General features: G+C 41.4%; 2 protein-coding genes across 2 annotated transcripts; one reads left to right on the forward strand and one right to left on the reverse strand.

The window, feature by feature from the left end:
• Positions 1-274: 274 nt before the first annotated feature.
• On the forward strand, positions 275-24,795 carry TXLNG (taxilin gamma). The gene is made up of 10 exons (XM_050908203.1): positions 275-424; positions 8,805-9,117; positions 11,347-11,438; positions 14,761-14,931; positions 15,660-15,854; positions 17,283-17,402; positions 18,458-18,532; positions 20,690-20,782; positions 21,317-21,412; positions 22,453-24,795. The coding sequence occupies exons 1-10, from the start codon at positions 290-292 to the stop codon at positions 22,771-22,773; spliced, it is 1,611 nt and encodes a 536-aa protein (XP_050764160.1). The 5' UTR covers positions 275-289; the 3' UTR covers positions 22,774-24,795.
• Positions 24,796-35,761: 10,966 nt separating this feature from the next.
• On the reverse strand, positions 35,762-44,542 carry RBBP7 (RB binding protein 7, chromatin remodeling factor). The gene is made up of 12 exons (XM_050898122.1): positions 44,379-44,542; positions 43,904-44,048; positions 41,783-41,925; positions 41,130-41,303; positions 40,704-40,819; positions 39,895-40,055; positions 39,341-39,467; positions 39,176-39,253; positions 38,501-38,577; positions 37,984-38,041; positions 37,085-37,195; positions 35,762-36,273 (listed from the first exon to the last, which is right to left on the reverse strand). The coding sequence occupies exons 1-12, from the start codon at positions 44,392-44,394 to the stop codon at positions 36,205-36,207; spliced, it is 1,275 nt and encodes a 424-aa protein (XP_050754079.1). The 5' UTR covers positions 44,395-44,542; the 3' UTR covers positions 35,762-36,204.
• Positions 44,543-65,373: the final 20,831 nt, after the last annotated feature.

Below are 65,373 nucleotides of genomic sequence, written 5' to 3' on the forward strand. Positions count from 1 at the left end.
TGAGCGCAGGGGACCCGCGCAGTGCATGCTGGGGCCGGGCGGTGCGTCACTGCGCAGAGCACGCCGGGAAACGCAGTCCGCCTCTCGCCGGGGAGCCCACGAGTGACTCCGCCACCCCGCCCGCCCCGGCAGCGCCTGGGGGAGCGGCGGGCGGGGGGGGCCGCAAATCTCCCACGTGGGGCGGAGGGCTGCACGGCGATTGGCTGCCGGCGGGACAAGGGGCGGGCCCGCGGGGAGAGCTTCCGGTGTCCCTCGGTTCGGCAGCTTGTTTGGATGCTGCCGTCACATCATGGCGACGCGCGGAGCGGAGGCAGCGCGCGGAGGAGGCAGCAGCGGCAGCGCGGCGGCGGCGGCGGGACGGAGCCGGCGCCAGAGCCAGAGCGGCGAGGAGGAGGAGGCGGCGGCCCCGAGCGGCAGCCTGGAGGTGAGGCGGCGTGCAGCCGGGCCCAGGGGGAGGGCGCTCCCCCTCCCCGCCCCGCCGGCTTGTGGCGCCTCGTTCCCCGCCTCCCCCGTCCCCATGTGGCCTCCGCGCTCCGCGGCCGGCCAGCCCAGGCGCTCGGGGCTGGGGCAGGTAGTGCCCGCGCCGCCTCCCCTGCTTTCGGGAGCCTGCGCGGGGCAGGCCAGGCTCCGCTCCGCTTCCCCCAGGACCGGACCCGTCGCTGCAGCCGCGGGTGTGTGTCGGGGGGGGGGGGGGTGTCTCGGCGTCGCCCCCGGGGAGCCGCGCTCCCCTCGCGGGGGCCGGAGATGGCTCTCCCCCTTCCTCCCCCTGAGGGTCGAGGGGTGGTCCTTGCCTCGCGCGCGCGGCGGGCCGTTGGGGGGGTGGCGGCACGTGGCGGGGCCGGGGCGGGGGCGCCGCTGAGCGGGCCGGGGTCTGGGCGGCCTTGGGGCCTTTGCCGGCCTCCCCGGGGGGCTCCGCCGGGCGGCCCCGCGTGTCCCCTGCCCGGCGGAGGGGCCGCGGCCCGGCAGTGTCGGGCGGCCCCAGCGCCGCTGCCGGCACTTGGCGCTCGCGGGTGCGAGCGGTGTGGCTGAGGTGCGAGGCGCGCCTGGCAGGAGCGGAGGCTTTGCCTGCCTGCCTGCCTCTCTGCGTGCCTGCCTGCGGCGCGGTGGGGGTGCGGGGGCGGCGGGAGTGTTTCCTTGTCCTCCGAAATAGGTAAAAATGGCCTTTTCTCTCTTTTCCCTTCTTCTGCCGAAACGACACTGAAAGCACCGGTGTCCTCTGTGACTTTACAGTAATTTCTGGTTGCGTGTCCGTGTAGGAAAAGCCTAAAATATGTGTATTTGGGCACCGAACAGCAAAGACTTAAAATGTGCTGTAATTCGGCTGCTGTATGTAGTATCACCAAGACAGTGTTTTATGTGACAGAACTGCCTTGGTAATCTCATGTGCCGCTTTAGTATCTCATCCTGTGTCCTTACATAAAATCAAGTGACTTTTTTTGTGGTAACTTTTTTCTGTGGTACAAAGGATAATAACATCCCAGAAATAGTAACTGTGGTGGTGGTTGTTTATTTTGGCTGTTGGAGAGAGATTTAGGAGGCTATGAAGCTAGTTTTCCTCAATGAAAAACTATGTCTTTTGCTGTGTGTTTTCTGAAGTTCTTTACTAGGAAGTGGGTTGTAAGTAACTTTAGTGTCTGCTGTGAAAGCAGATGATGATGATGTTTAAAAAAAATAAAAACCATCTCCAAACAAACCAGCATCTCCGTATTATTTCGTATACCCACAGTCAAATGGAATTTAATTTTTAAAAAAGATTAAACGTGGCAGGGAGTATTAAGCAAATTTTACTTTGAACTTTTTTTGTGAATTAAAAATCCTTCAGCAATCTCTTGCAGATTTCCCTCCCCCTGCCTTGGTACACAGGAGCTTCTTTATTTTTAGGTTCCTTGTGACCTGTTTGCATTGGGAATTCAGAACTTGTCTACCCTGCTTTTTCCAGAAATGTGCTGTGGATGACTAGAAAACTATTAGGTTTATACTAAAGAGGAAGTGAAACCTCATTGGCGGAAGTGATTCATGGTACATTAAATGTTTTCTTAATTAGCACCTGTCTCAGATGCTTGCATTAAAAAAGGGCTAGTGAAATGTGCAGCACTTTGCCCTGCATGTAAGTGCACTGAAAGTTTCCATTTAAGCTTTGGGTTCCTCCAGTGAAATTTTTGCTAGAATTACAGGAAGTGTTTTTTAATGTTTTAAGCTAAAACAGGGAAAAGATCTTTCTAATCTTTTTTTCAGAGCACAGAGAACAAAAATGATATAAACTCAACCTCTTTTTTAATTCTTTTTTTTTTTTTTGATTGAGGTAAATAAAAAAGCTATTTTTAAAAGCAGGAATGTCTTCTGTGTGATGAGGCCACTGAAAGACAGAGCAAGAAGCATGGAAAGGGTAACAGAAAAAAGTAAGGACCAGAAGTAGGGGGTCATGTGAGAATGTAAGTGTCTGAACCAATATCAAAGACCATATCTTGAATGTAAGGCCAGCAATATTAATAGTGGAATTCTATTAGCATTGACTCTGTATTGACTTTTGTAAACATAAAATACAGATTTCCAAAGTAGGTATTTCTTAATCGTCCTCCTGCTGTGTTGGGACTTGTAACCTTGCAATGCTTTGACACTAATGATGGGCAATAGTGCAGGTGCCTCAGTCCAGTATTTTGAAAGTAGATAAATGAGTGCATAGAACATAATTTTTAATGTAAAGACAGAACAGGGTGAAATGTTTGTTTGAAATGACTTTCTGATCTCACAACTAAGAGCTTAGTTCAGTGGTGAAGCCACCTCAGAGGCCATCAGGTTTTCAGAAAGGTATAATTAGACTGCATGATCATTTAGGTCAGTGAGCACAGTATAGAGAAGTGTTGCATGGAGAAATAATCTTAATCTAGTCTTGTGGTCACAAGCGCCTGAATCATTGTGTCTAGACCAGTGAATGAAGGTGCATCTGCTATAAAATTCAAACGCAAATTTTGTGACATCCCAAAATGCTAGTTTTTATGGAGAAGTAATGAATAAAATTACTACCGACAATGACTGATTTTTCAGCGCAATACAGTTGTTAGATGAAGTCTTCTTGAGTGTCTGCACTGAGGAGAAGTATATTGCACACATGTTTTCAAAATAAGTTTTCCTGTGTTAGTAGGTAAAAGTAAATTGCTGGGATGCAGGAAGCCTAAAACTTGTTATAAACCATAAACGTTTATGATAAATGACATACTTTTTGCTGCAAGATTTTCTTTTTATGTAATTCGTCAGGATAAGGGGTATAAGGCTTTTACGTCCGATTGCATGTGTGATAAGTTTGAAAACATAGTCAGTTGAACGATGTTATTCAAGTGGTCTTTTCTGGAGCCTGATGCTGAGCAAATGATTACATATTTGCTTGTATATTTAGGTTGTCTTACAGTTGTGAAGATCTGTTCTATGTACATATGTTTGTTCTAAAGCTTCCAGGATATTTTTTGAAAGTATTAGCAATTCCAAAGGCTAAGGTTCTAAGCATCTTTTCACAGTACAGGCCAACTGCTACTATGGGGAATGTAGGAGGCATTTTGATAGATTGTTAGTGTTTATCTTTTTTTAGGGTAATTTGCTAACATATAGGAGAAAAAGGATGTTGGTGTAGCTACTAATTATGGTTGCTTTTAAGAAGAGGTACAGAGAGGTGTTTTCAGGTGTTTTAGGTAAAGATTGAGCATGTGTATGCACAGGAGTATAAAATATAGGTACTTCAGTGCACATAGTACCAATAATAAGCACAGTATATTTTAGGTAGCCCTGTATGTTACAGATTTTTGTAGGTACTAGAACAAAAAAAAAAAAGTCTGTTCATGATACATTTTGGCATGATAGGGTAAGTTCTGCTTGTGTGTCTGTTTTGTCCTTAGGTGCAGCGCATGTTACTGAAGCAGTACTGTTTGAAGTAAAGTTCGCTTAGGCTCTTGTGATCATAGCCAGTTTCGTAAATAGGATACCTATCTTGTACTCTCATATTTTAGGTAGGTAGGAAGGAAGGTAGAATTTTCCTGATGTGCACTTTTTTGATCAAGGTACAAGTTGAGAGAACAGAGCAGAAGACTGAACGAAAACTTTGGGGTGAGCAGGAGCGATGTTACCAGTAATTTTCCTACAGGCATCCTCAAGTTGTTTGGCCTGTAACTATCTTAAATAGCTTGAAGATAATAGGCTTACTCAGATATGTCAGCGTCTTGTAATAGCTGGTTTCACAGCTAGGTAGGTGGCAAGTATCTTATTTTTTAATAGTAGAGTTTTGAATTTTGATAAATAATTTTGTGGTCTTATGAAGTGGCGCAATATCTGTGCAACATACTCTTTTTGTCTCTCACTGAAAATCTTTCTAGGTATGTAACAATCTAATTCTGGTCCGTCAGATTATAAGACACCTATCATTAAAGCTGGTTAGAAGATGGAGGTTGGAAGCCAGCTGGAAGCTGAGAGAGCATGGTAGCAGCTAGAAAAGGTGGTGGTGATTTCAGTAGAAGGTCTTTGGAGTGGTTTTGTTTTGTTTTTATTCAGTCAGTACTGAATCAGCACTATTATACAATGTGCTGTTGGAAGTGCTCTGTTCTGGCTGGAATGTTAAACTGAGAAGTTCACTTGTCTGATGAGCACGCATTTGAAAAGATAGAGGTAATAGCTGGGGTGGTTCTGACCATTGTCTCAGTAAGGGGGGGCAATTTCAGTGATACTAATATGGTTTAGTACTTAACATTCTCAATGTGATGTTATTGCTGTACTCCAACTTGAAGCTTGATACAGATCAAATCTGAACCTATCTGTAGTTAAAGTGTTTTAAGAATAAAATTGAGTATAAGAAGGCTGTTTAGACTTCTGGTTACGTTTTTAGTATCTAAAGTGACAGCTAATGTAGAAAATTCTTTGTTAGTCATAATCAGGAAGTCATTTAGCTATTAGTGTTTGTGGCCCCTGTCAGGCAATAACAGACTTCTCTGTTTAAAATTAAAAACAAGCACTTTCTAATCTAGGTTAAATATATTAGAATTTTAGTATGTTGTGCTGCTACTGTCAGTTTTGCTAGAACAACTTGGTAGAATTTAACTAGGGTCTTTTTAGTTATTTTTTGTATGTTATCAGGTTGTTCTAGCTGCTGGTAGAACCACTTCTTTAAATACAGTATTCTAGCCTGTGGTCACCAATTTTTAATTGTATTTAAGCTAAGAAAATTGGGTGTTATTACAAAAACTGTCTACTGCCACACTGAGCTTTAGTTTTGCAGGGAGCGTACTTGCTTGTCAGTAAGCTTGGTTTTGTTCCATGTTCACTGGAAAACCAAAAGAAGGGTGGCAATTTCTGTAGTTTTTTCACTATCACTATTATTTTTGAATATATTTGAGATGTACAAGACACTTGTACACCTTTTTCTTCAATTCAGTATTCTGATAGGTTATTTCTGCCTTCTCTGTTACACTTCAGAGAATGAATCTGAAGTTCTGAAAATCCTTGTGGGTTTTTTGATGAAGGATAGAGAATACTCAGAGTTGAGAAATAATTATTGTCAGTAAAGAATTGGACTGACACCTAATTTGACTTCTACAAAAAGCTCTGCTGAATTAATGAGGTGGTGGTGTTCACTCCGTGAAACTTCCAGATGCTTTGGAATATGCGTGTTAATTGCCAGCTCTGAATTGACAGGTGTTTAGGTTACTATGATGGTTTGCTAGTAGAGGTGGGCATTTTGTGACTTATTGGTCACATGTATGCCCCTGCCAGTAGTTGGGTTTTTTCCCCAGAAGTGGCAGAATTTTCTCAGTTGAAAACCAGTGAAAATCTCTGGGTTGTCTAAATTTAAAGCAGTGCTGCTCATGAACATCATCTTGCTGACGGTGTTCCAGTACGTTACTAGTCAGTGTTAACGACGTACCTGTGGTGAGGATAAAGTATTTTTTGTTTAGCTCCTTGTGCTCTGGCTGTGATTAGATTGACTTTTTTTTTTTAGTGACTCTCGTGCTTTGGCTTCTTTCCAGCCATCGTGCTAGCACTTCTGGTTGGCAGGATTGCCTATTGCTGTGCAGTGAACTGGGTTGAGGTACTGATCTGGCTATAAACTGTGTTAGAACACGTTGCACAAATGTTGTTGCTAGCACAACAGAGGCGGGTATGAAAAAGGAATGAAATAATAGCAAGAGAGCTGTTCAGGCACTGCTGCTGTTCAATGTGTAACGCCAGCTGCAGCCAGTCAGACCTTCTCAGCTGCTTGTTGGAGTTCCTGGCAATTTTGTGCTCTGCTTTCAAAAAAGAGAATTTTGAGTCTGTTTATGGATTTCAGAAAGTCTGGAAATACTGTGCCAAACCAGAAACTTTGAGTTTAGAGCAGACTTTCCCTACCTTTTGCCAGGCTTCTTCGGCACAAGTATCTGAATCAGAAGTTCACATTCTATGTGATGGACAAACTGCAAGTTTCAGCTGTTGTGTTGGTACTGCAGTTCTACTCTGGTATCACGTTGTGTTCAGATACCGCTGATCTTTCCTGTCTTGTCAATGTAATGTGACACAGTATCTTCAGCTTCTGTATGAATCATGGTTTTTGGAGATCTCTGCCATGGTTTCAACCATTGGTACATACAAAAAGGTTAAGTGAGCTCTACTGTTTTCACATCTCTTGTCCTTTTTTTAAGAAGCATCTTGTTTGTTTAGCTGACCCTAAACTTGGAGGGGTAAGCCTTTCCCATGCCAGTGGAAGCCCCACAATTTAAAACAATCTAAGGAAAAAAATGTGTTTTACAGCTCTAAAAAGTCAACTGTTAAATGTTGGGGTTGGTTATTTGTTACTGCATTACCTTTGCAGGCATTTATCAAGTACATTGTCTGACATGATTGGAGAATGATAAAACTGCAGTACATTTATATTTGTCCATAAAGCACATGCATCATTTCCACACTTGTAAAGAGCAGTGCAAAATGAATCTTCCTTGATAAGTCAAAAGTTGCTCCTTAATGTCTGTACAGATTATTTGCAATTAAAAAGCTTATTGTCCTTCATGAAAGATACTCTATGAATTCAATCTTTTCAAGAATGAATCTGCCTTGAGATAAGGTCTAAAGCAAGGTACTTGCTTTAAGTATAGAAAACAACTAAGCTGTTACATATGTTTTACAATATTAATGCATATTTGTTTAATGAGTTTTAAATAACTCTTCCAAGCATGCTGAACAAATTGGGAGTTGAAATATATCTCACAATATATTATTAGTGTTGGCTGTGTTCCTTTGATGTTGGCTAATTCCTTCTGAAGAGGAGAACAGTCCATCTGTGCAGAATATAAAACCCAGTGCAAACTCCTGGCTTTAAGAATTAGCACATTTTAAATATTAAAATATACGATAATCTGAAATTAATTTGTGCTTGAAGAGCATAACTCTGCATATAAACAAGCCCTGTTTTTATAATTCCTTGTGACTTCAAGGAAATTTACTTTCAGTTCACTGAAAATAAATCAATGAGAATGATCACTTTACTTTGGTAGTAAAGTGAATTAAACTCTGCTTATCATACTTTTAACTATGTATGCATGTTATGTAGTAGGATTGCAAATGGACAGCAAAAAAAATACCTGATAACCTCCAAGCATTGTCCTGAGTCCCAGCCTCCGTAGTGTAACAAAACAAAAAAACACCCAGCCAAACACTCTTGAAGTTCTCAACAGCCTTAAATGTTTCTAAAAATTGAGAATGTTGTTCTGGTGATTGAGAGAGGAGTCTGGTAGCTGCTTAATAAGCTATAGAGTGGTGTCATCAGGTGTTCTGCTCCAAAATATGGACATATCACTGCAGTGTTAAAACAACTGGTGATGTTTAACTTTTTGGTTAAATGATTAAACATTTGGGGGTTTAAGAAATCTTTCCAGAAAGTTCTATTTAATTGAGCAGAAATAATGTATTGTTAAAAATCATAGGTAGTGGGACTCCAAATCCGAAGCCAGTTAATATTCACTTTTTTGATTATTTCATAGATGTGAATTTTACCATTTCAAGAATGGATGTGCTCCTGGTCCTGTTTATCATTCTTGTTATAACAACAGATTTTTTCCAGTCATGAGCTGACAATCGTATTTGGCATTCTGATTGAAGTAGTTTAAACTCCTATCCTACCTATGTTACCAAAACAATGTATTTCTGTGGATTTCTTTAGACTTCCTAGCAGGTTAATTTTTCCCACTTTTTCTTCCAGTATGTCTCTTGAATTATTTTAAAACTGGTATCTTTCAATTTTCTGAAACTAATATATAATAAAGTTCTTTTTAATAATGGTGTTGTCCTGTCTCAATTTCTGTACCTTATTTTTCAAATAACAGTACATAAAGCTAGTTAAACTCCTGCTGAATTTTAGATTTAGTATACTTAGTGTTGATTTGTGAGATACATTTTTAAGAACTATGAGGGAGAAATGTTTTCATTTAAGATTGTGTGCTTTAACAGCTGAGATAATAGCCAGTTAGTTTTGGAGCTTAAAGAACAGATTTCCATGTGAACTTTTAATTTCTAGAGTATTAACATTTTTGCAATGACAAGATATCAAAGTTGTTTCATCATAGAGTAATTAATATTTTGGGCTGTTATGTGCTGTTTTCTTCAACAGTCTTTAGGCTCATTCTGTGTACAGTTATTTATGTACCTGTCTTAACAACAGTGAGTATCAATGTGATCAACTTGAATAAGGGTGCAATTTTACTCTTATTTGTCCATGCAAAAGAAAGGTGGAAGTTTTCATTTTAAGTACAGTTGCTTGACTGTTTACTTCCCACTTCTTCCTTTCCCTTCTGAAGCTGGTTGGTGGTGCAATGGAAGAAGCTGGATCTCAGGAGATGGGAATGAATAACGAGGATCAGCTGGTGAACAGCAAGTGCAATGAATTGTCTGATACAGCGTTGCAGCATGCGCATTCCAACTGTTACGGCCTGGAAAACACAGGCACGTTGGAAGAAGCCGAGTATATCACAAAGAACAGAAAACACCTGGGGTCCACATGCTGCTCTCAAGCGTCTCGTGAGGAGACGCCTGGGAGAGAAGAAGCCCGTACTGATCCACCTGATGGCCAACAAGATCCAGAGAGTGAAAAACACAAAGAGAAAACTTTGGGTATGTTCTCTTCGGCATTTTTATTTTTAAATGGCTTTAATATTTTCGTAAAAAAGCTACGCATCTGCTCTGTCTTTATCTGAAGTTTACTCTGTAGCCAAAACTTGTCATCTTTAACAGGATAGTCTGAGAAAATCATGGAATTGTTTAGGTTGGAAAAGACCTTTAAGGTCGAGTCCAACTGTTAACCTAGCACTGCCAAGTCTGCCACTAAACCATGTCCATAAGCGCCACATCTGCACATCTTTTAAATACCTCCAGGGGTGGTGACTCAGCCACTTCCCTGGGCAGCCTGTTCCAATGCTTGATAACCCTTTTGGTGAAGAAATTTTTCCTAATATCCAATCTAAACCTCCCCTGGCACAACTTGAGGCTGTTTCGTTTCATCCTATCACTTGTTACTTGGGAGAAGAGACCGACACCCGCCTCGCTACAACCTCCTTTCAGGTAGCTGTAGAGAGCGATAAGGTCTCCCCTGAGCCTCCTTTTCTCCAGGCTAAACAACCCCAGTTCCCTCAGCCACTCCTCATAAGACTTGTGCTCTAGACCCTTCACCAGCTTCGTTGCCCTTCCTTGGACACGTTCCAGCACCTCAATTTTTTTTTTGTGGTGAGAGGCCCAAAACTGAACACAGTATTCGAGGTGTGGCCTCGCCAGTGTCGAGGGGGACAATCCCTTCCCTAGTCCTGCTGGCCACACTATTTCTGATACAAGCCAGGATGCTGTTGACCTTCTTGGCCACCTGGGCACACTGCCGGCTCATATTCAGCCAGCTGTCAACCAACACCCCCAGGTCCTTTTCTGCCGGGCAGCTTTCCAGCCACTCTTCCCCAAGCCCGTAGTGTTGCATGGGGTTGTTGTGACTCAAGTGCAGGACCCAGCACTTAGCCTTGTTGAACCTCATACAGTTGGCCTCGGTCCATTGATCCAGCCTGTCCAGATCCCTCTGTACAGCCTTCCTACCCTCAAGCAGATCGACACTTCCGCCCAACTTGGTGTCATCTGCAAACTTACTGAGGATGCACTTGATCCCCTCTTCCAGATCGTTGATAAAGATATTAACCAGAACTGGCCCCAGTACTGAGCCCTGGGGAACACCGCTTGTGACTGGCCGCCAACTGGATTTAACTCCATTCACCACCACTGTTTAGGCCCGGCCATCCAGACAGTTTTTAACCCAGCAAAGAGTACACCCATCCAGGCCATGAGCAGCCAGTTTCTCCAGGAGAATGCTGTGGGAAACAGTGTCAAAGGCTTTACTAAAGTCTAGGTAGACAATATCCACAGCCCTTCCCTCATCCACTAAGCGGGTCACCTTGTCACAGAAGGAGATCAGGTTAGTCAAGCAGGACCTGCCTTTCATAAACCCGTGCTGACGGGGCCTGATCACCTGGTTGTCCTGGACGTGCCATGTGATGACACTCAAGATGATCGGCTCCATAACCTTCCCCGGCACTGAGGTCGGACTGACAGGCCTGTAGTTCCCCGGATCCTCCTTCCAGCCCTTCTTGTAGATGGGCATCACATTTGCTAACCTCCAGTCAACTGGGACCTCCCTGGTTAGCCAGGACTGCTGATAAATGATGGAAAGTGGCTTGGTGAGCGCTTCCGCCAGCTCCCTTGTTACCCTTGGGTGGATCCCGTCCAGACCCATAGACTTGTGTGTGTCTAAATGTGCGCTTCTGTGTAGGAAAAGACAGTTCTTAATGCATATGTAAGAATCTTTCAGCTGGTAATGCTATTTTTACAGGAACTTTAATAATAATAATGTGGTAATTACTAATCAGCTTTTTTAACTTTCCAGTTGTTGGATTAGCTTTTAAATTTGGGATTGCAGTGTTCAATGCTACCAAAGCACTGCTGATACTTAAATTCCAAAGGCTTATTAAAAACACTTGTGTGAATATCCTTTATTTGCAAAACTTAACCTTTTAAATTTCACTTTCGGCTTTTTCTTTTTATCTGTGCTATTATAAATTATAAAACAAAAATATTTTTGTGGTTTTAAGATTAAAGTAACTTTTGCTATCCAAGTTGTGTAATGGCAAGACAAATTTATTCTTACTGTGATGAATTCCCATTTGTCATCCGTTAGGGTTATGCAGCTGTCAAACCAGAGAACAACTTAACTCACACTAATTTCTCATGGTTCTGTATTTTACTTCTAAAGACAAGCTGCTTTTCTGGTATGTTTTTTCTCAATATGGTTGTCTTTCATCCAATTCATAGGAAAAGAAGTGCTATTATTAATGCAAGCCTTGAACACACTTTCTACTCCAGAGGAAAAGCTGGCAGCTTTGTGCAAGAAGTATGCTGATCTGGTAAGTAATTTGTAAAGATAGCAGGAGTTATTCATGTGTTAATATTAACTGTGGAATGCAAGAACTTCTAATACAGGACAGTTAACAATTTTGAATATTTCACAGTGTTGGTAGGGAAAAAAAAAATGCTCAAGCTTATTATGAGTATTACTTCAGCCAAACTTGCATGTAGTCATTTCACTTCTACATGACTGCCTAAATCCAAAGAAAAAATAGGTTATGCTAACTTTTTGATAACTTGGTGTTGAATTAACAGAAAAGCGAAGAGTTTCTTTTGGGAGTAATTGTTTCTTAGTTTTTGTCTGTTGATAATGCTTTTGTGCTAGCATTTTATAATTTATACCCTTTAGGATAAAGGGAAAGAACATACTGTGATATTGAGATTTGGGGAAAAAAAAGTTCAGTTATACTGAACTCTTTAGTGATATTTGGGGGATAGGGGAAGTTGGAAGGATCTGGGTTTGATTTTGCTTTGTGCTTTCTGATCATGTGAAGGAATGGATAGAAAAGTATCCATTTCTTCAGTAACAAACCAAAAAGGCAAAATGTTGGCAGTAATTGATCATAAAGTGCATTCCCACCCCAAGTAGGAGAAATGATAATTTGTTCTCTAAATTAATTGACCGCAAAATTGGGGGGGGGGGAAAGGTTCATAAGCTCACTTTTCAGAATGTGCCTGGAGACAAAAATGCTTGACTTGTTGATCTTGAGACAGGGACACAGAAGAATGGAAAGACTGGAAATACTCTGTGTATATGTTTTCCCACCATATTTGTAGTTATAAAATGAATGCAAAACTAGAGATAACTGAATAGCTTGACAAAAGCATAAGATTTTCCTTCCGTAAATGTCAAGTGTATTATATATGAAAATGTTTCTGAAAATGACATAATGGCTGTGCAACATGGCATAACTTTTCTGAAATAAATTTATTTTTCATTTGAGATTAATACGTCTCCAGAGCTTTGAGGATGAACTAGCAGGTAGTGTTTTTACTCAGAGGCAACACTAGTTACTTAAGAATAGACTTGAATTAGTTCTGTTTAGGAAATCCTAAGTCCTCCTTGGAGGTCTGTTATGTTTTTGCTTTGTTTTTCTTGCTCTCTCTCACATGCAGGCTCTTGTTCACATGAGTGAATTTCCTTCAAAACCAGCAGCTTCTCCAAGAAGTCATTTTCATTTAAATGAGAAACAATAATACTTGCATAGTGCAACTCAAGGATTGGGAGGCCACCTAAAAATGAGCTTTGATATTGTGAGAGAAAAATGCTGTAAATGAGTTAGTTCTTATGAGCAATTGCTTGTGTGTGTGATGCCTTTTCTATTTGAGCAAACAGCTCCCATGTCAAATCACAGTGGTGATGATGATGGCCTTCATAAGGAGCTAGGTTGGCATGAATTCCTTGCTTCTGTGGAAAGAAAACAGTCTGCACCATCTTCACTTTGAGTTTTCTTGTTGAAGGAAAGATCTCAAAAAATTAGGGAACAGCTAGGCCAGCTGAACTGTAATTTCCTTCAAGAAGCTTGGCAATCAGGAGAGATGTGTTCATACTAAGTTTTTTCCCCTCCCAGGAGAGGATCCATAGTCTATAGGTAGAGTAAGCATTCACAGTCAACAGATGGTCAGCATCCTAGAAAACCAGTTGCTTTCCCCATGGTGCTCAGAACTGCTGGGAAGTTGGGTGGGAGCTTGTCCGGGTATAACAGTAGCTCCATTTTAGCTGAATGAGTCTTAGAGGTACTCTGTTCCCCTTAGAAAGTTTAGGTTGGATCTGATTGTGTTCCTTTTAAGATGCATTCTTTTCTTCATGATGGTGGTGAACCACTGGCATAGGTGTCAGCTTTAATGCCAGCAGAGGTTTGAACTGTTTATGACAGTGCACCTACAATGCTCTTTTTCTTTTTTTAAAGATTCATCATCTTTAAAGCTCACTGTCAGGTTTTTCAGTGGTGTCTCATGAAAAGGACTGTACAATAAAGGTAGGAATGCCTCTCTCCTGGCAAAAGATCTTCCACAGTTGTTGTTTTTTTTTTCCTAATTTGGAATCTGTCAGGAGATCAGTTTGTGGTGCAGCAAGGTTTGCATCCTTGGTGATGTGTCTCACACTGGCATACTTTTACAGGCCTGAAGTTTCATAGGTATGCAAACAGCACAGCCACTTGAAGTGTTTTTTCTGGCCACCCAAGAAAAGGGCTTTTTAAGTTTTGATATCAAAATATTCCCTTAACGTTCCTTTTCTCTAAACTAGATTAAATATACATTTAATTTTCTGTTGTCATGGAGGTCCTTAACTTTATTCTTTCTTCTGTGCTTCAGCGTTATTTTGAGCTCTTTCAGAAAACCAGCATTGTATTATTCTTCTGTCATGATGTTCCTCATTGCCAGCCTTCTTTTCCTGTGGTGTCCCGAGGCTGAGGCACTATCTAATAAGGAGCAGTGTTACACTTAACATTGTTACCTTCTTTATGATAGAACAGACTCTAAATAATACGGTTTCTTGGGGAGCCCAAAAATCATGTATAATGGAATTTACTCCTAACTAAATATTAATGCAAGAAACTTCTATTCACTGAATATTCATAGAATAGGTTTTGAAGTCAGCACTGTATACAAAGTTTAATGTTGTCATCTACCATCTAAACAGCCTAAAGGAAATAGAACAAAAATTTTGCTTCAAATGGTTGAGACTACCTATCTCTTAAGTCATCAGTCTGGGCTGTGCAGCTTTAACAGTATTTGACTTGATTTGTCAGGGCTGCTAGTTGTATCTGTTCCTTTCTGAAGTACCTTAGCATTTTACAAACCTGTATCAATTACTGCTTCCTTTGGTAGGAGCTCCTGCTGACAAGAAAGAGCTCTGTACAGTTCTCTGGGTTTTTCTTTTTGCTAGTAAAAACAAGACCTGTTGGATAAACAGCTGTGTGTACCTTACAGATAAGAGAGTAGAAAAAGTTGTGACTTGTGGAAAAGCCAGTCTCTGTTGGCTTTTAATTGTATCTGCCACATCCTCCTTTCTCAGGGCTAGTCCTACCCCTGTAGCTGAATGCAAGCTGATAGCCCATGGTCAACAGGTCCATGGTCCCTGTTCCTTGAAGGCAAATGTTTAAGTTGGAATTTGTATATTTTCATCTTCTGTCCTTACACATTTAGAATTGTCTGTAGAATGATGAGAGTTTCTCTTTAAGATCAACTTGGGGGTCTTAATGAAATTATTTTACTTCCTTGCTTTCATCTGAAATGTTTAAAAGTTGTTCAGTCTGCTCATTTAGAGGCATAAAGATAGTTTCACCTATGTTTATTTAATATACTCTCTAATGTTAGTTGGAGGAGAGCCGGAATGTTCAAAAGCAGATGAAGATACTGCAGAAGAAGCAAGCACAAGTTGTGAAGGAGAAAGTCCACTTGCAGAGTGAGCATAGCAAGGCCATTTTGGCACGTAGCAAACTGGAATCTCTCTGTCGGGAGCTTCAGCGTCATAACAAGACTTTGAAGGTTAGTTTATTTACATAAATTGCGGTGCCAGTGGTGGTGGAAGTCTTACTGATTACTGCTTAAAATCAGGACTGCTGCTTTTTACTTACCACTTTGCCGTTACCTTTACCTGCAGAAGATGGGTGGCAAGTGGCATAAGTTTAGGTAAAGAATATGTGGATAGTTCAACTTGATGATTTTTTTTTCTAGTCAAAGTGGTTCGTATTACTTGCAGTATGTGATCTTGCCATATTTGTTTCTGGGAGCAGTGCTGATGACTGCTGGAAAAAAATAGCACAAGTGAAATAACAGCAGCATGAAATGGCAGGGTATCAAAAAAGGCTTAATTCTGTCAGAATATAATGGATGGGAGTGAAATGGAAGAGCGCCAAGAGATTCTTATCTGTCATCACTGTAGGAAATTATGTTATAGTATCAGTGCTGTTTTTAACATCTGGGTAATTCTTACACTTGCAAAGGTATTAATGTAGCATCTTATAATACCAGCCTCTGAGTAATGTTGGTAGTGGTAAGGACAAGATTCTCAAAGTTTTGGAATTTCTAGATTCTTCGTTCCATGCATTTCATATGGATAGTCAACATAGCATATTATGATTGTGGCTTATATAAAGTCTAGCACTCTAGAACTTGAAACTGTACAGAAGTGAATTATTACCATTGTTTCTGACTCAAAAATATGAAAAAGGTGCATGGTTTGGCTTGAACACGTTAATACTCTCTCATAAAAGGAAGAAAACATGCAGCAAGCGCGTGAAGAAGAAGAAAGACGGAAAGAAGCAACTGCACACTTCCAGATTACACTGAATGAAATTCAGGCTCAGCTGGAACAGCATGATATACATAATGCCAAGCTCCGTCAGGAAAATATTGAACTGGGGGAAAAACTGAAGAAACTCATTGAGCAGTATGCGTTGCGAGAAGAGGTACTTACATCATGCTTCTAATGGAATTCTGTTAGTTCCTTGACTGTAAGGATCAGATAATTATTTAAAGGGGAGAAAAAACCCTAATACTTTGCAGCCATCGTGTATATATATATTTTTTAAATTATTCTTTTTACTTCACTACTGTGAAAAATTAAGTAGCTGTTTGGCCCACTATCTGCCTTTCCTGTCTGGTTTTGGATATCTAAATTCAAGATGCATTGAAAAAAATCTTTCACAGTGAAAGCGGTCGAATAGAAATAAGTTGTCCAGAGATTGTGGAATCTCTGTCTTCAGAGGTATTCAGTACTCAACTGGGCAAGGTGTGAGCAACCTGATCAGACTTTGAAGTTGACCCTGGTTTGAGTAGACTAAATGGCTTCCAAAAGTTATTTCCAACATAAATATGTATTAATATTTGAAGTTCTTCTAAATTATAATTTCACATTATAATGGGAGGAGATGTAAGAGTTATTCTCTACCTTATTTGTTTTGGTTCAATAAGTTTGGGGGGGTTTCGGAAGCTCCTTTGTGTATGTAGCTGTTCTTGTTGGCATGGAATCAAAGTAAGCTATCATGCTTTAAGAATATATTTGGACTGATGTCATGGAAATGACTGTATTATAGGGCTCACTGAGCTAGCTGTAACTGGCACCAGTATGTGAGCTAGCCAGTCTAAGCTACAGTAGTGGAAAACAGCCAGTTCTCCTTGTCAAAGAGAGAACTAAGTAAGCTTCAAGGAGTTCTACAGCTAAGATTAGTTTGCTAGTTCTTAGTTGGCACAGGTGGTTTGGAATATAATTTCTCAACTGGGTTTTTTTGGTTTGGGTTTTGGTTTTGTTTTTAATCTGTATCAGTTAGAAAGCTCTCTGTAGAGTAGTTCCCCACCTTTTGTGATCAGAGTATTTTTATCTACCATGAGATAATTTGGGGAAGAGAACAGGTAGGAAGCTGCCTTTTGCTGCTTTATGGGTGGAAGTAAGACTGCAAAATTCAATGATTTGTGGAATTTCATCAGCTAAATAAACTATTCTTGCAGACTTTGCTCATTTTGAGCTTTTTTTAATTATGAGGACTAGAGCTTTTAGAAGTAACAAAGTACAATAAAGAGTAGGGGTAGATACACCAGCTTTAGAAGAAAGGATGTAGACTACCTGTTACAGGATTTTTGAAATGTCTGGTGTGAAGTGACTGACAGTATTGTACCAATTTAGTAAAATATGCATCTGGCTTCCATGAAAGACAAAAAAAGTGCAGTTATAATGTATGGAGATAAAGGGAGAAACAAGGCATGTAAAACAGTCTTTCATCGCTTTTTCTTTTGCATGAAACTTCTAAACAATATGCATCTCCCATACACATACACTTACCTTAATTGACCAGTGGACTGTTTATATTTGACTAATAAGATTTTCTTTCTTCCTTTAGCATATCGATAAAGTGTTCAAACATAAAGAACTACAGCAGCAACTTGTGGATGCCAAACTTCAGCAAACTACCCAGCTTATTAAAGAAGCAGAGGAAAAACATCAGCGAGAAAGGGAGTTTGTAAGTGAATTCTATGTATGTTAAGAGAAATAACAAAACCCACCAAACCAGATTTTTCATGATTTAAAGCAAATAGAGCACATTGAGGGGACTGTCTTTTGAAAGTTGGGGTAGATTTCAACAGCAAAATTGAGATTTAAGTTTTGCATATATATGATGCCTGCAATATTAATGTCCATATTTACAGGCAAGTAATATTACTGTTTGCATTTTTTTTGGCAAATGTACTGGATATCATTTAGATTTTTCTTAAACTGGGAAATGTCTTGAGCTAAACCACCAAAGGTACTTTCTTGCAGTCAAGAGTTGTAACTTCTGTTTTTATGCTAGAAGAAATAAAAAATGCAGAATAAAGCGTATGCTCTTCTGAACTATCTGTCCCCAAAACTATGCCTGATATTTTATTTGTATGTTGATGATCAGCAATTTACCTGCAGTCTTCCAAGGAGTTTGCTTCCAATTAAAAAGTAATACTTAGGTGAAGGTTGTTTTTTTTTAATGCTCCTTATGTATCTGTAACTTCTAGGCAAAAGCCTTGCTTTTCCTGTATAATCTTAAAATGATTATCCAGTGTTGGATTGTTCTATGTTTTTAAAACATGATTTTGGAATCGTAAGCTGATGAAAATATCTTCAAAGATACAAAATGGTATCAAGTTGAAGCAAAATTCGTTTGAACTAGTCTATAAAGGTAGTATTAGTGACTGGAGAAATGGAGGTGGAAAACAAATTAGAGAGGTTACAAAACAATTGTAAATTACATACAGTTTGTCAATGAACTACTCAAATTTAGCAGTTCAAACTTGCTACAGAAATAGAAGCATTGACTCATGCTACCAATTAGAAAAATGTCTCAATAAAAATTTCTGCATGCCAGCATGTGCTTTAAATCGTATATATGAAAGTATAGTATAGTAATAAAAAAGCCCATGTGAGAAAACATGGTTGAATGGCCCTTAGGTGATGTTAACATTTGCTCATTTTTCATCATCGATCAAGTTAAGCCACTCTTAGGAGTACTTTCTTCATTATGTGGCTTTTTGCATTGTTTTTTAGCTGCTAAAAGAAGCTACTGAGTCCAGACACAAATGTGAACAGATGAAGCAACAGGAAGCTCAGCTGAAGCAGCAGGTATCTTTTTTTGATAGAGTGGTCTTCAATAACAGTTGTTCCGAAAAGAAAATACCAAGAGATTTGTGATTGTAGTGAACATAATGCAACATATGAAAAAACTATGTTATCATTCATCAGATGCAATGCACCACTTGTGAAAAGTACTTGGTATTTTTTTAATTAAGTCTTAAATTTAATTTCCAGTAGGTAGCTCTTCAATAGTGAAGTGTGAAGTATAAATTGTAAAGACCTGATGTTTTGTACTTGCTGTTTAATACATCTGGAGAGTACTGTGACTGGAAGGTGCTAAGCATTGAATTGCTGGAGTTAGTATCCTTTTAAATTAATAGTGTTAATATTACAAAGACTAGAATATATGAAAGCTTAAGAATCTATACATTGTGGTGGCTACTTTACCATTCCTTGGCTTCTCTGAAACTGTTATCTCTTCCAAAGGTATTTTTATCTTTTTTTATAGATGTTCAGGACCAGAGAGGCTTTTGTGACTATAAAGAGTTGGGTGGGGATTTTTACCCAGGCAGGTTTTAGAATTTGTTCCTTGCTGTTTCCATCTTGTCCTGTTGTGGTGGACTGGAAGCAAGCAATGTCACATTGATCCCTGTAGTTATTCAGATGTAGTAACCTGAGTGTCTCTGTCCACAAACTATCTGCAAATTGTCGTCTTGCTGTAAATGCTACACCAAAATCCTCTCTGAGAGTGGAGAGATGGTCTCCAGTTTTTGCCCTGTGGTTCTGGATTACCTGCAGTCATTGGCCACGCGTGAGCTCAGCACATAAGGCAAAGGGAAGTGGTAGGTTCAGCTTATGTCATAGCATCTGAGAAGCAGTAGCTATTCCTTTTATTGTATACCTCTTACTGCTTCAGTTTTGTGAGGTTTTGTATTAAGTCTCCTCGCAAGCTCTGTCATGCCCTTTTTTCACACTTACTGTACCTAATTCTCTTCCAGGCTTTCCAGCGGTTATATTTAAAGTGTGTATGTGTGTAGTTAAATGTAATCATACACACACATCTCCATTGGACTTGAACTCATTAATATCCAAAATCTCGCAAATAGTTTTTTGCCATGCTTAGTCTTTATGACTTTTTCAAGTTGGTTACCCTTTATTTAAAATCCCACTGCCTTTTTGTTACACTTTTTAATAGTAACAGTTTGTATAGTTTGGTTTCCTGGGGCCGACAAATTTTTTTTTGTAGAATAAGATGAGCTAGAAAGTTCAGTCACAATAATGGCAGAGAGTCATGATGTACTGTTGACAAGGTAGGCTAATTCCTGTTATGAAATTTCCTCTACTACTAGAGCAAAATACAATGTTTCTGTGCTCTGAATTGTATTGTCCTGCAACCCCCAATGTAAGAAATGAGAGAACTGATTACTCTTGAGTTAGAGTAAGAAGTTACTAGTAAATGGTCATATATTCTTAGAACATCCAATCACACGCTGATAGTATAAGTTGTTTTAATAAGAACCATAACCTTGTTTGTTGTTTTTTTTTTTTTAAACTATGTTAATTAACATATTTTGCAGTTCCTTCTTGATTGACCTTGTGGTGCAGGGCAAGAAAACTTTCTGTCATCGAATGTTAATGCTCTTCACTTGTTAAAATGTAATGCTTTTCACTATTAATTGAATTCCTTGTCAATATTCACTTTCCATGATTTTTGCTCACTGGGCGGATTTCATAGGTTGTGAATGTGTATTTTGATTTCTGGAATCAATCATGTTTATTTTGTCCCAGCCTTGGTTGTTAGCTTTGGCTGGTTAAGGTGGAAAGGTAGGTCTTTTCTAAATTTAATTTCACTGACCATGTGCTGAATTTCCTGTATATGTCCACAGATTTTTTTTTTTCAGTGGGGAAGCAAAAATGAGATAGTGATGAACTGTGATGTCTTCCAACATTTTATTAAACATAATATCCTTTTTACTTCAGAATATATTGCTGTTCTATAAACATAGAACTCTCCTTTATATGTAATTTGAATAGCGTGTTTTCAGACAAGTTCTGCATGCTCCTCAAATGGAAATCGTAGGATAGTATAAAAAAAGATAAAAAGTTCATCGTCTACTATTTTGAGCTTAATTTTGCCTTGTACCTTAATATTTTTGTATTTGTATACAGCTGTTCAGATTAATGTTCCTGCCTCTTTTCCAACAGCTTTCTCTTTACATGGATAAGTTTGAAGAATTCCAGACCACCATGGCAAAAAGTAATGAACTCTTTACAACCTTCAGGCAAGAAATGGAGAAGGTACTTATAGGATTACTTAGTTTCCTAAAAAGTAATCTAAAAATGCATGTTGTTAGTGGGATGAATTTTAGATTTTATAAGTGTTTGCCTTCTGAAAATATATGGAGTATTTTGACATGTAATTTGGATCATAAGACAGGGCATAAGAATTTGTCATATTATGGAAGAGAAATGTAACTTTTTCTGGTCTTTGACATACTTGCATAATATCTAAATCCCAATTTCAGTGTTTTATCAAAGGCATACAGTACTTCTCGGTCTTTTTGGCTGTGCTTATGTTTTAAAACTTCTTTTCCTGGAGCTTTTTATTAGTTGTACTTGATTGCTAGTCTCTTTCTTTTAAGAATCAATCTTGTTTTCTTTGAATGCAGAATCTGTATTTGTGGGGTTCATTTTGTGCAGAAAGACTTTTCTGCAAAATAACTTGTTCAAACTGGACTTGGAAAGTAACACTAAGGAGTCGAATTACTTATGTAAAACTACCTACGTTGCAACACATGCCACAAAATTAAGTCTTTTATGTATCTTTTGTAGATGACGAAGAAGATTAAGAAACTGGAAAAGGAAACCATAGTGTGGCGTACAAAATGGGAAAACAACAACAAGGCTCTTCTGCAAATGGCTGAAGAGGTAATTATCTTTTAAGCAGCAGTATGGCTAAACTAGAGTCTGTGTCCTAGAGAACTTCATACAGTTTTGCAGTTTTAGAGAACTGGAAATAATACACAGTAGCCTCTTCTTGGATTGTCTGCGTTGTATTTTCTGTTGTGTAAATGGTATTGTTCTAAGACATGGAAAATAAAAATATAAATCTAAGCTCATGACACAAAAAAATTCAGCCTCATCTTTCCTTGCTTGCTGCTTAATTGGTGGGATAATGTGTGTGAAATCATACAAGCTGAATGAATTGACTGTATTTTAATATGCTGAGCAAAGTTCAATCAGTGCTGCAATAGAAATCTATTTTAAATAAACAAGACTGACATGAAGGAAATAACCCATGTGTAAGGGATCAGTTACTTCCCTGCATTGCTGCTGCTCTTGAGGTCATGAGGTGCCATTACTTAACTGTAGTCCAGCAAGAGAGGAGCTAAAACAGTTTTCACACAGGCCATAGGCATACAGTTCTGCCTACACTGTCTAATGTCTTCTTCAAGTATATTAGGTATGACCTTGTCAAACCATGCTAGGTCATATAGGTTCTGCTACAGCACTGCTTATCTTTCTCTGTTCTTGTAAGGAGCTAGTTAGGAGAGCTGCGAGTATGGTACCTTCTGACCTGGATTCTGCTGCTGGATTGTAGATTTCCCACTTGTATGCCCTTCTGCTCCCTATAGTTGCCATTATTTGGGTTGTAATTGACTGCTTTACAGGATTTCGTATCAGGATCCTCACTGATACTCAGCCCTCACTTACAATTAGCATTATGTAGTTACATAGTTCTCATTGCTTGTTTCTAAAGGTGTCTGTTGCTGCTCCGGCTTAGACAAACCATCTGAAGTGTAGTGGTCAGGTATTCTGAGGAAACTTGCTCTAGTGCAGCTGGAATTTGACCTACTGGATTAATTAAGACTTAATATTCAGGATTAAATAGTGGTGATTATTTTCATTAATTTAAGGGAAAAAAAATCAGTTGGATCACAGAGCTTTTATTTTCTTTTGTCCTTCAGAAAACAGTAAGAGATAAAGAATACAAGGGCTTTCAAATAAAACTGGAGCGTTTGGAGAAGCTATGCAGGGCCCTTCAGACAGAAAGGAACGAGCTGAATGAGAAGGTGGAAATCCTTAAGGAGCAGGTTTCCCTCAGAGAAGCAGATGTGGATCTAGCTGTGCAGGTGTTGCAGTCCTGCACACTCAATTCCCACGAGGAGCTGGGAACTCCCACTGACACGGAACCAGGAATCCAACCCGATGTGGAATCACGTGGGGCAAATAGCTCCGAAAAGACTGTCTCAACAAGTCCTGTTCCTGGCACTGAATCTGTAGACTAAAATGAAGTGTAAACACTGTATTGAGAGATATATTTTGTGTATAACTTTCTCTGTTGGTGGTAACTATTTGGTTTTGTGGTGAAAATTTTCTTACTTTTTCTACCATATCTGTATTTTCTTAGAACTACTGGACTTATGTGGTACAGGAAGCTGCATAGCAGCTTTAAATAGCTTAAACTATAAATTTTCCACAACTGTGTTGCACATCTGCCTCATTTTTTAAAAGAAAATATTTTTCCATAAAAGGATGCATGTGCGTTTCCTCCCCACAACACAAATCACTGTCATGGAAGACCGTGTACAGATATAACATCATTCCAGGGAAAATAGTGACAGCAGGTCACTTTTTTTTGGTTCAAAGAACAGCATTCTGGTTTTGTTCATTGATTTGCCACTCAGTATACTAAAGATTACCAATTTTTCCAGTAAATTTATCTACATAAGGATGTCTAATGGCCAGTAAAAAATGTCAACTTTCCCCTCTAGTATGTTTTCATATATATGAATGACAAAGTAAAGGTCCAGAATATAGTAAAAGGTATGTTTAAAGGGTTTTATGTACTTTGTGGTATGAAAAAACAGCTTTGAAATACATTAATTTGCAGCTGGTGAAACAGGGTGTACAACTTTTTGCAGACTTCTCAGGGTTGTGTTGTAAAGGTTAGTTTGGACTCTTTGCCCTAGCTGTGAACGTGTTAAATATAAGCGCGTGAGAAAATGTACAGCAATGTTACAGAGTGGAATTTTGCAGTTGTGTAGCCTATTGCACAGGTGTTGGTCATGTTCTTCCCTCTTAGCTGCAGTGTGTCCATCACATGGTTATCCTGACTAGAGAAATCCGTTACTGTCTAGATGAATCTCTCGATTATCTGAAGGGCTGAAAAATAGACATTTACTGCCAGAGGTGTGGAAGACACGAGTCTGTGGCATATAGGCTTTCTCTAATAGCCTTGTATGCAATGTATTTAAGCGTTAGTTAAGCGTATACTGATTATAATTGAACATATAGATTCAAATACTTTTCCTGAAGTACAATGTGGAATTTCTTGCACACTCAACCTCAAAGCTGTACCAGTTGGCAGAGTGCCTTCCCAGTTAGGTTATCTGGTAAAGATGGTACTTCAAATTCTTATGCTAACATACCACAAGCAAAGCTCCCTTGTTAACCTTAAACTGTACAGTCTTTTCCTAGAAAATTTGATATCCACATTTTGACTTCTTTTCCTGAAAGAAACTAGGACCAATGTTTATTTTTTGGCAAGGCAATGTGTGAAATAACTACAAGCTACCCTTAGCTTTAGTTCCCATGCATTTACTTTTCTAGTTTTGGTTGCTGTCATTTTAAGAGATACGAACATGTGTAGCCTTTTCTGGTACTTAAAGTTCTTTGCACTTACTTGGGAGGGGATTTCTGAATCAAGCACATCTCTCAATGAGCTTCCCACCCTCATCGCCCTTGACAGTTTAGTGGCTAAATTACTTGAATGTTCAGGCTGCACTGAGCTCCTGATCCTTTTCCTGTAGTAATGTACATTGAAATAATGTAGCTGTCTCTGAAAGAGAGTAAGGTTATGTAAGGCCTAATAAATGTGTTTTAGCTTATACCACTGAGATGAACTGTGCAAAACTGACGTTTCTTAAATGGTGGAGCAAATGGGAAGCTGGCCATCTTTCTCCTAGATTTGTGCAGGTTTTGTGTTTGTGGTCCAAGCACAATGCAGGAATGAAAAGAAGGTAGCAATGAGCAGTCAGTCAAGTTAGACTCAGAGCTTTGAAATGTTAATCATGCTAACCATATGGCATAAAAAATACTGGAAAGAAGTATTTCAGACTTGCTTTTCAAGTGACTTGCTTTATAGAATCAAACTGTTTAAAAAATAGTTGTTGCGAGAACTGGTTTTCAGCTAACACTAAGCATGAAGTAATTTTCCTGAGGAAAAGTGAAAAACTTTGTATCTGATGCATCATACCCTTGGCAAGGTAGGACATGCAGTTTTCTATTTTTACAATTTATTATTTGGACATTTGTATCTTTAACAATTCTTTCTATAGTGCTTGTTCTATGTGGAGGCAAGATGAATTTTTGGACCCTGCTGCAAGAATATTTTAAAGGGCTTTTAGAGACATGACAGATGTATAGAACAGCAATACAAATATATTTGTTACTGACTTAATATGTAAATGAAGCAGAACACCCCAAGTGAAAGGCTTTTAAAATGGGCATATCTTTTCTCTTTCCTACCCTTAACATACCCGTATCATATCAATTTATCTGGCCAAGGTGAGCTATACTTTGCTTCCTGAAACCAGTCAATACAGTTTCATGCATTGCTTAGAGTGGTGTTTAAGAAAAAAACAAAAATTCATATGAGGGATAAGCTCAGCACTCTAACTGATCTGCCATACAGCAGGCTATTGCACTGCCAGTCTGCAGCCAAACTGGCTCCAGTAGGGTTTTTAAGTAAACTTGTATTAATGCCTTTCTCCTGCTACCATAAACTGTTTAACCTGGGCTGTAAACTGATGTAGCCTGAAATAAGTATGTCTCATTGTCAAAACTCTGGGGCCTGATTGACAGTTTCACCATGATTAAGCTGCATAAAAGCTAAACAATATGTGATGCAAGACCCAAATACGTGTATACGTACACAAATTAGGGCTGTATCTCTAATGTTTTGTCCTTCCTTTCATTACACCTGGTTACGTTACAGTTCAATTCTCAGGTGTTGCAGAAAATCTACCTCTTTGGACTGTAGATGGAAATAACTGTGAAAAAAGTGATGCAGAAATCTAGTTTGTGCTAAACACACTGCTTTATTTTTACAACCCATGTCTGCTTTCATGAGGAAAAATGATAAATGAACAGGCAGTCTTTGTTTTGCTTTTCAAAAACATTTTGTAGAGATTTTTCACTAATGTGAATCTGAAATTTTATCTACTCGATTCTGTATAGATTAAGTAAATAAGTATGCTTAATATATTGGACTCTGAGTTTTTCTTTAACATCATATTCATGTCTTCTAACTGGATCTACTGAACTCATTGTATTTGTTTGAAAGATCGAGAATGAAAATTAAAAGATGTGAAATTGGAGTTCAAGCGTATTGTTCGTGTGAAATGCCCTAAGAAGGGTGATATTACAGGGTCATGCCCGTGACTGACTTGCACGTTACCGGTGGCGGCCAGTACAAGCTGCACGGGCAGAGGATGGTAAGTGAGGTGCTGTACCTGCTGCCCTTGCCCAGCAGGCTTCGGTCTGGGAGGACGATAAGGTGGAGGGCAGGCCAGGCCACGGAGGGCAGCAGCTCCGGCTGAACCTGTGGCTGCCTGCTTGGAATTCTGCTTGTGCCTTCCATCTCCAAAAATTTATCTACCATAGCGCAGTTGGGTGCAGTGTGAAAAACAGGAGGTTTTATGTTAAAAATCGGGTTGTCTAGTAACTTCATCAAGTGCTCCCCATTCTGTCAGACGATGTGGGGTCATTTGTTGCTACTGTACAGTTCCCTCCCACTTTGCTAATAATGCTAAGTGTTCTGTTTGCCTTTTTTGGCATATTCCCTAACATTTAGCAACATCCCTAAACTTGCAAGAACTGGTTTTGAGTTCAGTTTTCCTTTATGTATACTTTTTTCTAGGTAGCACATAGAATTGTGTTACAACAATATACTATGATGTGCTCTGTGACTCTGAAGATAGCATTAATTTTTTTTATTTAAATAAAACTGTTCACTTGTTTGACGATACCTGTTTTATGAAAGCTGAGCGATGTAGGTCCTACCCCTGAGCCTTTTCTAGAGCTGCACCAAGTATTTTGGAAATCCAAGTACGTTGCCTGGTCTCAGTTGCTGTCTGTCCTGTACTTGTTTGCTCCTTCCAAGTATTCCCTCACATCTGAGACTTGTCTCCACAAAAGGTGCTGCCTCTGCCCCTATATAAGCATCTCTACTATTTCTATCCTTTTTTACGGTGCATACTGATGCAGAAGTCAAATCTACTGTTAGTAGTTCTGTGGATCTCCCCGGTCTTCCTAAATTACTAATAAAAAGTGGTCAGATTGGCAAGCTTTTGCTAGAGATAAATTTGGTTATACATCACCGTTAATAGCTGGGGAATTTTGCCTTTATTAGGTGCTAAGTCTCTTCTATTAATGTACACGTGTATGTGCGCATTTGAGCTGTACTTAACTTTTCTTGTGAGGAGTAGGTCTGGTGTGAGAACCTCTTTCACAAGCTGCGTTCCGAGCCCTTCAGTCCAGCTGCTAGGGCTTCATCTCCCTGGCAGATGGGCAAGTATGTTTGATGTACTTGGAAAAGACACTTGCTTTTAGGCCTTTAAGGTATTCATCACAGATACTTTTTGCTCCTTTTGGATTTTTTTTTTAACATTTAAAATTCAATTATCCACCTTTTTCCTCTTGTTTAGACATGTCTTCTTGAAAGAAGGATGTATTTTCTTCTAACAGCCTGACTCTGTCTCATCTAACTATGCTAGTTTTATTGATCTCGCAGACTCTGGCATCTTATTCTTAAAGTAATTTAAGAATATTGTGCTGCCTGTAAAGACTTTGTTTTAATTTCCTTTTAAACTGTTATCTTCTGTCTGTGAGGTTGCATATTATTTTGGATTTCCTGCGCAAACGAGGATCTAGGGTGTGCCTGTCTTATGGACTGTCACAGCTGAGTCTTCGAGCAGGCCTTCTGCATAATTCAAGACTATGCCAAGAATACTGCTCCTAAAGTAATCTCTTACAGCATCTAAAAATTTAAATATTCTGTTACATTCTGTGATATTTGCTCAAGCTGAGGAGATGAATACAAGTCCCTCATTTTTAACATTATTCTAACTGTAGCTATGGAACAGATATCCCACACTGATGTAGTTCACTGTCACTTCCACTGAATTTATGACCTTGTGTTAAAAGTCAAAATAACTACCTGTTGTGGTTTAACCCTAGCCAGCAATTAAGCACCATGCAGCTGCTCGCTCACTCACTCCCCCCCACCCCCAGTGGGATGGGGGAGAGAATCAGGAAAAGAAAGTAAAACTCGTGGGTTGAGATAAAGACAGTTTAATAGGACAGAAAAAGGAAGGGAAAAAATAAATATACAAAACAAGTGATGCATAATACAATCGCTCACCACCCACTGACTAATGCCCAATCAATCCCTGAGCTGTGACAGTGCCTGGCCACCTCCCCCCCAGTTTATATACTGGGCATCATGTCATATGGTATGGAATACCCGTTTGGCTTGTTTGGGTCAGTTGTCCTTGTTGTGTCCCCTCCCAGCTTCTTGTGCACTCCCAGCCTCCGCTGGCAGGGCAGTATGAGAAGCTGAGAAGTCCTTGACTTCATATAAACACTGCTTAGCAACAACTAAAACATCAGTGTGTTATCAACGTCATTCTCACACTGAATCTAAAACACAGCATTGTACCAGCTACTAAGAAGAAAATTAACTTTATTCCAGCTGAAACCAGGACAGTATCCACCCCTTATTCTATACCATCTACATCATGTCCAGGTCCCACACTTGCCGATACATTTTCAATTAATCACTATGACTTTTCCTATCTTTTGATACATATGCACAGATACCATTCCCTTAGTCTATGGGCCTTTAAAATGTCTGTCGAGTTCATTTAGTCCATGAATTCAGGCTCCATCTGTCATAACAGTCTGTCTGGGCAGGAGGGATGGTGTGAAGTCCACTCGGCAGAACAGGATCGGGCTTCGGTGCGGTGCGGTGGGCAGGTGACATTGGACGCAGCAGGAGGATGGTGTGTGGTGTTGGATTGTTGCATACTGCTCAGTTTTATCAAAGTTCATTCTTCATTAATCTAAGTGATTCTTATTGTAATACCATTGATATAGCATATAACAATTACAATAATAATGACATATAGTGGCAGGGTTATATAGCAATCAACATCATACAATTTAATCTATTGGCTATTCTTACCTAAAATCAGATCCCCTTGAGGCGCACATCGGACTTCCCCATCCCTCTGCATCACCCACCAAGTGCACCCAGGTCCTTGAGCAAAAGCAATCCCACGAATGGGTTTGCCTTTGCCTGAGGCAGGAGTAACCCAGACTCTTCCCTAGTATGTGTTTTGTGTGCACTACAGGAACTTTATTGCCTTCTACAGTACGTAAAAGTTCTGACTGGGCAGGGCCAGCCCGATTGGCAGATCCTCTAGTGTTGACTAACCAGGTGGCCTTTGCTAAATGTGTATCCCAATGTTTGAAGGTCCCACCACCCATTGCTCTCAATGTAGTCTTTAACAGTCCATTGTATCGCTCAATTTTCCCAGAGGCTGGTGCATGATAGGGGATGTGATACACCCACTCAATGCCGTGCTCTTTGGCCCAGGTGTCTATGAGATTGTTCCGGAAATGAGTCCCGTTGTCTGACTCAGTTCTTTCTGGAGTGCCATGTCGCCATAAGACTTGTTTTTCCAGGCCCAGGATAATGTTCCGGGCGGTGGCATGAGGCACGGGATATGTTTCCAGCCAGCCGGTGGTTGCTTCCACCGTTGTAAGCACATAACGCTTGCCTTGGCGGGTTTGTGGGAGTGTGATATAATCAATCTGCCAGGCCTCCCAGTATTTATATTTCAGCCATCGTCCTCCATACCACAGAGGCTTTAACCGCTTGGCTTGCTTGATTGCAGTGCTTGTTTCACATTCATGGATGACCTGTGCAATAGTGTCCATGGTCAGGTCCACCCCTCGATCGCGAGCCCATCTATATGTTGCATCTCTTCCCTGATGGCCTGAGGTGTCGTGGGCCCACCGAGCCATGAATAATTCACCCTTATGCTGCCAATCCAGATCTACCTGAGCTACTTCAAATCCTAGCAGCCTTGTCTACCTGTTGATTGTTTTGATGTTCCTCAGTGGCCCGGCTCTTAGGTACGTGAGCATCTACGTGACGTACTTTCACAACCAGATTCTCTAGCCGGGCAGCAATATCTTGCCACAATGCAGCAGCCCAGATGGGTTTACCTCTGCGTTGCCAATTACTCCGCTTCCATTGCTGCAACCACCCCCACAGAGCATTTGCCACCATCCATGAGTCAGTATAGAGATAAAGTATTGGCCATTTTTCTTGTTCAGCAATGTCTAAAGCCAGCTGGATGGCTTTCACCTCTGCAAACTGACTTGATTCACCTTTTCCTTCTGCAGTTTCTGCAACTTGTCGTATAGGACTCCATACAGCCGCCTTCCACCTCCGATGCTTTCCTACAATGCGACAGGACCCATCAGTGAACAGGGCATATTGCCTCTCATTTTCTGGCAGTTTATTATACAGTGGGGCCTCTTCAGCACGCGTTACCTCCTCCTCTGGCAATATTCCAAAATCTTTGCCTTCTGGACAGTCTGTGATCACTTCTAGAATTCCTGGGCGACTAAGGTTTCCTATTCGAGTTCGTTGTGTGATCAGTGCAACCCACTTCACATAGCATCAGTTGCATGATGTGTACAAGGGACCTTCCCTTTGAACATCCAGCCCAGCACTGGCAGTTGGGGTGCTAACAGGAGTTGTGTTTCAGTACCAACCCCTTCTGAAGCAGCTCGAACTCCTTCATATGCTGCTAATAGCTCCTTTTCAGTTGGAGTATAGCGGGCCTCGGATCCTCTGTATCCCTGACTCCAAAACCCTAGAGGTCAACCTCAGGTCTCCCCAGGTGCTTTCTGCCAGAGACTCCAGTTAGGGCCATTCTCCCCAGCTGTGGTGTAGAGCACATTTTTAACATCTGGTCCTGCCTGGACTGACCCAAGGGCTACTGCATGAACAAGCTCCCGTTTAATGCAGATTGCCCATGGATAAGGGCATAAACCACATGGCTATATAACAAAAATTGCCTGGTATCAAACAGTTGACTCTCTCAAGGGTCTTGCATGCTACAATAAAGGCAAATGCAGCTCTTCATACACAGTAAAGGAAAAACCCTGAAATTGCTTTTTATCTCACTGAAGCAAAATGCAGGAATGTTACACACTCTCAGTTTTGTTGTTGTATAGATACCAGTCTTCTAAAATATCTCAGTATCAGTTACTCTTAACCACTTGCAACTCCTCACAGAGATATTTCTGTTTTTCAAGTTTACATTCAGAGGAGTTGGTGATGCAAACCATCAGGTTCCTAAAGAAGAAAGCAGTGGGAACAAAAATTTCTGACGCACACTAGTAATGATGTACCTTGGCTTTATTAGTAATAAACCACCACTACACCACGGCGCTGGAAGTGTGCTAGAGTGCTACTCTCCAGCTACTACCTGCTCTTCTGAAGTGCTCAAGTGGTCCGACAAGATAGCATGGCTGAAGATTTTATCATTCAACTTCCAGAAACACAGGTGTGTTGAAATAAAATAGCAGGTTTAAAATGTAGTTTATCCTTCCACTGTCATTCATGTTGTACTTCAGAACAAAGATGAAAGAATTTAGATTTCCGAAAACCTGAGAGAGAGAAGATACCCTTTATTCTGAAAAATTGCATCAAATGTGTAGGTGTTGAGAACAAATGAGGAAGTCACCCTAAATTGGCAATTTTTCACTTTAAATTACCTTCTGTAGTTTTTGTTACGCCTGCACTTCTAGAAACAGCTAATACAAAAAAGGGAGGTCTCAAAACTCTGTACACAGCTCCCTTGTAAAGAAAGGCCAGTGGATGGAAAGCTTGCTGGTTTTTCCTCTCCCCAGCATGTACCAACCTGCAGGAGTAACTTACTGAATTAAGTATGCTCCACAAGTACCGTGTAAGTACACCTAAAATAACTGTTGTTTAATGCAATAAATAAATATCTTGCTGTAGCCATTGTTCAGGTTGACTATGACTTACTTTTTTTTTAAACTTCAAATTCCATTATGTTTACTACTCATGGTGGTACATAAGCAGTATCTACTTCCTATGGACGTCACCGGTTTTTAAAATCAAAATATTAAGGCACTCCTCAGACAAATAGGCTTAAGTATGATGACCTTCCAATGTTTCACAAACATTCTACTCAGGCAATAAAAAAAAAAGTATTTAAGAAAAATGGCTTGCAAATTAAAAACCATAATGGTCCCAGCAACACATTCTCACTCAGTAATGAAAAGGTTTAGGTCCACAAGATGTAGGCTAACTCTTAAATACAATACTGGCCCCGTGACCTGGCTGTGGGACGAAGCTGTCCTAGAGCTACCTAAATAAGCCTTGCACAAGATTGCCACTACTGAAGGAAGCTATGTGTGCACACATATATTGTGAAAGACAATTCAGACTCGGGGAAAAGAAATCAGTACAGAGGCTGTACTTACTGCAGCACTTTGAACTACAAGTATATTAAAGATAATGAAATTATGCTCTTATTTTGTTCCATAATAAATTATCCCATCCTGCTGCATTTCAGCCGTACGAGAGCGGGTACCAAGTGCATCCCCAAAGCTCCAGCTAGCTGACTCTTCGATGCTCTACAGGGAAGTGGCAGGGCTTTGTGGGATGTTGAAGGTACCCACCAGTGAGTGACTCACAGAGGTCCAGCTTGGAGCTCTTGGCATTTCAGTAATCAGGAACACTGACAACCACTTATTTTTTATTTTAAAAGTTAGATGGGTCTATACAATAGCATTGTATCAGCGCTAAAATTTCTCTTGACAGTACGCCGCTAGTCAGATAGGTATGCTTTTGCAGTAATTTAACTTTATGCAGGTAACTGGGATGCAAAAACAAGGTCATTAAAAAACCAGAATGGCTTTAGGCTTTTATGAGTGAACAAGCAGCAGTCTGTCTGGGTCCTGCCAGGCAGGGCAGTGCTTCGGCAGGCGTTCTGCCTTCTGCAGGAGACCCTGTTTCCGACAGGAATGAATTCAGAGAAGCTGAAGTAAAAGTTACAGGGCCAGTCTATCACAAGGGCCTCTAACACCGAGTCACCAGCTTCCAGCTTCCTGAGGGGGCCCCGAGATGTTTCTGGAGTCAGTGAGCAAGCTGGACAGTCGGGGACAGAAACGGCTAGCACGGCAGCTGCATTGGCTGTCTCAGGCCAGGCCGCTCCCTTCAGCAGCAGCCCCCCCTGCCCCATGTATCTGTTAGTCAAACTAAAAACTCGCTTAAGAGAACGCGTTCGTCTCCACTTCCTGGACACGGCGTTTTAGTGTTTTTACACCCATGAGCACCAGCTAGACTGAAGCACGACTCATCAGGTAGCGGCCTAGCTGTCCTTCAGCAGCTTTGACCTTTCATGCTGTTTAGCACATCCTCTCCAGCTGCCGCCTACCTGCTAAACTCCAACAGCATCTCAGCCTTCCACAGGGATATTCATGTGCTTTTGCACCTACCTGCGTCACTTTTAGAGGAACCGTTCTGGAAAAAGGTGTGGAAGGAGACATGTCTATGCATGATGAGCCAGTGCTTACAAAGCAGAGGGTCCTGGTAACAGCAGGCAGGGAATGAAAAACAAGTAGCATAAGAAGAGCAATGAGAAGAGAGCTGCAATTAGTAGTAAACAACCCCAACCATAACAGACACACAAAGCTGAAATCACTAATTACAGGGAAGAACTGCACCGTACATGCCGGTGCAAAGCAGCCAGTAGGTCTCCTTGAAGTCAGCACTGAAGAGCACCAGCAGCGGGAGGGGTCGTGTGTGTAACAGCCCACAGCCGTACCTGTGCCAGGAAGAGCCACCACCGTGCGCTCTGGGAAGCACTTTTGTTTTTCCAGTAACAGTCAGGCCATTGACCTCTTCATTTCCTACTTTTCATGAGCTACGTATGTCAGAATGAATGTCAAAAGGAAGTAGGACCTGACCAAAAGCCACCTCTGAGTTCAGCATGTTTAATGCTTATCATTTGCTGTCACTCGCAAATTAAACTAGCTTCCAGAGCAGCCGGAGTTCCCCTTAGGTATCACTGCGGAGCCCTTCCTGCGAGGCAAGGAAAACTGCTGGCCTGCTTACATGTACCCAGGCTTTGTCAACAGATGTTGACTCTTGCAGCTGAACGACCGTGAGCCAAACAGTAAACAGGGAAATTAGCAACAGCCTTTGGCTCCACAGCTTCATCGCCATTCCCTCGCAGCACCAGCAGAGGGATCGTCTGCTGTGGACGACGACCGGAGGGGGCATGCTGGAAGGGAGCTGGTCCTCTCAGCGACACACAGGTGAGCACCTTCGCGAGGAACACAACGCCGAACCACAGACGTCTAAGAGTCAAGTTCCAGCTAACAACTGCCACCTCTGTCCTGGAAAGGGCTAGCTTTGGCTGAACATTCATCAATACTACAGTACTAGTGCCCGGTACTCGTCTCATGAAAGTGAAGTAGCTCCCATCTTTTGTTCGTTCCCACCATCCCGTTAGTTATCAACACTTTTAAGAATGGGAGGTAACATTACGCCGGTCTACTAGACCTAGGGAGTGTCCAGCCTACCGAATTCCCACACAGAACACGAAAGGAGCTAAATCGGAACTCTTATCCATTCAACTCTCACCCCTAAAAGACAGAAATACTTACCTCAAATAGCAGCTTTCCATTCATGAATGAGAGTGTGGTGGGCTGACCCTGGCCAGCAGGTGAACACCCACACAGCTGCTCACTCACACCTCCCCACAGCAAGACAGGGGAGAGAATGGGAAGAAAACACCTCGTGGGTAGAGGTGAAAGACAGTTTAATAGGTGGGTGAGAGAAGGGGGAAGGATTAAAAAAAAAAAAAAAAAAAAAAAGTGAAATCACTTGCCACCTCCCAGCAGCAGGCCGATGATGCCCTGCCAGCCTCCAAGCAACGGCCACCAAGGAGGGCTCCCTTCTCCCTCTACCTCATTTTTTATTGCTGAGCACGACCTATGGTAAGGAATATCCCTCTTTGGCCAACTGGGGTCAGCTGCCCTGGCTGTGTCTCCTCCCCACCTCGCGCCCACCCCCAGCCCAGGTGGTGTGCAAGCACTGCCCGGCAACAGCCAAAACACAGGTGCATTATCAACACCCTTCTAGCCATAAATCCAAAACACAGCACCGTATCTGCTTCTTGGATGGAAGTGAACTCCATCCCAGCCAGACCCGGTACAGGCAGCTTAAGATACGCAGCTTGAGCCCAGTAGCCTACTAACTTGTTAAAATTCAAGTAAAGACAAGAGCAAGATATGCATCAAGGGAAGTAACATTTTCAACATCAAAAATCACATTTTCAGTATCAGTCACCAAAGTCATCTATTTTTTTCAGCTTGAGCAGAAAGATCAGGACAGCCAACAATTCGTTTAATTCAGGCCTGTCTTAAGTAACTAAAAGCTTTAATTTAAACTCAAGTTAGACACCGACTTAGATTTGTCTGACTGACAGCTCCCAAGGTGATCCGTAACTTGTCCATAGAACCATGATAAATACAGAGATATTTTACTTCTACATGGTCCAAATTCTCCAACTTTTCAGTCAGCCTGAGGTTTAGAAGCAAACTGTACAAACGTACAAATGTCTTGTATTTGTTCAGATACTCATGCGTTTCAGACACCTCCCTGATTGCCTCACCATTTCAATCAAAAAAAGCTACAGGAGGGCTCTAACTAAACACAGGCGACACCAGTTCACCGAGAATGCACTGCCATCCTAGCACCTAAGACAAGAAAAGGTCAAAGGACAGTGCTTCCACCACCATGCCAGGGGAAAAAAAAAAAAAAACCACCCAAACCCCACCCAAACCCAAAACCCAACTCAACACTTACTTGAGTCTGCTCAAGATTTATACTTGAACTTTACAGGAGTCTGACTGGTCACCCCCATGGATTCCCCAAACCTCTTTCTATACCCATTCCGTTTGTGAAGGAACCGAGCTATCTATTCCACGTTTTTCCGCATCAAGACAACTCACATCTCCCCAGACGTTTAATTGTGGGGTAAGTTATAAACTAAGAACTACACATCTTTATTACCACGCAGAAATTAAAATTATATTCAGGCAAGAAGGCATTCCCCTTATGCCAACGGACATTAAACACGCCAAACATTCTATTTAATAAATTTTATTTATGCAAAGCCAATCCAAAACTGTTGTGTAAAAGTGAAAAGCTCTTTTTACATATTAATAAAAACTTTTTTTTTTGTGCACTTTCTGTGTGGAAAGAGTGAGGATTTGACTGTTGTATTTACAGGAAGCCACTAAGTTTGTTTAAAAATATAGACATAGGTATTAAGTCATTCTTATTTTCCCTAAAGGCTAATTGCTGTACAGTATACAATAGCTCAAAGTGCCCAAATAACCAAGGGTATCCCATGACAACTTGACTATACAAGCTCTTTGTGCCCGATTAAGAATATTCTCATTTTGATGTAATGCTTCGGCCCAGTGCTTGTTTTTTGGGTTTTGGGTTTTTTTTAGGGGCTTTTATTTTTAATGTATACAGTAGTCAAATTATATTACTATGTCACACCCAGTATTTCCTTAAGGAAGAAAAGTTACGTTCCTTGACCCTCCAGTTCAGCCGCTGCTATATCTGGTTCTTCATCATTGTAAATGTTTTCTGCCTAAAGACACAAAATATCACATTACAAATGGTAGACACAATTGTTTTTAAACAATCTTCTACACTTTATACAGAAAAAAAATGGTAATACCAAGAAGGCACAGACATCATCCCCTCCTTAAAGGGACTTTCTCCCTGCCTCTTCTTAAAGGGCAGCCAAATTTAGGAACGTGCACACAGTGGCTAGACTTCAGCAGTTGTCTCCTCGCATTGTTTTATTTCAGCAGCATAAGCATTAGCCATTTAACCATTACCCTCACCATGAACCTTTTATTTGGACTTATTTCAACCTCAGTCTGAACACACAAACAAGTTAAAGCACAGGTATAAAAACCCGAAAGCCTAACCTGTGACGCACATTTAAGTCTGTTACATTTTTTTAACTTAAATTATTCCCAAGTGACTTTATTGCAAATTTATAAGATAACTCATCAAATTCCTGTAATGTAAAACAGTATGAACTAACTGGAGAGTTAAAAGGCATCTTGCTTCACAGTCAACATGCAGGGGAGGGAGGAAAGAGTAAATCTTGGCTAGTACTGGACATAAGTTCACAACTGCCACATTTATTCTTAATACTAACTAGTACCTAAGACTTGGAGTCAAGAATTAGCTAGCAGTTGCATGTATTCAGGTTGGTTTAGTCTTTGTTTTCTTTTGAAAGTCTTACTCTCCAATCAAAGTGTAGGGAGTACAGGGGATAAACTACTTTCAGTCACTGAAGGCACAAGCCACCCTAAGAAGAACAAGCCATTTCAGTTTCATTTATGCAACAAGCTTCAGAGCAACTCAAGGGCTGTTGTGACACTCACCATTTGCCATATCTGCATTATGTTGTCCTCCGAGACAGAACAGATTACCCAAGGCTCATTAGGATTCCAACTGAAGTCTGAAATTTTGGCAGTGTGTCCTCCATGAATAAACTGTTAAAAAAAACCCACAAGCTTCAGTAAGCCATTTCATCTCTAGAGAGAAATCTGTTAAAACCCAAGATTCAGAAGTTAAATTCATCATGCTGATGACTACACAAAGAAAAACTTGCTACTAGAGATTCACAATACAGACGTAAGGAAGGTGTGTGTGAAACAGCGCTTTCCATTCATTGCTTATGGACACGGCTGCAACTGCTGAGACAGCATTTAACACGACAGTTCATATTATTATAGCAACAACTGATTAACGTGCTCAAAATGGTGCTACTTCATGCAAGGTTGGGCTGTGAAATCCAGCCATATTTTATATCCATCACCTCATCTAACTATATGAGCACTTACACAGTTACACAGGAAACAGGGAAACCAAACTATAAGCATTTTTAATTGTTTCCTGAGGACGCAAAACAAAACTTAAGCCTTTGTACTTTCTACATCAGTAAGGTTATCTATATGGGACCTAACTGGTTTAATGCAAGATAAACAATTTGAGGCCTTGGCTTTACACGCATTCAGTTATAGAAGAGTACCGACAAGCACATGGCCGAAACTGTAAATATATTCAACAATAAAGACGTGTAAATCATGTCCAGAACAGCTTTGAAAAAAATCACTACCTTCAGAATTGAACGGAGGAAGCCTACTGTAAGTTAGAGCTATGGACTGAAAATTGAGGAGGTGAAAAGATTTAAGGACTGCTGCAGTTCTAGTCACACAGTTATGAGGCATCATACTGCCATATAGCATGTCAGCAGATTGAAACCTGAACAAAAGCATACCAGCAGTTCAGGAGGCCCATCTTCTGCATCCTCTGCAGACTGCTCTTCTCCAATTTTACTGTAAGAAAGTAGTTTATACTTTTTATTAATAATGAAAATTGCATCCTATATCAGCTTAAGTTAACAGTTCCTAGCCTTTGTTTCCAGTATTTGCTTTTGCTATTGGTTTTTCTCACTGTCAAATAACTGTAAGCCTCAGGTACAAAACATCAACTGTTTGGCGTAATCATTACTGAAATAGAATCTAACTCGTGAAGCACATGGAGGCAGAAATCACTTATTACTAAAGACAACAGAAAACAATTCTATCAGCAAGAAATCCTTGCAGAGAAGTAACATTAGAATGTTACACACATACTGTGCTGCTTCTACTGTATACCTGAAAGGCCAGGTCCGAGTTAAGCAACAAGGGAGGCTAGAGAACAGTACAAATCAAGTCTACCAAATAAAGTAGGTCTGCAGCCTTTTTTTTTTACTGTCTGTTCATATATACTAAAAGAAAGGAAATGCTCTTCACCTCAGATCCCATACATTAAGCCGACGATCAGTACCACTTGAAGCAAGAATTGTTTCGTTATGAGGAGACCAGTGAACCTATTGAAAGAAAACAACTTGACTGGAGCAGAGTTACTGATTTCTAAAGCATATCCTGAATAACCACCACCAGCACCTGGCCACTAACTTTCAACAACTAGACTCAATACATCAGTTTCTTCCAGCAAAAAGGATGTCCTATAGCTCAAATAGAGTGCTCTAAATTCTTAAGATTTCCCAGATTGAACAGCCAACATTATTTCACTATTACAGATCTACCATATCATGAAATTTAGTTGTCTAAAATTCACTGTTACTTGCACCTACTAAATAGGCACAGTTCACAATATTAGATTTGAACCCAAGTCCTGTCCACAGCAGGACATTTTAGAGAAACCTTCTACCTGTACTGAGGGTAGTTGCAAGCTCCCAGTATCTTTTTAGCAGTAAGTTGTAGACTACTTGCTTCAGAGTCAAGTGGGGAAAGGCAGAAAGAAACTACGTGGTACTGTCTGTATTCGTTGAACCAAAATTCACTATTTAATGTTTAACAGACCTTTAATTATTGTGGTCAGTCACCATAGGAAAATTTACATGTTCTTGTCCTAGTCAGTACTCTTACAGATTTTGTTATGGGTTGTGAGAAAAGTTTACCCACCTGAAAAATTTCATCTTTATGAGACTCAAAAGAATGGAGTTTCAATTTTAAATTTCGAAGATCCCATAGAGCCACCGTCTGGGAGAAGTAACAAGAAATCACTTTTGCTATAATGGCTATAGAACTGTCATCGAAAATACTTATAAAGTATGCACAAGTAAATACCTTGTCAGCAGAACCAGTTGCTAGAATGAACTCACTGTAAGGGTTGAAGGACAGACAGTTGACCTCGGCTGTATGAGCATCTACAGAATGACTTGGCTTGGACGTAGTATTAGATCTTGTGTCCCAGCTGTTGCAATGAAGGGTTTGGGGGAGAGTGAGGGGCAGGGAGGAGAGAGAGAGAGTGAACAAACATAAGTTTTCACAGGAGGTTCTTTTTCACTACACATTAGTTTAAGAGACTACATTATTACTAAACCTAAGTCTGAAGCTACAGATTTTATTCAAAAACCTTTCAGGATTTTGTGTCTGTTGTACGTGAGCAGTTCACACCAGGAAGCTGATATACGTATTAATTACATCTTATTTTCAAACGATGTGAACACATTAAATGACATGCGGATTTCAGTGATTCTGCAGCATTACTATAGTTGATTGCACTAAAGAACTACATTAGACCATTCCATAATTCAGACTTTTTTTATCTAAGTGCTCTGGACTGGTCCACTGACAGCACACAGCAGGCACTATCCAGAAACCGCTTCACCCCAACTTACATCATAAGCTTCTGATCATCAGCGACAGATCCAAACAGAGATTCATGGAGCAGATGCCATGCCACATCTTCTACTACTGCAGAGTGTCCAGTAAAGATTGCTTTTGCATCAACAATTTTGCCTTCTTTTGGTCCAGCACTTACATCCCATAAACACACAGTCTGTAAATAAGAGTCATATTCTATTGTTATGTGGACTTCAACAGTGTTATCTTAAAAAAAAAAAAAAAAAAAATCACATTCTACATATAAACAGAGAGATGACACTCCTGCCCCTGAAACAGTTCTTTGTTTTTTGAAAAGGAACACTTAATATGCCGTAAGTTAGAAGTCAGCTGACTTAAGTTATCAATCAGTTTTCTTCAAATTCAAGGCCCAAGGACTATTTATAGGGTCACAAAAGCAATTTACAAAAAGCATCCCTATTTCAGTAGCTTGTGTTTCACTTTTAAAGCCCACACAGAAATTTGTTAGCTATTAGTCCAACTGATCTTTGAGGGTCTTACTAATTTATGGTCTCAGACCCAAGCCAGTTTAAAGGTTTGTTACACAACAATTTCTTTCAGCAGACAACTATAAAAACATTCTGCTCTTACTTCACTGAGAATGTTACAAAAAACTGGTTGTTGATTACAGCCTGAAGTCAACTGACAGCCTTTAGAAATATAATTAAAATATGTGAGAGCTTCCTCACATAACAATGTACAGCTTCAGTCACTCAGTCTTTCTCTAATTATCTATTACAGCATAAATTAGGGAGGGGTTGGTTTGGTTATTTTTTTTAAGTAGGAGAAAAGATGTGGTTTTTACATGATCATCTGATGCACTGAGAAGATGTCCACTCAAATTTGAGTTCCATGACAAGCCATAGCCTTCTTTCTGGTGCCCTCTTAATCTAAGGTCAGGATTACACTCTCCACTTGGGTCTGAAAGAGAGGAAATTCCTTCCATTTGGCTTCACCTTGCACATCAATCCATACGAGCATCATTATCACCTAAGAACTTTGTTTCTGTTGCAATAAGGGTATTTCATACATCAGCCTCATAGGAGAACGCTGCTTGTATGGAGTTTCGCTTATGGTATTGAGCATAACCAGGCAGTTAAAGTCATCGAAGATATGGGTGGTCTTATTTGGATTCCAGAGCCCATCACCCCTCCTCCTAATTGCAGTTAAATACAAGTTTACCCTTCAACGACAAGAGGCATTTTGCTTAACTTCAAGGAGTCTGACCCACCTGGTTTTGAAGGATGTTTAGTGTAGTCAAATACTAACACATCAGCAGACGGTGTTTTTGTAGCAATGATGCAGGGATTCTGCGGCATGTAACGAGCACGGTTTACTTCACCTTCATGGTTGATTTTAATCTCCGTTTCAATTTTGCCAGTCACAGATCCAAAGCCACCAAACTCTACATTTGTCAGAAAAAGGTCGATTTATCACATCAACTATTTTAAACAGGTTAAACAGCACTTCACGCAGCTCCTCCACTCCAAGAGGCAGTGGTAAGCATCTTATCATAATACAATAGAGATTATGAAAGACTAGCACCATGTGGCACAACAGTATTAACATTAGATATTTTGAATCCTCTACAATAGAAACTAAAGCTCTAAAAGAGTTTGTATTTGAGACAGATGGATATCAGTTTTCACCACAACGGACAGAGCTGGTAGAAATGCTAGTAGGGATTGTACATCATAACGTTACCTAAATTATTCTGAAATAAGAAGTTTCCTCTTTTTAGTCACTATTAATGATCTAGAATTAGTATGAACTGAAAAGTATATGTCAGCTTTAGTATTTAACAGAAAGTCAGAATACCATTGGGCAGGACACTTATTAATGCTACTGCTAAAACATAATCTTAAGAATGCATGCGCTGCCCACCTCCTTTTTCACTGTCATATTGAGAAGCATCAAACTGATCATCATTGGGAATCTGGACTCTTGCAACAACCAGGTGGTTCTGTTCATCGGACGTGTGTGTTCCCAAAACCAGCCAGTGTAGAGCGTAATCCTTTCCTTCTGGCCTGTTTAGAATAATAAATGCATGGAATAAAACTAAGTGCTCAGTTCCAGAAGTTTGAGAGCTAGTATCAATAACATTCAAGATCCAAACTTCTTCAGGGAGCTAGAAAAAAGAGACTCACGTAAGAGATCCTTTCCTTCGTCACAAGAGACTTGTGCAATAAAGTGAACTAGACTCTGACATAAGCAAGCCAAAGACACAACCAGCAAGGCTAAAGTGACAATGCAAGTCCGTAAACATTGCCACTGTGGCTTGAAAGGGACAACTACAATTTGCACAGTAGTTAAAGGTGACACTAATACCTACTTCTGTCTTTAATTCCCCTAGCAGTTGCACAGTACTGATTTAGAAATCAATCAATACTACTTTCTATAAAACACAAATACTGAGGACAACTGGCAACCTGTTTTAGTTACTTCTCTTAGAAGCTTTTACCAGTTATTATTTTACTTCAGAAGCTCATTTTTAAACACTGCACAAATCCTAGCTAACTAGAACCAAATTTCTCTTCTGGCAGTTAAATGCAATATTTAGCAATAAGTGAAAGGCTGGATGGACAGTGCCATTTATCTCTGAAAGGAAAAAATTGAACAGTCAAAACCAAGCAAATTCTGCATTCCTGAAAGCAACAAACTAATTACGCTGTCTGAATCCAAGCAAGCAGGAATCATTAGGGCAATCATAAACCACTGTAGGTATTACTACACCACTTCCAAGGCATCACCATACATTTTGAGGGGGGAAGAAAAATACGAAACAAAATAAAAAACACACAATGCACACACACTTACTTGCATCAGGAACAGGTGTCCCATCATGTCAGGTGCCATAGAAAGAGACAGTCCTTGCCTTAAATGGCTTACATATTTTGACACTGGATAATTGGAAATACCAGGTTTTAAACTGAACATTAAGTCAATCTGCAAAATACGAGGCAAGCAGAAGTGTTCCTCATAAGGGCTCCACACCCTCACATCCCCACTTCATTTTCTCCATGCCACGACTAGTTAGCTCACATCTCTCAACATCTTCCCCAAACATTCTGGTACACAAAATTAAGTGATCATGTAACCACCAAGTATAACATCACATATGTAAGGTGGAATTTTAAAGATGAAAGAGACCATCCTCTGATTATCGCATGAACTTTACACATAAGCTATTTTAAAACCTAGCTGTATCCAGTTTACAACAACATGAGGGACCCAGTCCTTGTCCACTACCTCAATGGAGCCCTGAGTGGTTACTGCGACAATTTAAGTTCTATTGTAGCTGGCATATGAACAAAATCTATCCCCATCTTCAAAATTCTTTAAGAAATTAAGCAGTGAGCCCACAGTTTTCAGGGGGAGGTGGAAGAATGGGAAAATTAAAAATATGTGAAGTCAACAGTGAGCCAGGGACAGAACCAGGACGTGAAGCACCAGTCTTAGAACAATATTCTCTCAAATAAGTCCAGACTTAAAAAAAAAAAATCAGACAGACACTATAGCTTCTACAGAATAGTAATCTGTAGCGCACATGAGGAAAAACAGTCTTGAAGAAAAAGCTAATTTAGTACATAGATTTCTCTGATCAGAATTAACGATAGAAGAGTGTTAGGTCTCTTATATATGAATAAATTAAGAAAGATTTCTCTCCCCACACCTCACGACATCTTCTGCTAGGCTACGCTAGAGTTCTGTGAAGTATCAAGTTGTGACTTTTTTCCCCAAAGCTTCTGCATACCCAAAGGATTTTTGAAGTTGTAAGCAAAATAAAGTGTTACAAGCCTACAAAGAGGAGTCTAACCCAAATTATTCTTGTCTTGCATGGTTTTTATCCTCAAGCTACTTAGCAGACATGGCTAACAGAGACAGAAAAAGCAGTGAAACAAGCAATTGCACACAGCCTCGGCTCCTGCTTTGCAAACGAAGCAAATCAGCAGCTGAGCTCTGTGCCTCCCTGGCACCTTCCAGGTCTCTCTTCCTTTCTCTCACCTGGTCACATCAGGCAACCACTGCACCGTGAGGCTGGGCCACTCCAGAGCATGTGTCATCACCAGGTCGTACAAGAAGGGGGTGTTTTTCTTCCAGATCTTGTACTCCTCGCTGATGACGCGCTCCTCCACCGTGTCCTCCAGCACTGCGGGGAGGGAGAGATATGAACCAGGGACTCGGCGCCTGCTGCCGCTGAACCGGGGCGCGGGGGGTGGGATGGGAGCGCCGCCACGGTACGGGGCTATACCAGAGAGGGGGCGAGGTAGGAGAGGGGGTCCCGAAGCGCCCTCAGGGCCGGCCGGCGGGAGGACAACTGCAACCGCCCCACCCCCGCTACCACCCCGTCGGAAGCTCCTTGGAGAGGAAGCGCGGAGCGCCTCAGCCCCGCCACGCCACCCGCGCCCCTCTCGCCCTTCGGGCACACGCGTCCTCACCCCACCACCCAGCCGGGGAGAGGGAGGAGGGGGTCTCCTACCTTCCTTGCTCGCCATTTTGGGTGTGCGCCTGCGCGCAGAGGCGAGACGCAGCGCAGGAAGCAACGGCTAACGGCGCCGAAGGCGGAGGGCGAGGGCCGCCGCTGAGGGCCTCGCCGCTGAGGGCCCCAACGGCGCTGCCACCGCCCCGCCGCGCGCGGGCGGGCGGGCGGGCTTCCCGACTTCTAACCCGCGCCTCGCGCCACCGCGCAAGCGCTGCCAGCGGGCCCGCGGCACCACCGCTCACGGCGGCAGCCAATGGAGTGGGCGGAAGGGCCGCGAGGGCGCGCGCGCGCGCGCGGGGCGGCCGGGGCGCTCCAATCAGGCGCTGGCGCGCGCTGATCGCACGCGGGGCGGGGCGGGGCCGCCCTAACGGCCGGGAGCGCGCAGGAGCCCCCTGAGAGGGCGGGCGGGGAGAGAGAGGCGCAAGGTCGGGGGGTGCGGGTGCCGCAGCGCCTTCCCTGCCCCGGGAGCGCCCGGACTCGGCCCCGAGGGGGCTGACGCTACTCCCGGGGCGCGTCCGTGCCGCGGCCCCGGGATTACGGGGCGGGGCGGGGCGGGGCGGAGCGGAGCGGAGGGGGCGAGGAGGAGCCAGGCGGCCGCAGACGCGCGGGGTTTGCGGGCTGGGGGAAGGCGGGTCGGCCTGGCCGCGCTGTTGCCGCGAGGTGGGGCTATAGGTAAAGCAGCTCCGCCGAGGGTTCTGGAGCAGGAGTTAGCAAACGGGCTTCCTGCTGCTTCACCCCAGTTCAAGGGCGCTACGGAGCGACCTGCCCGCCCGTTCCAGAAGCTGCCTCACGGCACCCGGAGCAAGCTCAGCTCGTACCGCCGAGGCTCAGGGGTGGATGGGTTTGATGAGCGTGATCTGCTCACCAAAATTTTGCCATTGCCCCAAAATCCCAGCTTAGCTGGAGGGCGTCGGTGCCGCTGAGAGGCCGCTACGCAAGCTGTACGGAGCCACGCACACCACAGCGGGGTTAAGAAGTAGTTTCGCTGCTTGGACTGTACCGCCAGGCCACACGGTGCCCTCGGGGGCAGGCACGCTCACCGCAGAGAGCACCAGAGCACCGGCGCTCCCCGCCCGGTAATAACACGGACGGTGATGCCCGGAACGTGGTGCCGCCACAAGCCACACTGGGAAGCACTCCCGTCAGTGCTGCTGTGGAAGATCAGAGTACCACAATGCTATCCACGAGTATCATTTACACTCGTCTTCCTTGCACAGGGATAAAATGAAAATTCAAGATTCTAGAGGTGTTAAAATCCCCAAAACACTCAGGAGTGGGTGAAGAACAAAAACGTTCTTCTGGCCCTCCTCCTTAAGCTACCCTACTTGTTACTGCTGCTCTGCGGCAGATTTAGCAAATAGGGCATCAGTCATTGCACATTGGAAGTAGAAATTGGGAAACAGCAGTAGTTTTATTATTACTTATTCATTAGCTTTCATGAACAGAACCCAGGGTACATTCAGAAAGGACGGGCAGTGCAGTCAATGAGAGGGAAATGAGAACAAATTGCTGTTTCTACGGAAGCGTCCAAAACACAAAATGCAGGATACCCCTTTCCACCCATCAGAAATTACAATAATTTAGCCATTAAAAGAGGAAAGAACAGCCCACATCTTTAACGTCAGTTAAAAAAATGATCCTGGCATGAATGAAGACTAGAGATTAGCCTCGCAGAAACAAGCACAGGCAGCTACATCCAGGAAACTTTGGGGAGCCCTGAGGGGCCGGGGGGAGCGGGGGTGCACGGTGCTGCAGCCGGCCATGCAGGGCTGCTGCGGTGCTGGGCAGCCAGCCGTGGGCCACGGGGCAAGCCATGCAGGGCAGGGCACCGCTCAGCCCCCGGCGTGGGGGCTGCGGGGGCTCTCGCCGTGGCAGCACGTTTCTCTGATCCGTGCTCCGTGGTATATGGAGGTTTGGGGCTTTGGCGGTAAAATGGAAATTTCTTGGAGATCCAGCAGCTACCAGGCGGCCTGTCTGCATTTGAAACAAACTTAAGTTGAGCAGCAAAGAATGGCGGTTGACCTGTATTTAGTATGTCTAAGCTAATAAGCCCTAAATTATATTAAAAACTTAGATACTAATCCCTCTTTACAACTAGAAATCTGTAAGTGAAAATGGTTACAGAGGCCACAGCTGAATAGTTACTATTTTTCAGCAATGGTGCTGAAGATAACAGAACATTGCTTAATTTTCTAGAAGAAATGGATGCTTGGACTATTTGTTAGTTGCACTTAGGGCATGGAAGACGCTGAACTGCATTATCGAATCCTCAGTCACATAATATCAGTCAGTCTGAGTTTTAAATTCTGTTGTTGTCTAATAGGGTCAGTGGTATCGTCTGACTACTGTGGCGAGTGACACAGCGTCGTTTATGCAGTCACATACAAATCAAATGTATGGCTTTGCTACCATGCCTGCCCAGCCTTTCTATTCTCTCGTTTCAGCTGTCACTAACCAAAAGACCATTTAATTTAACTGCTTTCAGTTCAGCTTAAATGAACAGTGCTTGCCACAGGTAACAGCCTTAACCAGGGTAGATCCTTCTGGCAGCTAGTAACACTTTCTAGCAGCATAAGGGAAACAGAGGCAGTTCGGAATCAGGTTAGATTCTCCCAAATCCCCCTAAAGATTCAAAGGAACTTTGTGCCTCCAAATTGCATGGCTTTTCTTACCATGTTGTAACTTACAGGCTTAAGATGAATTCTTGCTTCAGTATTAAACTCAGGGAGATGAATCCTGTATCACTAAGGCTTATGTGCCTCAAGTCCCAGAAGGGGAGGAAATGAGCTCTGTAGTGGAGCTCACTGTGCTCAGCTAGAGATAGTGGCGGGAGAGAGGGGAACACGCAGCCAAATGAGGACCGGTGTTTTTTGATTTCCCTCTGTGAGGACACTCCTCATGGGCTGAGCCTTCTATGGTCTGGACTGCAGTTTTTCAAACAAGGAGTCCAGTTATGGAAAATGTTTATGTCTAGGAGAGGCTGGAGAGTCAGAGGCTGGTAATAGCAGCCGAAGGTTGTAGCATGGGAATCAGGGAAGAAGGCTGAGGTAGGCAGCCAGCTCCTCAAGCAGGAAGCCTTCCCTAATGAACCATTGCTTTTTTGGTCAGAGTGTTGAAAAACAGAAATCTTCTGGTGAAGTTAAATAACTATATATTAATCTTCTCCTTAAACATGCACAAATTGGAATTAAAGCTATGCATGGCTTACTTATTCGAAATGAGAATCTTGTCAAATTAATTGGAAGCTGCAAAATAATCCGCTACATAGGAGTGCACGAGTGAGTGTGTTAACACAGACACAGAGCCTTGATCATACAAGCTGTGTTAGCAGCTTGCCTTTGGCAACGCTTACTAGTTGTTTTGGTATTTGCTGCCAAGTATATGTCTACTCCTACAAAGTGCTGAGGCCTTCCTAAAACCTTGGAGAGCGAAGACTGAACCTTTCAGACTCTTGGGTGTTGTTGCAGGGCGTTGATCACTTAAACCTCAGATGCTGGATGAAGGAATCTCTGTCAGGCTTTCTGGCTTTAAGTGACCTCTGTTAGCTCTCGCTGAAGGGTGACTACACGGCCCCTTGAAAGATCAAGCCTGTGTGAGCATTTGGATGGGATGCTGTTTGTACCTTTTGCTGTAAACAGCAGTATTTGTTGCCACAGCTTACCTGGAATATGATGGGGAAAATGTGAATTAGTTTTGGAAAACAATAAACAAAATTGCCCTTCAATGATGTCATGTGGGGCTTGGCTGAACTCTAAGCGAAGAGAGGAATTGCTCCCTGACCCTCCACAAGTTTTTGCAGACTCTGTTTAGGATCTGCAAATCGAGTTGGATTCTAATGGGCTGCCAGGACTAGTACTAGCTTCGGTGAACAAAACCTGTCATGCCTATATATCAAAACAATTGGTAAGTGACCAGCACAGTTCTCTTCTCCTTGTTAGCAATTATACTTGCATACAGCCACATTTTCTTTTAACTTAAATCCACGCACCAAAGATCCTATTGTTAAGTGCTTTTCTCCCGTTGAGATTGTCATGGAAAAGCCAAGCTGTCAAAGAAGGCACATCATCGACTCTTAGGTTGGTTATCTGCAGTTCATCAGCATGGTCATATCTGTGACCAGACACCTAAAACATATCCTTTGATTCGCACACTTTGTAAGGAAAGTAACGGTCCGAGGCCATTGTTCATCACTTGCAGTATGTGTAAAATGTACGATAAATTAGTGTTGAAGTAAAAGAGTGACTTGAATCATAAGCGTTATTTTATTAAGCTATACTTCTTTCAAACATAAGCATGATATATTGCATTTTCATTTCAGTACAAAAAAAATCTGTCTCCTGCATCCTCAATTGTATGTGCTGCATCGTGCTTCAAATCGCCAGATATACTTATGAAGAATTATATGCACTTATTAATTTTCAGCTTGAAGACATGTATGCTGATTTATTACTCTGCAAAGAATTAGCTGGCTTGCTGAAGCTTATGTCTCTTAGACATTATGAGGAGCTGATGGATGTTCATAGTACAACTCCGCAAGTAGGTGTAGGTATTACTGTGAATGACCATCTCAGTCAGAAAATTGTTTAAAGAAAATCAAGTTTGCACAAAAACTCAGAACTGCCCATTGGAAAAGTAAAGTAGCAGCCTCGGCGTTTATTATTTTCTAATATATTTGCTGTCATTGCATAGTCTCAGTAGCCTGTTTGGAATAAAGCATCATTTTCATCAAACGTGCAGATAAGAAAAGCACACCTCAGTTTAATTGATGCAAACATCCAGAGTTTCTTGAAATGTGACCATGTTTATTTTCCCCACTGCTCATCCAATATTTCTTTGTATTTACCCAGCAATTATTATCTCCCCAGTATAAATCACACCTAACCTATACCCTGCTGTCGCAGAAAATCTTGAGCTGTAGCAGTGTAGCGGTGTCTTGGACTTTCTTGTTCTCTGTGACATGCAATATGGGATTTGTCTAAGGACAGCATGTCTCTGGCGGTTCACTTCTAAATGGGCTTGGCTGTGTTTTATCCTGATATGCAACATATGTATGCTGCATAGCCATGTGCAAATGATAACTTTCGCTTTCCAACGAATAAAGTACATTTGTAGGAATGTCAGTACTTAGGGGAAGGCATGACTCACTCGGATTATATGCAGTGTTGTAGATAAATACTCCTCTTGCACCTCCTAGGTGGGATTGTTCCCACTATTGGGATGCTGTAGTGGGAACTCGTGATCTGCATGTTTTGGATAACTAGCACTGTTTGTCACACTTTCAGCTCACCATTGTAGATTGTATTGAACTTCATGCGGCAAGTGAGAAGCAATCCTGCGGCAGTCTTGTGCATTCCTTCAGTATTCAGGAATATACAGTGTTTTACCTTTGATGTAGAATATGTTTATGTTGGAACATACAAACTAAGCCTGTTCTCGTATAACAAGCCCGCCTTTCCCCTCCCAAAATAACATTAACACTGCTCTAAGCCCAGACTAATAAATCCAACCCTGCTGAACACTTTTTTGTTGCTTGCCATGGACATGGCAGCATTCCCTCAACACCTAGGCTTGCTGGGCTATTTCTGTGCTCTGCGGCATTTGCTTAGCATTTTCTATGCATTTTTTAAATAATTCCGTATAGAATGGCAGGTAAATTATTGGAGACATAGATATCAACATTTACGTAACTGGCTTGGTACACTTTTATTAATTTTGCACAGAGTAGTGGAACTGGTGGAATTACTGAGGAGCAGGGGAATATGCAAGTAGTTTTTAACAGGTCATGTTATGAAACAATGCTGCAATATGTGCTGGTTTGCATGCTATACATTTCCAAGAGGATGTCAGATGTGCTTTCATTGTATAGTCTGCTGTAGTTCTGCAGCCTACTGGCCTGGAGAGATTATTGCCTGTATGTGGAGTCTGCAGACCCATAGGGATATCAAAAGAAATGGCAGAGAGTATTTTGCTCAGCAGAAAATACTTTGGCTTTTTGATAGAAGTAACAGACGTGCAAATTTGTACAACAAACAATCTATTTTCTGAAAAGTATAAATGGTTAAATGAGTGCCAACAGGGGGATTTTCAATAAAATGGAAGGAGACATTTTACTCCTGAAGCTTCCAGCACTTCGCTCAGTGGTGTTCCCTGTGGCTTGTTGCCCTGCCCTCCCTGTGATCTCGAAGGAACTTGGGGAGCAGGAATGGGGTAGTTCCAAGCCAGTGTCTGGGTCACAGGAATCAGAGGAGACTGTAATCCAGAAGCTGCTGTTTTCAGTTATATGGAAAGGAGTTGAGGCAAACTGCTGCTCTCAACGATGTGCTGAAGCATCGTGAAGCACAGGGAAGTCTAAGCCTTCCATGCCAAAGAAGGTGAAAGGGAGATGTTTATTATAATCCATTTCCTCTTCATCTTCCACTCTAGGGCTTAAAAGCCTCTACAAGTATTCAGTGAAGGAAAGTGATCTCTTCTGCCTTCTAATCTTTGGGAATGTCTCTCCCCACCTGAGCTGCCTGGCTTTCTTTTTCAGAGACTTCTCTGAGGTCACCATATGGTTTCTTTCTTTGTTCTTCACTCTCACTCTTTTGAGACTTGAAGCAATTAATAATGGCATTATCTTCAGGGTTCTGGGTATCCCAGAGGTGAATCCACTGAGACAGGAACTGTGCCAAGCTGTTTCAGCTCACTGATCAGTTTCTGTGGTAATGAAGATCTTTGTTAGTTCTGTTTGATTTACTCAGTCGTTATGGCAGAACACCCTCAGGTGCAGTCTTTGGAAGCTCTAGAGATCTTGAATTTTATATGCTCTCTTCTTTCCAAGTGTTTTGAACCACTGAGAACCACAGTACTGTGCAGAGTATGTAGTAATGGATAGATGTTATGTAAGACAGCTGTGCAGCTTTTTACTTTGGGAGGCAGAGGCTGGGGCCAGATTAACTATGGATTCACAGTGTGTTAGGGACATCATATAAGGGAAGAAGGAACAGGCAGATAGAAGATCTGCTGGGACCAGGTTGGTGCCTGTTTACATTTCTGCAGTCAGTTCTAAAACTGGTGGGTACCTGTCGTGGTTTAACCCCAGTCAGCAACTAAGCACCACGCAGCCGCTTCCCCCTTCCCCCTCCCAGTGGGGTGAGGAGGAGGAAAGAGGGGAAAAAAAGTAAAACTCGTGGGTTGAGATAAGAACAGTTTAATAACTAAAGTAAAATATAATACTAACAATAGTAATAATGAAATATAATAATAATAATAGTAAGGAAAAGGAATATAACAAAAAAGGAGGGGGAGGAAGGAAAAAAAAAAAACAAACAAAAAAACCCCACCAGTGATGCACAATGCAATTGCTCACCACCCGCTGACCGATGCCCAGTTAGTTCCCGAGCCACGATCCACGCCGCCCGGCCAACTCCCCCCTGTTTATATACTGGGCATGACGTTCCATGGTATGGAATACCCCTTTGGCTAGTTCAGGTCAGCTGCCCTGGCTGTGCTCCCTCCCAGCTTCTTGCACACCTGCTTGCTGGCAGAGCATGGGAAACTGAAAAGTCCTTGGCTTAAGATAAGCGCTACTTAGCAACAACTAAAACATCAGAGTGTTATCAACATCATTCTTACACTAAATCCAAAACACAGCACTGTACCAGCTGCTAAAAAGAAAGTTAACTCTGTCCCAGCCGAAACCAGGACAGTACCCAAGCATCTTAGGAGTATCCAGCAAATAAGCTTTGCTGCTGTTTATGCTAGTTACTCCCAGTGGTGTCTGCAGCTAAAGCGGCACAGCCACGTGTTCAGAAATGGGAGAAAAGAAAGATAGCGGCACTGCCTTGTCAGGTCAGAATTGTACTTGAACATGTTCTGCAGTTAGCAGTCTGTCTTATATTCCCTGTGGGCCAGTTCAAAGTTCATCATGCTGTTAATGCCATTTTGCAGTACGTTTCAGAGCATGGTTTTATGGACAGCTTAAGCCAGTCTAAGGCCATAATAATGCTATAGGAGTAGACCTGGTCTCCCCTCTTGCTAGCCACTCTTCTGCCCCTGCCCTGGTGTCAGCACTAACATTCACGTGGTCAGTGGGGAGCTGGATCAGGTCCCCAGTCTAGTTGATCTATTTTTTTTAGCAGAGTTGGTTTTCAGCCAGATGATCAAGCTGAGCATACTCACTGCATGTCTTCCTGGTCTTAAACCTGGCACGAAGGGGAGCACATGGCCAAGGCCAAGAGCAGGGATGGCTCCATTCAGGCTCTGGTTTCAGATTAGTTTGCACCAATCGTGAGATTGCGCCATAGGCCACCCAAGTCAATAGTCTTAGCACTTTGCTGCTAGTTCACTGCCGTGTCTGGAGCGTTCAGTTCCCTGAACAGCCAGGCAGTAGTATTGTCTCTCTGCCACTTGTCTGTCTTCTGCAGATGAGGAAACTGAGAAAGAAGGTGAAAACTCCATTCACATGCTTTCATTTGCTGGCATGGGAGGAAAACTTTAAAATTTCTACTTAGTTACTGGTATAAATGGGATATATAACTAGGACTTCAGTTGGAGACAACCGAGCCAAATATGAGTACAGGGATTCCCAGTATCATGGGACACCGTTGAGACCTTATTTGACATGCATTTAAAATATTCTTCAAAGAGGTTTTCTAAAGGAAAAAGGTTTTAACAAAATTGCTGCTTTGCTGAGAAGCGGCACAACTGGATCAAATTAAATAAAACCTGAATTTTAAAAGCATCTTGTGATTTGAGATACTGCAGAGAGCCTCTTTAAATGGTGTCTGAGACTGAGCATCCATCAACTGAGGAAATCTCTAACACTAGGGGCTTTAGAAAAATCTAAGCTTTCATATTTGAACTATTTCTCCATACAGCTGGAAATCTAATGTAAGCAGAGCCTAAGCAACTTGGCCAAAGTAATTTAGGGAGTCAGAACTGCTGACTGCTAATCCTAGCTCAGGTTTCTAGCCACATGCCTGGAATGCTAACGTTTGACTTTATTGTTTTGTGTTTTTCCTTTAGTCTCTGCTGTGAGGTACATTGGGGGAACAGTAGAGCAGTGATGACTGTTAACACCTCTGCCCTCTTTCTTAAGAAGGACCTTTTTTTTGCTGAAGCTTAGGGAGACAAGTACAGACTACATGGTAACATATTTCTGTGTGAGAAGTCATTTTTGGCTATCTCTCACTTTAAAAAAACATTGCACATGGGAGGTTAAGGAGGGTGTGAATAACCTGGTTTCTTTTTTGGAAGAGTGACACAGATGCAGTACGTTGGATGCAGGATGGCTTTGTTGTTAGTTATGTGTTATCATTACATCTGCATACCACAGTCACAGGTCAGCACCTGATTCTGTCAGCACTCTACAGACACCGTAGGAAGACATCAGCTATTGACCTGAAGATCTGTCTTACTCTTAGATTTTGAGAATAAGACAGTTCGATACAGGAAGATGGGACTGTGCAAGGTGACAATTATTGGTGAGCAAAATAAGCAGTTCTCATGGTTGCAGCCTCCCTGGTAGCAGAGATAATATGGAAAGAGAATTTGAAAGAGACACAAAGTGGCTTTGTGAATGCTTATGGGAGAGCTGTGCCCAGGTGAAACAAGCAAGTAGGAAAAAAAGGGGTAGATAACTTTTCAGATAATGCTTTTTTTCCCTTTTTTTTTCTTTTTTTTAATTTAGGTTACCTCCCAAAAGAGTTGCTCCAGAACCCTGACTGTGAGTCTTCTGAGATTAACATTAGCATCTTAGTTTGGACCAGGAGTGAACTTTTGAAGTGAACCTTCTGATTGTCCCCACTTAGTGCACGTTGGTTTACACCGCAGACTGGTCACAGAGCACATGAATTGGATTCTTTTTGAGTGAAACTAAATCAGAAATTTAGGGACCTCAAAACCAATTGCTTTACTCTGCAGATCCACTCCTATTGCATGGTACTACTTGCTTATTGTAGACATAAGTTATCTTGTTTCTTTTTTTTTTTTTTTTTGAAAGGAATACAGCTTTTTGATAGACTTTCAAGTGCTCTTTGCTTATATTTCTTAAGTATGCTGATATCCTATCATCTGTAATGCCTCAGTGGCATTTGCTCAGATAGCATTATATGCTTTGCTTAGTATTCGCAGTGAAATTGCACCTATTTCAGGACAAAGTCTCTAGATTCACAGTAAGCATCTTGTAAGCTAAAATGGTGTATTGAAGGTAAATCTCAAATGCCTACTCAGCATTTTGGCAGTGGCACGTATGGAAACAAACAGTTAAAGATAGAGAAGGTCAGAAATTCTGTCTCTGGGGATTTTGACTTGAAATGTGAGAATTTAAAAAAAAATGTTACAGGTTTTAACAGGACATTTGGCAACACTTTTCCCTCTTTCCCATGTGTGGCCATAGAGTCATTCATCAGTCGCTCTTCCCCACTTACTTGGCTCCGCAATGGAAGTATCTAGGGGCAGTATAGTCTTGATCTTGTATGTGTTTTATTAAAGCCTAGCACATTTTCAGATCCTACAGAAGAGTTCAGAAGAGAAATATTCTGTTAACGTGTGGAACACAAAGAGATGAGGTGGTGGGCAGAAATGTGGAAACATTCCCCTGTCTCCATACACTCAGAGAGAGGGAAGGGAAGAATTTACCACAAGTTGTTAAGGGGTAAAGTAGCACGCTCTCACAATCAACCACAGGGAACCCCAGTGAGGTGAAACCTGCTTCTTCCCTCAGACTTTACTTGGACCGGTACAGCTACTCACAGCCTCTCCTGTAGTGCTGTGTCTTAAGGCTTATATATGTATGAGACGGTGGTCAGAGAGGGTGGTCACAGAAGAATCCCAGTTTCATTGGGACTGAATTCCTACAAGAATTAAGGACAACATATTTCACCACCTGTCACCACAAATCCCAGGCACATTTATTCAACAAAGCCTTTGTAATACAATATAAATAAGTAGCAACATAGGCACTTGATAGCAAGGGGAAAAAAAAAAGTCATGCTAAAATTAAAAGCACAGAACCCTCCTCCTAAGAAGCGATAAAAGAATACTAAACCGCATGTTACAAGTGGCAGGACACACTTGTAATTCATTCTTAAAAGGACTTCAAAAACATGCTATGAAGACAATAAAACTATTTTAATAGAATAGAATCCTCAAAATACTTTATAGTTGAGTAGTATTTTTCTCAGCAACTGATAATGACATTAAGTGTGTTGCTCACATAACAATACAAAATTAAGTCTGTGTAAAGACCTGTTCAGAGTAGGGTAGGGCAGCATGTGGCAATATGCCATGATGCCACTTCTTTTTAGACATCAGCGTGCCCCTTTTTTTCTGGGATAACAGCAGCTACTGTCCCAGAGGAAAGCAAGCAATCAGCTGCTGCCACTGAACTCTTGCCAAGTGCTGGGCAGCAAGCTGGTTTGGGAGTTGGTGCCGTACAGGAAGCCACAATACTATTCAGGATTCTCATTTCTTTGTGTTTAGAATGCAGCAGGACCTTGATAATGCCTACTAGGTGATCTTTCTGCATAAGGCACAGACTTCCAATGGGTCTTGGACCAGACCCCTCCTAACAGGGTCATGTTTGACCACTTCAGGAATTCTAACTAGCAAAGAGAATTTGTGTTAAAAGAAAAGAGAAAAAACCCAAACCCTTTTTGGCAGAGTTGTTGCTGCTGAACTAAGAGAAAAGAAAAAGAGGAGGAGACTCCTTACAAATGTTCGTGAATATGCTGCATAGCAACTAATGTTTGGTTTATTGCATAGAGTAATGCTGAAATACACATAGGGGTTACAGCATGCTGCAAACTAATTTTCTCATGGGAAGGTAAAGGCTAGAAGCACTCAGAAGCTATCTGTGCCTGCAGGTGGGTGAAGACATATCTAGCTAAGCTTTACACCAGCGAGTGCTGCGGAGTTCTGTGGAAGTGGGCAATTGGCTATATTTCTAGTTTTTTTTAAGATATTAAATATTTGGGTTTGTGTGTGTGTGCGCGCGCATTGCTTTCCACCAAAATTGTCCATTTCTCCCTGCAAAGAAGCAGATGTGGAAAGAACAAGCAAAGGAATGTGGAAGAAACACAGCTCCCATAGCTAAAAGATGCTGTTTCTTGTGATGTCCCAAGTTACGGTTTGTTTGCTGAAGGGTGAACTGTGAGACAATTTCTGTGCCATGTTGCTTAAGAAAAAGACAAACCCATTAAGTAAGTCCATAACACAATGTTGCACAAGATAGCAGTGCTTCCTACCAGCATTTAGATCAGCAAGCAGAGGGAGGAAAGCAGTGTAGCAGAAAGATGAGGCTAGAGACTGATGTAATCACTGTGTTTTTCACAGGCATCTTGTTCGGTAGCTTTCAGGCCAGCAAAGGTTATTCTCTTTATGACTGATCCTGCAACAGGGACTAACAGTACTGGGATTCTGATGTTAAAGCAAATGATATCCACTGCAGATGCTGTCTGTCAGGTTGTCAACAACTGATACAGTTAGTTCATTTTCTCCTGGTCTTCTGCTCTTGTTCTCTACATCTCTCTCAGTAAGGACTCTTCCCTCCCTGGTTCTGGCAGGGGGTTTCAGGTACATCCAGGGACTCTATCCTTTACCACCTTTAATTAGACGTTAAGGGGTGTTCTTTTACTTGGGGACATGCAGATGAAGTTACTCCTTGTTTTGACAAAGCAACAACAAATGAAATGAAGAATTAGCTTAAAAATGTGAAATTTATACTTCCCATGAGCTAAATCAGGTGCAATCTTTTCATCTTAAATATACACTGTAATGGCTTTCATCAGTAACAGTATCACCAGAATCAGTACTGTGACAGTGTCATCTCTGTCCATTCTGGACCACTGAGTGACAAAGTGGCTGTACCCCCTCTAACCAAACTCTCGTGTGCATTACTTTACTGAATATTGCCTTTAAGTTCCTGTTCACGCAAGAATGGTTATCTCTAGTTGTACTGAAACTTTTAACTCAAGTGGTCTGACCTAGCAGAAAGCAAAGCATGACACTCCCAGGAATTCACGTCCTCAGCTAATTGTACAGCCATTTTGCCATACACAGCTGTATGATAATATCATCCGAACTGGTCACAGCAATCCAGGATATTGATTTGCAAGGGACCAACAGAGTTACCAGAGCCGGCTCTTACTCTGCATAAGCAATCATGCCATACATTTCCATCCAAATTTATCAGATTTCACTTTCAAAACCATTAACTAAGTTTGTCTTGCTATTTATATTGGAAAACCTCATGCCTCACAGCTTATATGAAGATACAAAGCTTATATGAAGAAGTAATACTTTTTATTAGTGTAACTGGGGAAAAAAAAAGACAAGCATTCAAGCTCAAAGTTCTTTCAGCAGGTCACTCAGGGTACAAAAACACTTTCATGATGACTAACATAAGCCTTGCAAATACTTATGTATTCCAAGTTGTTTCTTCTTGCTGCATATATTTAGGGGTGCAGATGTACTATGTCAGGTCAGCTGCAGAATAAAATGAAACCTTTCATACCTTTTCCAAGTTGTCCATTTTTAGTGCACTTGAAGAAATTTTGATAATGACCTTTTAAAATCTATAGTTCATTATTTTCTCCTAACATTAAGCACACTAGGTTTTGATGCTTTTTCAGTTATTATAGGTTATTGACCATCTCAAACTGACACTCATTATCTCTGAAAATGAAGAGTATTCAGTTCAAACTCCAACAAATTTTAGTCACAAGACAGGAATCACCAATATGAAAGAGATCTATCTCTGAAAGATAATCATTCTTTTTTTTTTTTTTTAATTTCTTTGCCTGATGGAAAATATTTTGTCATCTGGAATATGGAATTTTTCATCCTGGCTTGAATCAGTCTAGTGGAGCTCTGTCTTCAGCAAATGCATCTAGCCAAGTAATGAAGGACTGTGGAGCAAAGGGAGTAGTTTTGCTTTTATGACTCTTCTGAATGATTGGTTTATTTGATTAGGTTTATTAAAGTAGCATGCAACCAGTTAGTAGTCACTAAAATTACATAGCACTTAAAAAAATGTTGATGCAGTAACTAATTTGGTGATCAGCTGCAGAGTTTAACTCTGCATTTATTCCCTTTGGTTTTGCAAAATTGTAGTTTAGATCTTAGATACACATTCAGTAAAGAAATAGCTGCAACAATATAAATTGTTATTGACCAACTCTTTGTTGTTGTCCTTCTGCCAGAGGTGAACACAACCACATTTTCCACATCCTCCCCTGTTGAATCAGTAAAGCAAAATGGTCCTTCAGCCAGTTTGATGTGAAATCTAGTAGTCTCGTAACAGAACCCAAATTACTGTGAGAGGCAGTTGATGCTGAGCTTCCAGATTTCGTATGATATTGGCTTAGGAACACTTAAACATTACTTGTAAGAGGTTTGGAAAAGATAACTGGGGCTGGGCAGGCAGGGGAGTAAGGATTGGCAACATCTTAAATCACTGCAACTGTTTCTTAAATGAAAAAGCACACAAGCTGTCACAGTAATTACTGTACCACAGCTTTTTCAAACTCCTTGGAAGTGCTGATAAGAGTGTTCAGAATAGATAGGCTGCTCACATACATCCGTTCCAGAAGCATGGCCATTAGTCACTCAGGAGTCAGTTTAAGAAAAAGTTTGGCTTTTCCACTGGAGGTGCTATTTGATTTTTGCCTTGAAATGAAGCTTTCAAAATGTTGAGTTAGAAAATCTGCGTGAAGAATGCAAAGCTAGAAGTTCACTCATTCCAAAATTTAACAGGTGCTATTTTTTTGTCCCATAAATTGTTAGTTGTTCTCAATGAGAGGTAAAAGAGTGTGTAAAGGCCTCCCTAGGATTTAATAAATTGTAATTGATAGCATGCCAAGGCCATGAAACACCTTCACGGAAATGTAGCTAGGAGCAAAAACATTCACCAACAAAAAGGCACCAGACTAAAGAAGTTTTGAGCTTGAGTGAAAAAAGAGGCGCTATACTTCCCATTCAGCACTATATATGCACAGCGTAAAAGCCACAGAAAACTGAGGAGGAAAACTCTCCCCCAAAAAATAGCAGTTATCTTCCACTGTATTTTTAGCGTGGGAACACTGCCAGACAGCATCACTCAGCAGCCTCCCATAGCGTTCTTTGCTTCAACCAGGCAATCTGAAAACCCAAGGAATGACTTTGCACTCGTGCTTGTACCAAGGAAGCTGCAGGAAGTTTTCCATTCTTGCTTAGTGCAGTCAGTGGTACTAAGAGTTGTATTTGTCAACAGCTTTGCATTGCTCTCGGTATCATGTCAGTTATGCTTGCTCCTGAGGTTTCTGCTGGCAGCACTGTCCATGCTAAAGCTGCTAACAACACTGCAGCTGAATCACTGTGAGCAAAATTCTTTACAGTGCACCAGACTCGAGCTGACTCAAAATAGCAGTGATGCACTGTCATCAAAAAGTGTCTGCGAGGAGAAGAGCTGTCATTAAAGCTGTCCAAAAGCTGCCCAGTGTGAACAGCTATGCTGCTTGTATCTAGCTGGGGTAGACAGTAGAGTTCTCTTTTCAATACAGTAGCTTTGTCTAGAAGGCTGCGGTTATTTGGAATATGTACAAGTACACACCATCAGGGGTGGAAATGGGAAGAAATATTCAGTGGGAGATTTTTAGTGGTGCTATAGTCACAGTATTCACCTTTCCTTCACCATCTGTGGGAGCATGGTCAGGTCACATAGCTCATGGCATCTCTACCCTGAAGGCAAAGATGTAAGTATAACTGAAGTAGATCTACTGAAGCTAGCTCGAGGCTAGCTAGAGAGACTATAGAAGGTGTTGCCACATAGGTCACTAGAGGCTGCAAAGCCCATTTAAGAATCCAGGTAAACGTTTGTAGCTGGCCACACTGAGCTGCTGCAACATCTTTCTCCAAATCATCTGCCCAGAAATTCACTCCAGACTGTCCCTGCAAGCTGCAGTCACATACTGATTGCAGTATGGGCACATACTCTATTTTACTCAGTACTTTTAGTGGTCAAGCTCTCTATGCGTTCATCAGAGGTGACTAGCAATCAGAAACTATTTGTTAATGAGGATTTTGTATCCTCTCCCCAGGGGACTCTATTGACACAGGATTATTCTGAAACGGTGTGTGGAATAAGAGTGCCTTTTTCTGCATTAATGTATTCAGCTTTGCTGGTGAGTAATACAACATTAGCAAGGCATTCGTAATTCTGTAGTAGTCGTTGTCCACACATGGAGTTCCTCTGAAGAACTAGCCTGCAGATTCTCACCCTGTTTTACTCCAGACTAGTTTGCAGGTTCCCTTGTTGGAAGGAGGTAGCTCACTGTTAGTTCTCAACCAGCTCCCCAAAACTTTTTCATTTCTTCATAAATACCTTGGTATGGCTTCCTCCATATATCTCCCTCTTGGCAGACCCCAACTGAAGGGCTGTGCCTCTTCTGCTGGCAATTCAGGACCATTCTTTGCTGTAGGCCCTGTCCCAGCTTTTCTGTCTGTGCATTTTATTAAATACATCATTTGCTACCCAATTAAGACATTTGCCTGCTCTCTTACACCTGCCAGCAGTACCATTTCTGTGCTCTATGAGCTTTAGGGGCTTGCTTGAGAGCTGAAACGTGTTTCTGGGTCTATTTTGGAGGAGAGCAGCAGGCTTTTATCTCCTGCAGCCTTCTTCCACCTCCAGAGAAAGACCCCGTGCCTTCCATCCTCGTCCTGTGCTAGCCAGAGCCAGATTGGCACTCCTGCTCTGGGGCAATTAACCAAAGTGGCATCTCTCATAATGCTGCCAGTGAGACAGCAACAAGGACGATAAACGCCTGCAGTTTATGCTCTGCCTCGGGGGTGAGGGTGGGGGGAACAAGAATGCCAAGGATCTGGCTGGATCCTAACAAAGCCCTGCTCAGGGAGGTGCTCACAACCCAGAGCTCAGGAGCTGCACCCCCTCAGGGCACTGGCCCTGCTGAGCCAGCTCTGGGGGGAACGCCAGGCCACTGGCAGGGCCTCCCCAGGCACCCCTCAGTAGCACTCGGGAGGGCGTCCAGCACCACCTCATACTAAAAAATGGAGAAAATACCTCATACGCTGCAGTATGTGATTTTAGCCATCCGTGTAAACACGCATAATCTGTTCTTTTTTGCTGGCCATAAACATTTGTAATCTACATACCTGCTGAAGTTTTTTTCCTTTGCATTACTTTCCAGAGAACTGAACTCAAGTGATTTTTATATTGAAATGACCTAAAGGGTAATGATAAACAAAAAGTTGCAAAATGATACCAACATTAATTTCCACCTTGCCACTAACTGTCATTATTTGGGGTCTCAAGTGGAAACAACTTTGCCTTCCTCCCAAAACCCTCTCACTGCCCTTGACAGGAGGCAATTTTATTTAATGAAGACAGCGGTACTTCAGTATAAAGGTGTCAAGTGAATTATTCATGAGGTCCTTTATTTCCAAAGCATTCCAGCTGCTTTATCTCATTGTAAAATTGTAAAAGAAAATTAAAGTTTTTGTGGAAGTGCAGCTGTTGCTTTGAAAAGCATCTGTTTACCAACTAATACTGGGAGAAAGTAACATCCTCAGCTTCTGCTGTCAAGCGGCAGAAGTAAAAGACCAACAGAACTGGGCAAACAGATACACTGGAGAGAAATGAGCATAACTGATAACAACAGCACTGTGAGGAAATCAATATTCAGGTATTTTTAGGTGCCTCATTTTCTGCAATTAATGTCTTGAGCAGTATTGAAAAAATGGAGCAGCTGAGCTTTTTTCCCCCTCTATATTCCCCTTTCTTAACATATGACTGTTCTTTACAGTCATTTCAGTATTTCGTTACAGACCAGCCCTGTCATTAGCGCAGTATGTTGATATGTATCTTTACTCACGAGGAAACCAATATAGTCAGCATGGCTATACATGAGCACAACAGTCTTTGCATTTCATCTAATTTCAGAGCCAGATCCACATACGCTGATTCAATTACAGAGTAGAATTCACTGCAGCAACTGTGGGCCTTATTCTTACTTCACTGGCTACATAGTTATTTAAATTTGCACTGATGTGCAAAAGCGTTGCAAAAGAAAAGATGATTTTTTTTCTTGCTGGTATTTTAGTATTGTGGAAGTACAAGTAAGCTATATTTAGAAATATGGTTAAAAAATCACCGTACCCTTAGAAGTCAGGCCAGACTACATATAAGCAGCTTGCTGAACTTACTATAGCACTCTAGAGGTTTGTGAGAGCAGGCACACTGCAAGCTTTTGCCCTTTATTTCACCAACTACATCCTTCGACCTCGTGGAGAGAGTTCTCGTTTAAAAGACAAGTTAACATGATTTATACTTTCACCTCTTCTTTGTTACAATCTTATTGTTAAGTATTTTCTCATAATCATTTAATCATAAAGAAAGTGCACCTCTGTGCCTATGCATATTTTTACAGAGTAAGGTCACGTCTACCAAATAGCAGGTAATCTGCTACATTCCATCACTATTTAGCAAATATAGCTCAATATTAAAGAATGCATTTTTACCTTTCACTTACCAGCCTTTGTGCCCATAACAGGACAGAAATAACACTGTGTAGGCTATCTTACTTGTGACATTTCCTAATTTTGGGCACTTTATTTTTTAATCTCAATATTTGTTTTTGTGTAGGACGTTTTGTCTGGAACAGTCCTAATACAATGGCATCTATCCTCAGATACCATCCTCAGTTATCAAACCAAAGTAACATTTAAAAATGTGATCATAATCTTAAAGGCTTAAACATAAAGATAAGAAAATACATAATCATAAAAAAAATTACTCTCTTCAGTGCAGAAGTAGATTGCAATTACTCCTAATTAATTCTGGTGCTGATGAGATTGGTATCTGGTTTAATATAGCTGCCTTGCCAACTGGATGCTAATTTCTTCCTCCTGAGCATGAAGATTTTTCTCAGTTTTAATTTAACTGCTAACATAGGATTTGGCTAATAGCTGCTATGGCAGCTATCGTGCTTTTTCTCCCTGTTATATACAATGATCAGGAGAAGCTACAAGCAAGTCCTCCTTGAATTTGAGCAATACTCATCTGCCCAGCTTGTACAACAGAACTTCAGGAAAGGAAAGAGGTATCAGCAGGCTGATTCTTTTCCATCAGTAATCACTGGACTGCAGAAAGCAAGAAAAAACTGATGGATCTACCAAGGAAAATAAAAATGTTTCAATAATGATGTTATGAGATCGCTGTGCACTGGCTTGAGTGACTGCACCAAGTAGAAGGTAATGCCAATGCCTTCAAGTCTTCAGAAGAGAAGAACCTTTTTGACTGAGGCTTTCTGCCAGTGTTGTGAAGGTAGAGACAGACCAAAATAGTGCTCTCACTGGGGACAGACAGTCTGTGCTGTTCCTTCAACCCCTTGTGGGCACCCAAGTATCCAGACAAGAGAGAAATGTGGGAGAACCACACTTCAGAAACTCTGCTTCTCAAAAAATTTTTTTTTTTTTAATTAAGAATGCTGATAACTAAATTACTTTCCATTTGCATCTCTCTGCTGAGTTTTCTCAGGATAAGATATTAGGATTTTTCTGAATCTATAGGATCATCAAGGATTACTAGAGCTGACATTGAAAAAATCCACAAAAGAGAATCTGTCCTTCTTGCGAACATCAGCAGCTATAACATTTCTCATATGGTTTTGATTTGTAAGTACTCCAAGCAGCAGACTGCCTCCGAACATCTGTTCACTGAATGTCCCAGAGAGACTGGTTTTGTACTGCAAATTTCAAGCATCTCCGCTATTAGCATGCAATACCAGCATCTTTGCTCCCCTTGCTGAAATGTTTTTAATGTGGATAACTTAGAAGAAATATATTTGTCTGAAAGCTGATAAATTCCTACATATTTTTAAAATTCCTACATATTCTTTAAATCTTGAAGGATTTTGCAAAACTCATACCCAGTCATCCTGCTTAGCTATTCTTTTTAGCTTTCTCTTTTCTTTGTATTTAATTTTCTTTCCATGGCATTTCTTATAACTGAAAAAGTTGTTTGATTTTTTAGATGATGACTTTTCATTTAGATGCCTGCTCAAGATGCGCTCTTCCATTAAAGCTTCAATGACAATTCACTAAAATAGAAAATTATATGTTAATATTTGAGTTCAGGCCTCATCTGGCACGCTCATTTATTGCAAATCTTTACAGTGCTATCTTACAGTAAATTTTTAGGCCATTATCCTGCACATGCTTAACTTTGCAACTGTGTGTAGCCCTGTGTAAATTCAGTGTTCTTTCATGGATTTTAAAGGTAAACAAGTACAAAGAGATCTGGCCCTCAGGGTATGGGATTACCTGACTGCATTTACATAGCAAGAGTTAGCACAAGAAAGACTTAGTTATGCTACAAAGCATAGTAGAATTCCCCCCCAAACTCAGTATAGCCATAGTCTGGTTTTGACTGTAGATCTTCATACTTTATGAACTTTTTCATATTGTTTTATCCCAATATTGCAAGTTAGTAAATATGACATTGATAGCATAAGCTTTTCTAGAAATGAATACACTCTTCTGTAACTATATTAGGATATAGACTTCATAAAAATGTATCTTGTTTACCTTGAATGACCAAAAGAAAAATAAATTAGCAACCAAAAAATAAGAAAAAAAAACCCCAGGACCTCTCTGAGCAATTCTTACTGCTTCAAATCAATTACACTGCAAGTAAGTACGCTCATTAAATTATAACCACTACACTGGAAATGTTGTTCCCTTAAACTATCCATAGTTTTAGAGAAGGCAAGACTTGCCAAATGTAAATTATTTAAACTATGTGGAAAGCACAAGAGTGTTCAAAAATACAACTGTTCAAAAATGCTTGTCTGCTTGCTAGAAGAAGAGGGTACATATTCACTAAGAACCCAGGGATTCTAGTAGCAAGGGCTTCGCTTTTGAGCCGTCCTACTTCGAAATGGTTCTTCTGCAGCTTCATCAGATCCCTTTACTGTTTCCACAAGGCTACAAGACATGGACACGGTTTAATCGG

Source organism: Gymnogyps californianus, chromosome 1 (assembly GCF_018139145.2).
Source record: "Gymnogyps californianus isolate 813 chromosome 1, ASM1813914v2, whole genome shotgun sequence".
In the NCBI taxonomy this organism is placed as follows: domain Eukaryota; kingdom Metazoa; phylum Chordata; class Aves; order Accipitriformes; family Cathartidae; genus Gymnogyps; species Gymnogyps californianus.

Bases quoted from the DNA above. Each gene is read 5' to 3' on its own strand.
- TXLNG (XM_050908203.1), top strand. From the start codon at position 290: ATGGCGACGCGCGGAGCGGAGGCAGCGCGCGGAGGAGGCAGCAGCGGC. The intron at 17,403-18,457 runs GTAAGTGAATTC...ATTGTTTTTTAG, and splicing joins ATCAGCGAGAAAGGGAGTTT to CTGCTAAAAGAAGCTACTGA. The intron at 20,783-21,316 runs GTACTTATAGGA...TATCTTTTGTAG, and splicing joins TCAGGCAAGAAATGGAGAAG to ATGACGAAGAAGATTAAGAA.
- RBBP7 (XM_050898122.1), bottom strand. The intron at 40,820-41,129 runs GTGGGTCAGACT...CCTCTCTTTCAG, and splicing joins TAAACATCCTTCAAAACCAG to ACCCAAGTGGAGAGTGTAAT. The intron at 39,254-39,340 runs GTATTTACTTGT...TACTTCTCCCAG, and splicing joins CAACTGGTTCTGCTGACAAG to ACGGTGGCTCTATGGGATCT.